Consider the following 72,089-nt stretch of genomic DNA (forward strand, 5'->3'; position numbering starts at 1 on the left):
GTACGTACTTGACAGAACAATTATAATAAAGAAGGAGACAATTATAATAAAGATAGTTGTCCTTTTCCTAATACTTAGTGCATTGTGACATCATAAATTATTATACGTGTTGATATTTGATTTGCTAAGGAGAAAAAAGTTTCAACTGTCCACGTATGAAGCCAACGTAAACCAAATAAATTACTATCTACGTCAAGGCGGTGATTGACTCAGAAGTCTTCGTTGCTTCGAGCCCAAGCTTCGAGTGACAAGGGAGAGAAAACTCTTACCATTGTTGATAATGTTATTTTAAACGAATAGCATTCTAATGAGCTCATCAAGGCAGCTATATATATATAACACTCGAGTCGAAACCAGTAGAGAGACAAAGTTATCCCAAGACTACAAAATCAACAACAGCGAGCAGAGAGAAATCATAATGGCTACCGAAGATGTTAATGGCGTTACTCACAACTTATCGGCTCTCTTATCCTCTGGTGAGAGGGACTTTCTCGTCCGCAACAATGGTGACCAGGTTTGATCATGCACTATTCTATTGATGTTTTAAATAAATTTTATTATGTTCTTTTTGGTAGTGAAATTGGAATAAACACGATTAAATGGCTTTTTTTTATCTTTTGTTCAAATGGTTTTAGAAGAATTTCTTCTTTGAGAATATTGATGAAATATAATTTTGGGAGAATTCTAGTTACTCGAGTGGTGTTGATATTAAAGTTTAAAGTTTATTAGTGTTTTTGTTGATTTTTATGTTGATAGGTTAAGATTGATAGCTTGAATGGGAAGATTGTTGGGTTGTATTTTTCTGGATCATGGTGTCCTCCGTGCCGCGGTTTTACACCCAAATTAGTGGAACTCTACAACGAGATTGCCTCGAAAGGAGAGTTTGAAGTGGTGTTTGTGTCTTCTGATCGAGATGATGAGTCATTCAATGGCTACTTCTCTAAAATGCCATGGCTAGCCATACCCTTAGCCGATGCTGACAACATAAAACGCTTGAAGGAGTTGTTTAAGGTCAGCGGGATTCCTAAGCTTGTCATTATTGATTCGAATGGGAAGGTTTCAGCGGAGAATGGGACCACTATTGTGATGGAATATGGTGTTGATGGCTATCCTTTCTCTCGTGAAAGAATTGATTTCTTGAAAGAGCAAGAAGAAGAAGCTAAGAGGAACCAAACCTTGAGTTCTATTCTGGTATCTAGCTCCCGGAACTATCTGATTTCGAAAGATGGGAATCAGGTCAATTTTCCTAGCTACATTCTTGTGCTAGCTTTACTTTGGTGTTTCATTTTCATATACGTGAGAGATTTTTAACAATGATTCTAATTTATGTATTGACAGGTTCCTGTTTCCGAGCTTGAAGGTAAAACAGTTGGTCTTTACTTCTCAGTGAGTACTTATGGACCATGTGTTGAATTTACTACTACACTTGTCGAGGTTTACAATAAGCTCAGGGGGAAAGGTGAGAAGTTTGAGATTGTCTTAATATCTCTGAACCGTGAAGAGGAAGAGTTCAAGAAAGAATTGGAAACAATTCCATGGTTGGCCTTGCCATTTAAGGATAAGATTGTTCAGAAACTTGTACGTTACTTTGAACTTAATACCATTCCTAGGCTAGTTATAATAGGTCCAGATGGGAAGACTATGAATTCCGATGTAGCTGAAATGGTTGAAGAACATGGCTTTGACGCCTACCCTTTTACACCAGAGAAGCTTGCTGCGCTTGCTGAGATTGAGAAAGCAAAACAGGAATCACAAACACTGGAGTCGTTGTTGGTTTCTGGAGATAATGATTTTGTAATCGGCAAAAATGGTTCCAAGGTACGACTATTCTTTTGTTTTTTGGTTCTGAATACTAAATCTGTGAATTTTTCTAGTTTTTCTTCTTAGTTTATATGAATCACATGTACCTTATTATATCTCATCTTGTCTTGTATTTTAGGTACCAGTTTCTGAACTAGTTGGAAAGAGCATTGTTCTCTATTTCTCTGCTCACTGGTGTTCACCATGCCGTAGATTCACGCCTAAGCTTATCAAGGCATATCAGGAAATCAAAGAGAAAGACGATGCGTTTGAAGTAATCTTCATCTCAAGAGACTCTGACCAGTCCTCCTTCGAGGAATACTTCTCCACCATGCCTTGGTTGGCCCTTCCATACGGAGATTCAAGGAAGAAACTTCTGAACCGGAGATTTAAAGTTGAAGGCATTCCAACAGCCATAGCCATTGGCCCTTCTGGTCGAACTGTGACAAAGGAAGTTGTAGAATTCGTAATCGAACATGGGGCTAAAGCTTATCCATTTACTGAAGAGCAGTTGAAGCATTTGGAGGAACAGGAAGAAGAAGTGGCAAAGGGGTGGCCTGAGAAATTGAAACATGACCTTCATGCTGAACATGAGCTTAAGCGGACTCGTCGCAAAGGATATTGCTGCGATGCTTGTGATGAAATGGGAAAGGGATGGTCTTTCTACTGTGAGGAATGTGACTTTGATCTCCATCCAAAATGTGCTTTGGAGAAGGAAGAAGAAGAGGGTCAAAATGGTGATGATGCTCAGAATGGAAAGGAGGGGATTGTTTGTGAAGGTGATGTGTGCCGCAAGGTTTGAGAAACCGTACGTTTAAATAAAACTAAGCTACGTATGTGTGTGTTTCTATGGTTTGGAGCTCAGCTCCCATGGTGTGTTGTCATCTGAGTTATACATTACTAATGTTGCTTGTGGTTTGATTATGTATGCAAATAATTCTGCTGGGCAGAGGTTATATGATGTGTATGTTTCATTATGATCAGGTCACTTTTAAGCTAAAAAGTAAATAGTTTTAGAAAAATAATAGAATCAAGTTTAAGTATGATAGGAATTTGAGACAAACAATTTTAAGTCAAGGACTTGGTAGCATCATGATCACCATTCTTAATCAAATTAGGCTATATAATTAGTATTAAAAGGCTGACTGTTTAATCAAACCCAAAATATTTTGCAAGCAAAAGTAATTTCTAAATTTCTATTTTGCTTGGTTAATAAAAAAAAACCATTATAATTCATGTATAAATAATTTAGGTGACTACAAAGTGCTATAATTTTTTTATTTTGAAGGTAGTAAGTATTATAATAAGCTATTGGTAACCGGATATGCTATATTGTAACTGATTATGCTATATGGTAACTCGTTAGTTTCTAAACTAAATTTAAAGTCAACAAAAAATTAATCTCACCTAATGAAATATCATAATATAACATAAAAATGAGTAGTATTTTAAAAAGTTACTAATTAGTATTTTAAGGAAACTAAAAAGTATCTTGAATAATAAAAAAATATCATAATATAATCTAAAAATAAAGTCATTTTCTAAAAATGTAATCAACCACTATCTTAAGCAACTTAAAAAGTAGTTTTTTGAAAACCCATAAAAAACAAGAAGAAAGGGCTTGCTACGAGACTTCTAGTTTTGGGATAACTTGAAAATTTAGAATTAGTTAACCAAAAATAGTTACTAATAACATTTAGTTGAATATTACCCACTTTTTTAATCACATTCTCCATATTACCCTTAAAACACTACTAGAAGTTCAATGTAAAAATATCAATCTTTGCATCTGTCGTGCTATTTACTTCCTTCTTTAAATAATCTTCTACCACCTCCACTAGTGAAATGAGAGGGATATAATAGGTATGTTAATGAAATATTAGGTATTAAGGTCAAAATCTAAAATAATAGGTGAAAATGAAAGAGATTCTTTTAAATTGGGTACCACATCTAATTTCTACTCTAATTTTTTAACATTGAGGTGGCAAAAATCCCACTTTTTGTGGGATGTGCACCAAAATATCATGTTTTTTCCTTCGGAAATCGGTAGAATTATTTTTAAATAAGGTAGTTTAATGTTTTTTTTTCTTTTCAAAATAAGGTATAAATGATAGTGAATTTTGTAACTAAAAAAAAGAATTGATATTTGTAAATAAAATTAGTTTTAAGAATACTCATGAAAAAATTCATTTATTAATTAGTTGTAGGGAGTCCATGCCTTTTTTTGTTTGTTAAAATACTATTTTATCCTTATTGAGTTAAGATTTATTTGATGGAATATAACATTAAAGATTTATGTGAGCCAAATATTAAAAGATAAGATTTGATTGCTGTAAAAGAAAAAAAAAGTTGTGAACTAATCAATATGCGATAAAATTTGGAGACCAAGTACTATTTACCAAAAACAAACTAATATATATCACTTCTTATATTAATTAATTAATTAATTTTAAGAATATCTTTGGACATAGTTTAATTTTTATACGTATAAAAATTTAATATGGTGATTTAATCAATGAATTTAATTTTGATGAGAAAAAAATTGTAGTTTAAGTTTTTTTTTTTTGAATTAAAAATAAAATTGATATTTTTAATTGAGAGTGTTAAATATGTTTTAATTTTAATTAAATAATAAATTATAAAATTTAAAAAAATTTAAAAATAAAACTATTTAATAATAGGTAATTTTGTATTAAAAAAGATTTAAAAGGTGTTTAATTTTTTTTAGAATATATTATAGCTGTTTTTTAGAAGAGAAATATCAAATTTACTTAAAATTTGCCATACATTAGATAATGTATTTTACATAATTTTTAGAGCAACTGCTCGAGCAGCATTATTCACTGTTCTAAAATTATTCTATTAGTTTTTTTATATGTGTACATGTATATATATTAATGTTATATTTTAAGATGAATAAAATATATTAAAATAAAATATTAAAAGGATGTAGAGGAAAAAAAATAGTATAATATAAAAGAGTGATGTAAAATATATATAAAAAAAAAAAGTGATTTTGATGATGTATTTTAAAGAAGAGTAATAATATATGTACCCAAAATATATGTATCTAAATATCTAGCTGTAGTTAGAGCTGTAAATACGGTCGGGTTTTCTAGCACGACACGAAATCGGCACGAGCTTGGAAGGCACGAGCACGACATGGCACGAAAAAATATGGGCTTGGGCCAGGCACGACATGAATTGAAAATTGGCACGGCACGACACGACATGGGCCTGAGCACGACACAGTATGACAAGCCCAAAGGCACGACACGAAAGCACGAACAAACTAGCCCGAAAGCACGACACGATAAAAAGCCCGATATTTTGATATTAATAATGATAATAAATTTTTATTTGTCAATTATTTATAAATTAAAATGATAATAAAAGTCTATTATTTTTCTCAATGTTTATATTTTATAATGATATTAACTTATTTTAAGATATGTGAGTTAATTTTTTTAGCATTTATTAGTAGGTATTCAAATTCTAATAATTATCTTTGATATAATTTTGTGTAAAATATTGTTAAAAAGTATATAAAAATATCTAAAACTATAATTTAAACAAATAAATGTATTTAGTTTGGTAGTGAGTCCATTGATTGTTAAAGAGAATGTGGAAGATTTAATTCTCCATTCTTATATTTTTTTGGAGATAATAAAATTGGCCAAAATAAAGAAAGTGGGCCAGCTCTACACGGCACAATATGGGCCGTGTTGGGCTTACTCTTTTAAATATAGGCCGGCGCGAATTGAATATGACACTGTCCAAATTATTCGAAAACACGAAAATATGGGGCAGGTCGGGCCGGCCACATTTACAACTATAGCTATAGCTAATCATATCAATTAAAACTGGAAAAAATAGAGTGTAATATTTGGATGCATAAATAGAAAACTCATACTGATGCGAGTGCTGTAGTTTATGTATAGTGTTGATTGTCATCTTATTTTATTTTATTTTTGTAATTTGACAAGTTCACCATTACTATTTCCAAGGCCAGGTGAGTAGATATAGGAACCTTTCTAGCACGTGCGAATGGTATAAATTGCCCGTCACGTGCCACTGCTACCTCAATCCAATCAACTGAATCTGGGATCAGCTTCTCCTTTCAAACCAGAAAAAGAATTGTAATGAAATGAATATTCCTCTTCCGTCGTACCCGCTTTGTAAGTGATTTTTTAGAATATTATTATTATAAATTCTGAACATTTATGGTGCATTTGCTTTTGGGCTTACTCTGTTTTCTGGGGTTTTAGTTTTTCCAACTTGTTCTCTGATGGAATTATTCTCTTATGGTTGATTTTAGTTAAGCTGAGTCATAAATTTGCTGCAAATTTTGGGAATTCGATGTTTGTTTGTTGCGAATTGTTTGATGAAAATTTAGCAAATTTTCTGGGTTTATTACGTTTGGGATGTCTATTGACTTGATAATTTCATTGAATGAAATAGAGTTGGAATGAACCTAGATAACTGTGATGGAATTTAATAATAAAGTACAGTTAAAGTACTTGTAAATATACATATATAAATCTTAATGCTTTCTCCGAACTAAGATTTGCAAACAATTCCAGTCTAAATGGCTAAGACGGAGATGACAAAAGCAAGTATTGAAATTCATGAGAGGGAAAGAAATCGAGGCTCCATTGAATTTAATAAAGCGGTTCCTAAGTTTTTGGTGCAGCTACCTAACAAGCTTCAAAGTTGTCTGAAGGCAAGTAATTCCCTAAAATATTATGCAATTTAGACTTGGCAATGGCTGTTGATTATAGATTGGAGTGAGATTTCCCTTTTCTTTCTTCTCAGTCTCAGCTCAAGAGATTTGCTAAAGAAGATGGACAACATTCACTGATTAGTTCTGACTCTAAATGGGGAAAGGAAGCACTTGCTTCTTCTGAAGCTGATTTGGAGAAGCAATTGCAAGCATGGAGAGAAAATCCTTCATGGGCTGATCCACGTTCAGAAGTTAAGGTGAGGAATATGAACACATAATTCTTTTTACCCTTTCCCTTTTGCGTATGGTGGATCTTGCCCAAGTTTGCTATGTGTCAAAGGTTTGAAAATGTGCTTAATCTTGTTTATAAAAATGACAGGTTGAGCCTTTGAGGCATGTTTAGTCTTAGTTATGGCTCATATATAAATCCAGCTTTGTTTTTGTTAGCATAATGTGCTGAATTGGAAAGAAATCTTCTGTAATGAGAGTTTTTTGGTTGTTTAAAAGATGCTCTATGTTGTTAGTTATTGCTAAGCATGCCTTATGGAAAGATGCTACTCAGGAGTCAGGATATTAACAAAATGTAGTTACTCTTTGCAGGTCAGTGTGCCAAAAGGTTCTCTTTGCAATCTTAAAGTAAATGTCAATGTTGGGCTGCCTCCTGATGCAATCTATAACATAGTTACTGATCCTGATAATAAGAGGGTTTTTAAAAACATTAAGGTAAGATGTGTAATTCTATCTACCATCACATTTTGGTTACAACATTTTTTTTTAAGAACTGAATATGCTTTGATCTCCCATCTTTTATGATTTATCATCCAAAAAGATAAAATACTGAGAAGTGATTTACTGCCCAGGAAGTGATATCTAGAAAAGTTTTAGTCGATGAAGGTCACAGACAGGTGGTTGAGGTGGAGCAAGCAGCTTTATGGAAATTTCTTTGGTGGTCGGGAACCATCTCTGTTCATGTTTTAGTTGATCAAAACAGAAAAGATCGCTCAGTAAGGACTCGTGCTTTTTTTTTTGGCCTGCAACAGTAACTTTTTGAACTATGGTTACTCCTGTGAATATGTTGAATCACATGATTTTGACAACATTATTGAAGCTTACCTTCACTTGTCACAAGGCATGACAGGCTTAGTGTGTTGAAAATGGATATTGGTTTCATGAAGTTTCTGTTATCAAAATCATTTACTGGGAAAGCATTCTTATTATATCTATTGTAATTGCTATTTTATCAGATGAAGTTCAAGCAAGTAAAAACAGGGTTTATGAAAAAATTTGAAGGCTGCTGGAGAGTGGAACCTTTATTTGTTGATGAAAAGACATGCTTTCCCTTCAAACCCAAGACATGGGAGGAATATTGCTCATGCACTGGAGGCAAAGGAAGGCTTGGTTCAAAGGTGAGCTTGGAGCAGCTTATTCAGCCAGCCATTGTTCCACCTCCACCCATTTCCTGGTATTTAAGAGGTATTACCTCCAAAACCACTGAGATGCTGATAAATGATCTGCTTGCTGAAGCTGCCAGAATCAGAGGTGATTTGGGTCCTCAAAAATCTAACAAAGAATCTGAATCATCTCAAGAAATACTTTCTGAAGTTGATAATGTTCATGATATAAAAACAAGATGGGCCATGCGTAGGAGAAATGCAAAACTATATCATCGGAAACAACTGACGGCTAATTGATTTCTATGTAATTTAGTATGTAACTTTATTAAGCAGTTTGTATTTCAGATACTGTGGTATGGAAATGAATTTTTATTTTTTTTACTCAACAAGATCCTACAATAATTATTAGATATTACAGAATTAACTCTTCCTGTTCTTCCAATTAACTCTGATAAATGGCTTTGATCAGGCAAAGAGATTCATGTAAAATTATGAAATTGCTTCTTTGAATTATTGGACTTGAGTTTAGTAGTTGTGCATACAGTAGCCTGAAACAATTGCCTATCTGAAAAAGCAAGAGGTGGAAACAAATCTGCCACAACGGAAAAAGTTGAGTTTATTATTAAATAACAAGGCGATGTTTCAAACCCAATAGGATTACAAACATGGAGATGTTACAAACAATGAGAGAAAATATTTATTGTCAACTGAGACTGAGTTATATCTCTTTCATCACTTGATTTTTTGAGGGATATATATATATATGCCTACAGTAACTTTCAACTATGTTAAACTTTAGATATGTTAACCCTTTTCAACCCTTGGACTAGTAAAGGGTGCAAAATAGGCGGCAACCATGTATTGCCCCCTCTTATATATTCTAAGAGACGTAAACACTACATTCTATACTTTCGTTATCATTACATTCCCCATTTAGAGGACGATGGATCTTATAGCCCGTATGAGATGCACTAATGGGGGATTGTTGCACCAACTGGCGGACTGTCGAGTCATCTGAGCCAGGTTGGTTTTCATAGCTTGCAAATGCACCCAATGCTCCAAGAAATCCTTCATGTCTTAAGAACAAAGCTTTGGCCTCACCTTTAGACCTGAAAGGATCATTTTAAAACCAAAATAGTGTTAGGAATAAATGCAACGGATAAAAGGAAAGGAGAGACAGCAAAATGGACCTGGAAATCTAATTTGCATTTTTTACCAGAAATGAACTCCAACAGAAATAGTGTCCATGGTGTAAGCATGACCGCGAATGAAAAACCCTCCAAAAAATATTCGCTTCAGTCCAAACCGGAGAGCATTTAAGTAAGAGATCTGAATGAAGATTAAAAAATGGAACAAATTTAGGCTATATTGCCCCTAGACACGCTCTACATTGTATATATCTTGCAACTTGTCAATAAAAATAAAGTTGAGCAGTTGATGACCTGTCCAACATTATTTGAAATCATTCTTAGTAGGGACCGAGCAACATCTTCAGGTTTGTAATCTGTGAGCTCCTTATTGTCAGAAATTGCCTTGCCAAAGCTAGAAGCAATAGCTGTTGATGAAAGACCAATCTGCAATAATTGGAAAAGTTACATTGCAGCTCCCAGCCACAGGCATAAAATGAGAAAACTAGGATGTGTAAAATTAAGGATATGTTTACTGAAAACTCGCACACCTTACTATATTCCATTCCACCATAGATGTCTCCAACAAGCATGTCTATAACTCTGTTATTTCCTTGATGGCTTAACTCCAGCAACTCATCAAAACTGAGGACATTATATTTGTGATCAACCATTTAATAGTGTCCTTAAAATGACAGCAATTCAAATGATAACTAATTGGTCTAGAGAACTAGAGACATTTACCTCTTGCACTTCGTTAAGAGCCTTCCCAAACCCCAAAAGGTGCCACCACCAACATTGGTTCCACTTACTCGCTCAAACTTGCCATCCCCATCTACCTATACAAGCATAGGATAGAGGTTTACTTTACCTCCTAGAAAAATTCAGATTTAAACTATGAGGTGAAAATTAATGAAAGATACCTTGATCATACTGACACCAGAACCAATATTAACAAGTAGATATGGGTATAAATCATCTTGGTCAATCTGCACAAATTCCTTTCGACCATCTGTGTAAGTAAAAGCTTCTTCGGGAACTGCCTACGCAACGCAGAAAATTCCTGATCAGTCAAACAATATCAAATATGTGCAATATACATCACATTATAGCATGTGTAGCAGGATCTACCTTAAGTAGAAAATTTGCTCCAGCCACAAGACAATCCATTTCATCTTCCTTGTCAAGGCAAATACCAAGCTTTTCTTTAAAGAGGTCTGCATACTTGTATGCCCCTCCACCTGTGGCCTTCTCATTAAAAATCACTAGGTTAATTGATTTGCAAACAAGAAATTTCCAAGAAACCAAGTGGGAAATTGCCCAAATCTTCTGTTGTACTGGAAAAAGAAGTATTGTTGTTTACATACTCATACATAAGTGGCTTTTGATAAGCTTGTATCCTAGATAAAGTAGCACATGATGTGTGTGCAGGTTAGATTATGGGGAAAGGTTGAATCAACAAGCAGAACAGCTGATGAACAAAAGAAAGTTCGAGTGTAATCCAGACGAAAAAAAAGACAACTAGATTAACATCCTCAAAATCATAATATTGAAAGCACAAAAATTATTTTTACCTTAACAGTGTACACTTCACTGTCAGGGGCTCCCCCGTGCTGGCGGCCTGCAATCAGTCACAACATAAGCACTAGACAAACACTAGCAGACTTGATTATATACAAAGTTCATTTGAAAGCATCTGGGTTGGAGGGAGGGAAGCTAATATGAGTATGAGCCATATTTAGAAGGGGAAAAAAACAGAAATAAAACCCCCTTGCAGTTCATGCTTCTTGTAAAGACTAAAAAATTTGCAACTTCTCCAAATATTATGAAATTGCAGTGGTCTATATTCATTTGCTAACAACAAAGACACATATTATGACCATTTTAGCATCAGGGAAAAAGATAAATAAAGATGGATAACTATCAAATGGAACTCTGAGTTACGAGGAAGGGTCCACCACCCAGCTATAACCCGAGACACATGCACCAAAGTTGACTACTTACAGACTTTACCAACAAATTCGACTACCAGCTAGGTGGAGCCTGATTGTATAAACAATGCATTAGGCTAATTAATGGCGTTAAAGATCGCATGCATGAATGCTGCATGCAGATTTAATACATATTATTACAAAAAAACAACTGTATGAAAGACTTTGTGAGCTTAGAAAACAATTTTTCAGCTCCCAATTGAGCTCGATACAAATTCAACCAAACAGTAGAGCAATTCAACTGATCATGGTTATAGTAATCATTACTGTTAAATAAGAGATTCCACGTACCGCCAAGGTGAAGTTGATTGCGCATTATAAACTCTAAACAATCGTTAATCTTGCTCGTTTCAAATTTTGCAAAATGAAGCTTCCCCTGAAGAACAGGATACTTTTTAGAGACCACCAGACTCTCCTTTGAAGACTTTCCCTCGTTATCATCGATCAAACATTCATCACTTCTCGAGAAATAAACCACCTTAATCAAAGAACCTGCCAAAACAGTACATAATTTTTTTCTCAATGCATGGCCTCTATACTAGGCATTTTCACAAACTTCATATTGATAATTACAGAAAAACAATACCCAAAAAAAGCAAAACAAAACCCAAAAAGGGAATTGAATTAAATCATCAAATTTCAAAAAACAAGGTTGGTTTGAATAATTGGTGAATGAAATAGTAGTATTAACAAAATTTTAAGAAATTGAAGCAAAAAGAGAGAAAGGTGAAGAATTACCTCCAATATCCAAAGCCAAATGGGAACTCTTGGAATTTTCTTGGCTATGGACGCTTCGGGGATCCATAATCGTGTCCTTGTTGAATCTCTCTCACCCTCTTACGGATCAAGCTGGTCTTCTTGAAACCGTGGCTTGGCCTTGTCTCGAAAGTAAATTATAAATTAAATAGACAACTTTGGTCACCTATAAACTCCCAAGTCCCAACCTCCACATCAATGACCAAACCCCACGCTTCATTACAACTATATTTATACAACAAATATGAACCCAAATCCCAAATCTCAAAATTAAAAAGTGTATCTATAATAAATTAAGTAATTAGATTAGTAATAGAGATGAACATAGGAGGGGAGAGAAAATGAAGTGTGGTGATTGCGATGCTGGCGCGCGCGTGGTGGTTTACTATGCGCTCCTTCCTCATCGATGTGCGCCTACTCCTATTTTTTAATTTATTTTGACTTTCGCTACACCCCCACTTTTGATAAGAAAATAATATTTTGTCCAATTATTTTAGTTAAATACAAACTTATTTTTTTGCTTCAAAAAATAATAACTCTTTAATTAGATAATGATTTTTTCAAAAATATACTTTATGTATTTTAACTTTTTCACCATCTTCTGTTTTTTTTTCAAAAATACTTACTTAACTTAAATTATGTTTTTTAAAATTTTATATTTATAAAAATACGGTTTCAACAACCATAAGACAACAACTAAAATTAACACATGCTTCCACATTCATAACATGAGTAGTTAAAACAAGTGAATGATTTGAAATTCGAGTTATTTCACTAAAAAAAAACAATCAAAATATATCTGAAAACAATTAAACAAAAAATAGACATCAACACAACAACAGAACAATTATATATAAACTTAAACAACTAAAAACTAACATGAAAAGAATTATACATAAAATCTAAACAACACAAAAACAACAACCTCACAACAACAACACAGTGTAACCCATTACATTTTAAAAAACAACTAAACATTAACTCATTGTATACTCACACATCAAAAAATAACTAAAAACAACAATTAGACAATAACTAAACATTAGTCCACTGCATACTAACACATTAAAAAATAACAAATAGACAACTAGAAGTCAATTCATTACATATAAACATGTTTTTTTGTAACAACAATTAGATATCAACACAACAACAGAACAATTATATATAAACTTAAACAACTAAAAAACAGCATGAAAACAATTATACATAAATCGAAACAACTAAAAAACAACTCATCATATATTAAAAATAAACTAAAGCTATAAGTATAAACTTATTCGTAAAATACTTACAATTTTTCTCAAAAATATATAAACATGATTATGTGACATATAATTAAGTGTATGTGCCAGAGGTTTTCCCTCTCGCCACATCTTGAAGTTATCACATGACAAACTTCATAATTTGACAATAACTTCCTCCATATCTCGGTATTACAATAGGGAAATTTGACTATTGATGCATTAAATATGGTACCATAACAAAAATACCCTACCCACTATATACATGTCTATTTGATCCTAGTATTTTCCTTAGTTCCAAAATTATCATTATCATTTGTTTCCCACTTTCAAACAAAATCACAGTCCTCATCAACGATTATTTCGAGTCCCGCATCCCTATCTTCCAGTAACCAATTCGACTGTTGGCTCTTCTGCGGCTGCTTCGTTGAGCCGTGAAGTTGAGAAACTAACATTCCATGATCTGGTGGCGACTGGGAGACTTACGCCAGAATCGTCGAAATCTACGTTAACAGAATTCTATTGTACCGTAGCAGGGAAGACTAAGGAGCTGCTTTCGTCATCATTGTCAACCACATCGAAAAACAAGATAAAAAAAAATTAAAAAAAAACTAAAGCAGTGTCATAAAGTTGTTAAAAATCCCGCCTCACCGTAAAAAAAATTCAAACAAAAATAATTTTTTGTCTAAATTTCTCAAAAAAAAAAAAAACATAACCATCGTGAGCACAGCCATGCCAACATGAAAAGGACCACTACCACCAATCACATGCTTCACTCAAATCTTATAAAACACTATGATTTCGACCAAAAAGAGTAATACAAAATATAATATACCATACCATATTATTACTATTGAACAATTAAAAATACAATTTAAAGTTACGTATTCTTTTTTCTACTCTTTCTCATTTGTGAGCTTTTGTCGGTTATATTGGCTTGACTTGTCTATGCTACTTCATTACCATCATAGTTTGCAATTGCTTCTTTTTTGCTTTATATATAAATATATATAATCTATTTTGTTGCTTATGTCTTATTTGGAAGTTTTCTATTTCACAAAATAAGATAAAACTGATGGAAATATAAAAAGGTACTTATTTTTTTGCTAGTTCATTTATATATATTTACAAAAATTCAACTAACCTACTTCCAAAATAGAAAGTCCACAAATCATGGACCTCTTCGTGACTAGAAAAAGCCTCCCATGTCTAGAAAACTTATCCTGAGTATAGAGAAATAAAGAATAAATATAAATTTATATAGGGTATAGATGATACCAACAAGAGAAGAGAATTAAGAACACACTGTATAAAAGAAAGAAAAATTATAAAATCGTATAATTGAACCGTACAAATGATATTTTGTATTAAAATATGGTGTTTAATGTAAATTTCTAATTATTATTTCTAAATAAAACTCTTTTATCCTTTTTTTATTATAGTTTTAATTTAGGGAAATGATCCTATTTACGTTTATTTGTCATATTTTTTCAACTTTACGTTATGCTTTTATCTTTTTCAGTTTTATAAATGTTTATTTTTAAATATACGATTTATATAATTATTTATTACATTTCTACTGTTTCTTCTTTGCTTTCCCGTGTACTTTCTTCTTCTTCTTCAATCTCTCTTCTTTTTCACTTGGTTTTCATACATAAATATTAGAAATGTCTTTTTTTGACTTGGTCAACCATTCAAGTTGCGGAGAGTCAATGTTGCATTCAATTTGATCTTAAGTGGAAAAACACTTCAAGAAAGGAGTATATGATGCTGTTATCTATATTCAAATCCCTAAATTATATTAAATATATATATATACATAATGCAATGGATAATTTATGTAAAATTACAACTTAAATAATAATAATATGACATTATATATATAGGCACACTAATAATTAAAATATATCATTTCTAACACTTTTCCTCACATTTTTTTAACATTCTATAATTTATTTTTTTGTTGATTTCAATAATTTTATTTTATATTGTTTTCATAATTTTGTAGAAAAAAAACTCTTATTTAAACTAGTTTTATATATTTTTTGTTTTAATTTTTATATTTATAATTTTAAATTAGTATTATTTATATGAGCTCTTTAGAATATGAAAAAAAAAAATCTAGAAAAATGTAACCATAAGTTGAAAGAAAATAATTTCTTAACATACTCATTTTTACTCGAGAATAATATGAATCGGTTGTCATGATCGCATCCCAAACCTGATACTGCTCTCACCAAACTCTCAAGCTTATATTAACTAGAATTTTTCTTGAATTATAAATATTATTGTAAGATGTGAGAATATAGCTCAAATTTTGGGTGCAACAAAAACAATCAATAAAAAAGTACAAAAGAAAAAGTTATATGTAAGTAATATATAAAAAAAAGAAAAAAAATTGAAGGTCGAGAAATTATTAATTGAATTGTATATATAGTCTCATAGTCTAGTATAATAAGACACTGAAAGCGAATGGTGAATGGAGATAGAGGAGTTGCTGAACTAACTGTAATGTGACTGAGAGATACTTATTTATGTATTGTTTATAGGGTTGATTCAAAGTTTATAGGGTTGCTTTATTTGTTGCTAGAAAGAGTTGCTAGGTAGGGTTGTTGTATTCTTTCAAGAGTTGCTTAAATGGTTGTTGTTTGTATTGCTTAATTAGTTGTTGTGTGTGTTGCTTTTCTATGACGTTTGAATTTTACAGGGTTGCTTTATTAGTTTTATATGTTGTCAATGCATATTATGGGTTGATTAACAGTTTCAACGATTGCTTAATTGGTTGTTCTTTGTGTGCTTAATAGGTTGATGTGTTTTGCTTAAGAAGTTGTTTGGATTGCTTTTGTAGTTTCTATGGTTAATTAACACGTTTTTTTATGGATTGCTGATTGTGGCTTAATTTATTAATATTTGTATTTTTTCTATATAATATTGTGTGTTATTTTGCTATGTTTTATAGGGTATGAATTTCCTAATTCATCCGGATAATTGTTGTTATTCAAAAATTGCTTCTACAATCAAATATTCTCAGATTCAAGCTATCCATGAAAAACTTTCAACGAAGCAAGTTAGTGACTTTGGTGATTCATGTTTTGGCCATTTCCTAACTCTGCCAGAGTTCACAATGCAACATCAACATCAACTTCTTTTTCATTATTTCTGTTTCTTTCATCTATCATTTCTATAATCTAATTAGACACCAGCTCTGCATAATCAATAAAGTCTGCAACCTCTTTAGCAACAGAATAATCAACTGGTTCATCATCTGAATTTGATGCTGCTTCTTCTATTTGTGCAACTTCATTGCATGGTTGATTATGTGTTGTTGTACTCCTAGTTGAGAAAAAAGATTGCTGCATTGAGTTGAATTCAATTGTGAGACACAAAGGGTATTTTGTGATATTTGTTTCCTTTTTCTTCAACTCTATGTAGAACTTCAATTGTGAGTCATCAACTATTTTTAAAGGAGGGTATCCATCTTTAACTTGATACTGTATTGTCAAAAGTGTAGATTCAAGTTGCAGCTTCAATTCATTGCATATCATACCAATCAAGTTGTTGTAGTTGCAGTCATTTCTAATTACTATTCCACAAACATCAAAGTTGATATAGTTTTTGTTTTGATCCCATTGCCCATTGTGTTGGAGTAAAACTGCAATGCTATCCATTTCCTGCAAGCAAGATATACCTTGTAAATAACATATAAACAACTTACAATCTACCTTGATGATAAACCCTTAAGCACCCATTAAACAACATCTTCATCAACTTTATTAACACATTAAACAACAAATTAGAGACCTATTCAGCAACCTCTATAACCCCTTAAGCAAATAAACAAACTCTTACGTAAACTCTTCAAATCATTATTAGTAACATAAGCACACAATAATAAACATGTACGATATTTATAGCAACATTTTAAACACCCAATTAAGCTACCAATTTTTCTAAGCAAAGTACACATAAATATTTACCTCCTTTCAATCACTCCTCTTTAAATCCAAAGATATTGACAATTGCTTGTTCTCACACCTTCTTCAAATGATCGTTTTATGAATATATTTACATCAACCTAAGTATTTACAGCAACTCATTCAGATTCAACCAAATCAATCAAGAAAATATAAAAAAAAATAGAGAATATGTTAAGCAAGCTTGTCAGCAACCTTCATTAAACTTAAAGAAACTAGTCAGCAACATAATCAGCAACCCAGAAATTCAGTTTTACCTCATTTCATGAAATTGACAATAGCTCTCTTATCCTACTCACTTCCAATCGATTGTTTGTAGCAACCTAAATATTTACAGCAACCCATTCAGATTCAACCAAATCAATCAAGAAAATATAAAAAAAAAATAGAGAATATGTTAAGCAAGCTTGTCAGCAACCTTCATTAAACTTAAAGAAACTAGTCAGCAATATAATCAGCAACCCATAAATTCAGTTTTAACTCATTTCATAAAATTGACAATAGCTCTCTTATCCTACTCACTTCCAATCGATTGTTTGCAGCAACCTAAGTATTTACAGCAACTCATTCAGATTCAACCAAATCAATCAAGAAAATATAAAAAAATAAATAATATGTTAAGCAAGCTAGTGAGCAACCTTTATTAAACTTAAAGAAACTAGTCAGCAACATAATCAGCAACCCAGAAATTCAGTTTTATCTCATTTCATGAAATTGACAATAGCTCTCTTATCCTACTCACTTCCAATCGATTGTTTGTAGCAATCTAAATATTTATAGCAACCCATTCAGATTCAACCAAATCAATCAAGAAAATATAAAAAAAAAAAATAGAGAATCTCTTAAGCAAGCTTGTCAGCAACCTTCATTAAACTTAAAGAAACTAGTCAGCAACATAATCAGCAACCCAAAAATTCAGTTTTACCTCATTTCATAAAATTGACAATAGCTCTCTTATCCTACTCACTTCCAATCGATTGTTTGCAGCAACCTAAATATTTACAGCAACCCATTCAGATTCAACCAAATCAATCAAGAAAATATCAAGAAAATAGAGAATCTCTTAAGCAAGCTTGTCAGCAACATTCATTAAACTTAAAGAAACTAGTCAACAACATAGTCAGCAACCCAAAAATTCAGTTTTAACTCATTTCATAAAATTGACAATAGCTCTCTTATCCTACTCACTGTCAATCTCTTGCTTGCAGCAACCTAAATATTTACAGCAACCCATTCAGATTCAACCAAATCAATCAAGAAAATATCAAGAAAATAGCGAATCTCTTAAGCAAGCTTGTCAGCAACATTCATTAAACTTAAAGAAACTAGTCAGCAACATAGTCAGCAACCCAAAAATTCAGTTTTAACTCATTTCATAAAATTGACAATAGATCTCTTATCCTACTCACTGCCAATCTCTTGTTTGCAGCAACCTAAATATTTACAGCAACTCATTCAGATTCAACAAAATCAATCAAGAAAATATAAAGAAAATAGAGAATCTCTTAAGCAAGTTTGTCATCAACCTTCATTAAACTTAAAGAAACTAGTCAGCAACATAATCAGCAACCCAGAAATTCAGTTTTAACTCATTTCATAAAATTGACAATAGCTCTCTTATCCTACTCAGTGCCAATCTCTTGTTTGCAGCAACCTAAATATTTACAGCAATGTGTACTAGATTCAGAGCAACCCATAAGCAACTTATTCAATATTTAGAGCAACCTTTGAAACACCAAACAACAAAAAACAGAGCAACAAAAGTAATAAGAACTTACCTGAAAGTTGCAATGATTTGAGTGGTTGGGTTTATTTTTGAAGTCACAATTCAATAGGATTTCAACTTAATTGCAGATTTTGATGAGATTTTGTTGGTTTTTCAATTTTTTGTTGCAGATTTGAGTGTTTTGGATTTGACGGGAGGAGATTTCTGGTTGCTTTGTTGAAGTTATACAGTTTGGCAATGGCTGGTAGAGAAGAAAAGATGAGATCATGAAGATGGGAGAGATGAAGATTGTGTAGAAGGAAGAGTGGGAGACCCACTTGCAAACCGTAATATTGAATACAATATAAAATACATATATATATTAATGAATTAAATATATAAAAACCGTATTTTTGCAAAAAAAGTTCCTGATATATGTATTTGCAAAAAAATCCCTTTAATTTATTTATTATACTTTTTAATTTTAAAATGAAAAGAAAATAATAAAAAATTATTACAAGAGTCTAATATTTAGTTAAAATATAAATGATCAAAATAGTTTTTTCTCCTTTTAATATTTTTCTTCTACTAAAAAAACTATTACTATTTATTATCGTGATTAGGAATATAGATAGTAAAACTCTTTTTTTTTATCAAAATTATTATTATTATTATTATTATTATTATAAATGTCAATTTCTTGACCAAATTATTACGTCTTAAAATTATGTTAGTATTATCCCTTATTATGCACTATTTTTTTTTCTTTATTTCAATAACTTAAAAATAATTTCACAACCAACTTTATGATGCATTTACTTTTAGAATAAATAGTGAAAATGACCTCATTTTTAAGTTATGACCTCAAAAAATAGTTCATTTTGTCATAAGATGCTTAATTTTAGTTATAAACATTTTTTTATAGATAAGAAATCATTATTACTAGCAATAAAAAAATTTACAACTATAATTGCAGCACATGTATTATAAATGCATGGACAATGATGAAGCTTGGAGAAGGGCTATGGAGGGCCATGACCCCCTAGTTTATTATAGAATTAAAAAATATATATAAGAAATTTGAAATAAAAAAAAATAAGTATTTATATAAATTTTGTATATAATTTTTATTAAAAAAAATTAGCACCCCTACTCTTTTATTCTGGCTCAATTTTTGGCAAGGGATAAAAATGAGAGGGTTTTGTTCAAATATTTTTACAATTTTTATTTTTATCAATTTATTTATGAAGGTGATTTTTATTATTTAATGCAAAAAATCATGCCACCTACGCTATGATCTGCCACTCGCTCTCGCGCGGTGCGCGGAGAATTTGTATGATTGGGTTTGGTTGTTCTAAAGTCATTTTTCAGAGCTGACTGCACTTTTTCCACTAAAGGCAGCTACCTTATCTTTCATTCTATGCATTTTTTTCGGGTGAATTTAATGTATATTTAATTTTTGTAAAACCCAATCACATACACGTTGTGGGGCAGATATATATTTATATCAAATGTGATTAATAAATTAATAAATGTGATTCATAGTTATATCAAATGTGATTAATAAATTAATAAATGTGATTCACTAAATTAATACTTCAGTCCATCTAGTATACACAAAATGGTATTATAAATAGTGATGCACACGAGGAAGAGAATTGACGGGAGTGTTCCTCCATCTCCATTCTTATTTATATCTTTACTTTCTATTCCCGTTTATTCAACATTGGAGTGGGGATCCCCTATTGCAACCAGAAACAAGCTCTTGAGGGGAAAACAAAAAGTAAAACAAGACATAAAAACGAAAAGAATATTATGCTTAAGTTCAGTATCATCACTAAGAAAACTCAAATCTATTTGATTGTTCAGGATGTGTCCCGTAAAGTTGATTCTCAACGCCCACTTTGCAAGATTATGAGCTGCATAGTTCCATCGATGACCGATCTTTTCTATTCGCCAAGCCAGTAACCTGTCAGCAGCGAGGTAGAGAAGGGGTCTTAGTTTAGAGTTATCATTTTAAATTAAAAGTGTTGGCAACTATGCACAACATACAACTAATAATGAGAGTCAATAAAAGCCATTTTAATTCTTTAGTTAGGAAAAACGCTAAATGATAATTTAATATGAAAGTCAACTATTTTATTTTTTAACAAAATTGAAACTCGTCACAACTACATATTTGTTTAATTAATGCAATATAATTAGAAGGAATTAATGTGCATCTTTTTGTCCGTAATCTGTAACTTCTAACCATTTCTATTTAGTTTTTCAACAAAAGAAAGTAAAGTCAGTGAAGCTGGATTGACGAAAGCCGCGAACTTAACTACATTTGTTAAGTTAGGTGGACTGTTACTGCGTTTGACTTTTGACTTTTGACTTTTGACTTCAATGCATGCCAAAGTAGAGCCAACTAAAAGTTGACTATTTAAATTTATTGGTGCTAACTTCCAAACTAAGTCAAAAGTACGAGGGGTGGTAAGTAAATTATTTTTATTATTATTATTAGAAAGATCAAATGATTTTATTCAAGTAAGATGAGGTTTGGATTTTAGGGAATGAAAATGAAAGAATAAAAATGAGAATGTGAAAAATAATAGAAATTGAATTAAAATTAATATGAAATCAATTTTGTGTTGGATTGGTCTTTACTCTTTCTAATATGATATTCATTCCACTAAAATGTTAGAAAAATCATTTCATTAAAATGTCATTCTAATATTCTAAAATGCAACCAAATAAAGGAATGAAATAAAAATTGATTTTTTTTCATTACCTCCAACCAAACACCACCTACATCTAATATAACAATTCTCATATGCAAATATGATTTGTTGCAATGTGATTCCTGCCTTGATTGTGGTAGATCGCGCAACACAGGGCAAACCCTACATTAAACCCGCACAAGTTTGCCTCATCTCGTCCTGTTTAATGTAGGGTAAACCCGCTTCATTAGGGATGGGGCACCATGGTAACCCGCCCCACTGTCCCGTATTGATAATCCTAATCGTGTTGAAATATTAATCAATAATTGCAGTAATGTCACATGGTTCTGTGTGAAGAACTCCATGAGTGTCTTGACATTTTTTTATTCTATTAGTGACTTTCCTCGCCAATGCCACTTGATGAGAAAACTTGGTGTTTGAATCCCATGACTTTACCCATGAAGTCCTTGATCTTTGATGCCAAAAAATCTCTTCTTGTTTAAGTAAGTCGTCTAATATAACTTTTGAATTTTTCAACTCATCATAGTGTGGAGGGCTGAGATTTGAAAGCAGTAGGTGGTGATGGAGCATTAAGTGGGGAAATGGTAACTTGAAGAGCAGGGTGATCTGAATGGAAAAAATTCAAATGTTTAACTATTGGAGTATCAAAAGTAGCAAGCCAATGTAGTAATGATATATGTATACACATTTATGTGACAAATCATTTCAACCAATCATATTTATTTAAAATGTGTTCCACTAGTTAAAAATGACATAAGTGTGTATAGTGTTTATGTGTAATCTATGCATGCATATATCATTACTGATTTTGAAATTGGAGGATATAATCTCATTGAAGTCCCAAAGAACAAGCCATGGAGTAGTTGGAGAGACACCATTCAATCTTTTTAATAATTCTCAAACCCCCTGTTGGGAAAAATCCAACACGTAAGTATACGTATCGTCTTTACAAGTAATAACTCATGTAAGTGAGATCATTCCCACAAGGACTGTAGCTAAGTACCAATTAATTGAATTTTTGTTTCTATTTGGCTATCAAAAAATGGATTGTTTAAACTAAATAAACTAAGCAATAAATAAATAACAAAACAATAAACAAGATTCAATCAAGAAATGAAATATAGGGAAATTAATTTCAATTGCTTCCACTTCCTATTTCAATAATGCAAAATAATTTTCCTTCTTCTTCTAATGTGATGGCAGATTATAGAATTACCAATATTCCTATTAAGACATAAAGGTACTAAATTGCAAGGTAAAATACTGCATTTCTGAGATAAATTACACAAGCAATCAGCATTAAGCAATAATCTAAAGCCACACAAGCTACACAAAAACTTTTGTTTTGCATCAAAACTTATGTTTATTCAATTAGAGCATTCCTAATATTCACTTTTCAGATTTCATATTAGAATCATAGATCATGTAAAAGGTGGCCAATCTAAAACATGTATTGAGCACAAATATGAATAAATCACATATTAATAGAAGAAAGAAAAATATCGAAATTGCATTAATCCATAGAAAGCTTCAGACAATCTCCATTAAAAACCCTAAATTGGAGTTTAGTTCATAATCTCCATTAACATGTTCTTAACTGATTCAAAAACAAACATAATCAAAAGTAGAAAAATAAAGAGAGAAGAGAATAAACTAGTTGGGATTGTCACGATCCGCCAACGCTTGCTCTCGTCTTCTTTTTCTCCTTTTTCTAGGTTTAGAGCAGTCGGTATATCTCCAAAATCGTGACTCCCTCTCATTAAAACGAAGACCTAATTCTATTTTTCTCCCAAAATGATGAAATTGCACTTAAAATTCTGACACGTACGAACATCAGCGCTGCGACGCCACTCTAAAATTGAGACATCTCAGTTTTCTAGAAAATGGGCTTGCCGTGGCTCAAATACACCTTATCGTCGTGGCCCTAATTCAGTCTGGGACATCGGCTCCCAATCTGTGATCATTCCTCGCCGCGGCTGTAAAACACATTAGCGTCGCTGCGCTAATTCTTGCGCTGCGACCCTAATACAATTTCAGCAAAACTTGAATGACCCTTTAGTTTAGCATATTTTCTCCACAATCCACTCCAAATGCCCAAAACATATGCTTAAACCTGAAATCAAGTAAAACAAGCATAAATCCGCTCCAAAAACACATAAACCTGATCAAGACACTTAAAAAGTAGGCTAAACTTAGCCTAACAAACTCCCCCAAACTTGCTTCTTACTCGTCCTCGAGTAAGGAAACGACACATTAAACTAAAACAAATAGACATGACAAGTTAAGCCTCCAGTCTTATTTAAACCACGCCGTCATAACTCACAAAACTTCAACTGTTGAACAACCAGAATTTCAATTCAATAACTCCAACAATTAATCTGAATGTCTCAATTGGAAATTAGATTATACCTTGCAAATAACAAATGAATAATTAGATAACACCATACATGCCCCACTCATTCCAACAATCCACTAACCAATATTCAATAAGCTTGCACACTTACCTTTCTCCACTAATGTCAACAACACATGTTATGGAATCAAAAGGACTTCAAAGGTTCATAACATTTTGGCTTAGGTAAAGGTAGATAAAAAGACATTTAGGCTTCATTATACCATAAGCACATCAAAAACCAATCAAACAACCCACATTGCATTCAATTACCATCCCCTAATTCACCCACTTTCCATCGATTGAGAACTCATAATCAATCCTCCAACATCACTTTATTTAATTATTTATCACTTTTTTTTCTTCTTCTTCTTTTTTTGTTTTTTTAGAAGAAAAAATATCAAAATTTAGTGATGTTGCAAGTACTTTTACATTTTACACTTGTCTCAATCGAGAAATTACATCGTTCACCCATCATACAAACACTTTTTACCCAATTACAATTTGCTCCCCCAAACTTATTTCTAAGCTTATGGCATAATTACAAGGAAAAATAATAATTGGTACATTTTTTTGCTTAATGAAGTGGTTAAACAATCAATCAAGCAAGTTAAGGCACAAATAGGCAAACTAGGGATAATAATGATAAGTGTATGCTTGAAAGGCCCAAACGTTCCAAAAGATTTCCTAAATCATATTCCAAAACACATGTCATCAAGGATTTCGTCTCAAAAGGCAAGCAATGCAAGTTCTATCATATTCATCAATTCATACCTCAAACCCAAGAAACACATGTATAACGCAATCCACTTATTCACATTTGCAACATATACTAAAATTTCCAAAAGGCATCAAAATTAATCCAAAGAGTAATCAAATCAAGCACACGGTTAAACACAATCTACATTTTACAAGAGACAACAACGTCATTTATGCATATCATAGGCTTAACTCTAAACACACAAAACAACTAAAACAACAAAATTTTAACTAAACTAAACTAAAACAGAAAAGTAAGCCTCTCCCGCAAACTTTATTTCACATTGTCTCCAATGTGAACATGACAACCTAATAGAAGAGAACTTACCCAAATGAGCCTTAAAAGGAATTCCCAATGTACCGCCGTGGCTCCAATCTTCAGTGTTGCGGCTCTAATGTTTTTTTTTTCACGTATTGCACGATTCAACATTACAATCCCAAAAGTAAAAAAAACCAAAAAAAAAAAAAAAACTAAACAAAGTCTAATTAAAAATCAAAACGGAAAACAAAAACAAAAAATAAAATAAAATAAAAGTAAAAACCAAATTGTTCATACTTCAAAACTAAAATTAAATTAAAAGATTTAGGGTGCCTCCCAACAGCGCTTTATTTAACGTTTTTAGTTGGACGCTCACTTCTCTACACCTTCAACTTGGGTCAAGTCCACCCCTTGCATGTTGGTATTTCTTGATCAAATCAGAGATTATGCGCAGTGGAACAACAATCAAATTGTCAGATTAATCCCATAAGATTTCTAGATCTACTTCTTCACACTCATATATATATTGAATCAAGGACAAGAATAGAAACATTACATCAGGTCATTCCTTGCTGCTATCTTTTCGTATGGCTGAATCCTTGAGATCTCACACCAAGATCTTCCATAATGTTCTCAGTCACCCAAAGAACGAGTGTGGGCTCGCTATACAAATAATAGGCAATAACTATTAATCAGATATTCTCAACACATGAGATCTGATAAAGTTTGGATCTAGGTTTTGTGAAGAACAATGACCTTTGTTTTTGTCACTGATCTTTTTCTCTGAGAGAATCCTAGATATTTTTCTATCCCTGAAAACTTACGTTATGTGAAAACTGATATCCAATATTTAATAATATCCAATATATTAAAATATTTGTTATTTTAAACAAATTCAAAATAACTGATCAGTTATCAGATTTTTGTTTAAATAATAATATTTAAATCAAATCAAAATATCTCATTATTTATTTAATATTTAAATAACTAAAATTGTGGAATCAAGAGACCAAGTCTATCTCTTATGCGTGTAGCACAGTGCCTGTGCACTGTGCCACACGTGTACCACATGCATGTGCAGGCATGTGATTTTTCCCAATTTTATTATTATTTAAATACCAAAAATCCCAAAAATAAATTAATTCAAAATTAATTATATTTTTGTTAAATCAAATAATTAATTAATTACACATAATTAATCAATAATTATGTTTGATACATAGAAAAATATTTTTACTTATCACATAAGTCCTTTTTGCCCAATTTTTGTATTTGCCTTTGACTGTGATTGTTTGAGCCATTTTGGGGACCATGGACCTATAACATTAAGCTCCAATAAATTGAAACTAAATAATTAAACTCTTTAATTATAATAGTTAATTTATTAATGCTGATATTACTCCACTATAAATTCAGAACTGCACTCTTTATGTTATAGATATACTTTTACAGAAATCTTTTTCTTAAGTCGTCCATTGATATAACCATCTTACAATAGTTCAACCCTCTAATTAATTAGTTCATAAATTAGAATGGAAGAATTACCATTTAACCTTTCTAATTTACTTCTTATTCCTTAAATACCATTAATTCACTAGTGAATAATTAATCTATAATCTAATTATAGATTTGAGCTCAAAATCATTCAGTTCCATAATTAACCCTTAAGGGAACTAATATACGATCCGTTAGGAAAGATTAGATTCCGTATTGTTGATACATGTTCCCAGCCATCCATGATATTAAATCTCCAAAACAAAATTCATTAGCCTCATTCTTTGAAGAGACCTTAACGAATGAATCAAAAGATTTAATAAACATGAACAGGAGTTCATGAACACTCAGGATTTAGGTTGATCTATAAATGATCATCAGTTATGATATGAATTACAAGTCTTTATTGTTAAATGGTTTTTGGATAAAGACTTTAATTCACATCGGTTCATGTCATATATAATCATATTATATAAAGCACCTTTACCGAGATGTCTTTCCACATCAATAATCCGAATCTAGATTATTTGTATCATTATGATACTCAGTAAACCGTACTTACAACTCCAATTAAAGAATTCCATAACTTTAATTTGTTGTTGTTAACTATTTTTATTCATTCATGTGATCTTAATTCTCTCGTACTAATACAAGATCACACCCTCAATAATGAATATGAAATTTTTTATGATATTTACAAAATTATTCAAACAATAATTTAACAATCTAAATATGACAATAATAATAAACCAGTGTATTTATTTATTCACAGAAAAAACAAATGTCTTTACATGCTTTTAGGACACACTCCTAACATTGCATCCTTGAGAGCCATCGTGTCATACGGGGAAAATTCCCTTCTACTGTTGAGAATATTGAAATTATCCTCAATGTCATTGAAACCTTCAAACTTGCCACACAATAATCTTTCCATACGATGTCGAACTGTTCAAAATCGTTCTTTGGTCTTCTTTTTCTTTTTACCAATTGATTCTTGACAATCATTCACCACATCAACTCTACAACAGGTAGGAATTTTAGTTGCTGCAAAGACATTAAAACTTATTTCCTCATTTTGGACTCGCAACCTTAACTCCCCATTTTGTACATCGATTAAAGCTCGTCCTATTGCTAAGAATGGTCTTCCCAAAATAATGGGAATGTTTGCATCTTCCTCCATGTCAAGAATTATGAAATTAGCAGGGAAAATAAATTTACCCACTGTAACGCCCTAGTTACCCCAGAACAGTTACGGTAAACAGTGAACCGGAAATTTGACTCGCTACCCGAGTCCTTTGGTTAAAAACGTGATCTAGGTGCCATTAACAGGTTAAGGTGAAAACCAATAAAAAGGAAATGGTACATTTCATTAAGTAAATAAACTGCTCATGAGCCTTTTAAAATGTTTACAAGTAGTTCGTATTACAAGAGAGTTGCTACAGTTCCAAATATACAATCCCTGCCGGCCTAAGCGGCAAAAATAGGGTAACCCCCTAGTCCCTCTGAGAACTCCTTGACCGTGGCAGTCAAGCGGCCCTGTATGCACATCACATCGCCCAAGCTCTCCACTCAAGGCTGGCCAAGCTTTTCATTTCCTTTACCTGCACCACATAGCACCCATGAGCCAGGGCCCAGCAAGAAAACACAATAAAACATGATATAATATCAACAACGATCATAACAACCATTCAGGACTGTGAGTCCAACAAATAGGTGACAATAGCCAAAAGTCACAGTAATGAGCATCGCTCCCTCTAGCCATGTGATGATAGGGTCACCAGGGCTTAACCGATAGGTGATTTCCTTCATAAGCTTGTTCAGGACAGGTGCATGGTGACTGGTCACCAACATAACCTTCCTCACGACTCTAGAGTCGAAACTATGGACAACGTCCCTTAGCCACGTGACAAACGGTCACCGGGGTCATATACCTTGGCTATAGTCATCTGGTCGTAGACCAGGCAAGTGCTTATAAGTTCTTCGACCTTAGGGTCGGTCCCGCATTAATGTCATAGAGCCATTCAATGCGTGATCATCGACTTTAAAGTCGGTCCCTGACTAGTCAGTGTCCCAAACAGGTAATCAGTGTTCACTAGCATTTAACATGCAATCCATGTCCAGATAAGTCCACTAACATGCCTCAATATCAAACCATGCATGTCACATTGATAGACCCAAAAACGGGTATGTTTTAAATATTTATAAATCGCAAGCGCACGAATCGTTCATATAGAATAGTGATCGTGTAAGCAAGGATATCGAACCCAAAGGAGTTGTCTAATATCGAAAAGAGAAAACTATTTTAAATCAAAATTAATAAATTCTAACCTAGTTCCAAATATTGATGGGATTTTTGTATAATAAAAATAAAATAAAAGACAATAATATAGAAATTAAAAACAATATATATAAATATAAATTAAAAGTAAAAATCAAGATAGTAAAATAAGATTATTAAGATAATAGAATCCACAAAATATAAGTTCAATAATATTTATAAGTACATTGATTCCCAAGTTTTAGTGATAGTTAAAATAAATCAAACTATCATTTTCAAAATATATTTATAATTTTAAGCACAAATTAATTCGAAAAAGATATGATTTTTCTTCACTTTTCAAAGTTATAATTTCAAAGTATTTAGTGTAAATCAATCTAATGAAATAACAAATAAATCAATGAACATTATTTATAAGGCAAAACATAATATTTTTGTTCTAAGCATGGATGTGTACAATTTAATGACACATCTTACACAAAGAATATTATGTTTATGCACTAATGAAGAACAAAATGTAAATATGTGCTAACAATCCAAAATATATGATATTTAAGATGAAAGAAGATATTTGAAGAAGAAAATTCCATAAACTTTGTTGCACAAAATGGGAAATCAAGATACAAAATAAACACTATCTAGTTACAAATTGTTTCATCATCACCTTAATAATCTTAAAAAGATTAGAAACACATAACTAGAATAGCAAATACAAACTAAAAATTACAAACATAAATAGGAAAATTTGGAGGATGAACCTCCAAATTTTTCCTCTAAAAATACATAGAAAAAAATAAAAAGAAGAAGAAGATGAAGAGAATTGAGAGGTTTTGAATGTGTAGAAACTTTGTGTAGAGTAACCTCCTCTCTAAAATGGACACCAAATTCCCTTATTTATAGCCAAAAAAGTGGTATTAAAATAATCAATTTAAATTAATTAAATTGATTAAATTAAATTAATTAAGTATAATATGGCAAATATGGGTAAAATATAGGGTGTAATAATGATGTTTTGGGGTAAAATGTATAAAAAGTGGGGTAAAAATGTGGTATTTTTGGAGAAAATGAGACAAGGGAACATTGATATTTATGGGCTCAATGCAAAATAAAGTGGTTTGGGGCTGCTTTATGGCAGGTGGGAGCTGGGCAAGTTGGAGGCTCATGGGCCGTGTGCTATGTGGTGGTGGCTGCTAGGCACTGATGGCAGCAAGGCAGCTTGGGGGAGCCAGGCGTGGCTTTGCATGGAATGGCTGGCTGAGATGAAAGCTTGCATTTGCTGAAGGAGACTTGGCCACGTTGGGGTGATGCTGAAGGTTGCTTGGAGGTTGAAGTGGGCTTTGGAATGGGCCTGGCAAGCTTGAATTGGAGGCATGGGCTTCAGGAGGAGTTGGGCCTTGGTTAAGGCATTTCAAGAATGCCATTTTTTTCTTCTCTTTTTCAGCTTTATATCTTTTCTTTTCTTTTCTTTTCAAAGCCCAAAAATACAATAAATTTCCTACAAAATAAACATAAAATAAATCATAATAAAATATTTTCAACTATAAAATAAATCAATTTAATTCTTTGAAAATATTAATTATAACTTAATTTATTTTTAACATTTAATTTCAATAATACAACATTTTTACCTCAAACTAAACAATAATAATTTAAATAATTAACTACAACATTTTACAACAAAATAACTATAAAAACACACAAAATAATATAAAATCAAAATAAGACTAATAAATTCAAAATTACTTAAAAACTTAATAAATCAATTAAAAACTCAAGAATTAAGCAACAATTAGCACATAAAAAGTGGTAAAATAACTCTATTTTGTAGAGTTATCACACATACCTATACAGGGTGCAACTGTATTCATACACTGTTTTCTTACCTCTGGTTCGAGTGAGAATATTATATGAACGACCCCTGAGAACGATCAACCTTTAAAATCCTTGACGGTCACCTGGTCATAACCAAATGATAGAATTTATCAATAAAAATGATAACCGAGGGTTCCCAAACCAAAACCCAGCCCCCAAGACCTCAAACACTACCCAACCGGGTACTAGATCCAACCCCGAGGCCTATGGTTTGAATCCCCGAGCTGAAAACCACATTTTAGCAAAATTGGCCTTAAGGGCCACGGCCCCCCTCTGCTGCGCCGCGGCGCGCCCCCAAACAGAGGGGCTCCCCATCTGCCAGACGCCAAGGGCCGCGGCGCTCCCCTGCTGCGCTGCGGCGCTCAGCCCAGAACGGCTAAGTCGGCCGCACGAACCAGTTTTTTCCCCTGTGCTTCTTCCTCTCAAACCAGTCCCTCAAACCACCTCCTCCAAACATATAATTAAACCCCCAAACAACACCCTTAACTCACTTACATCAAACCCCAATCAACTAACACTAAAACACCCCTTTGATTCACACTTTCCACATCAAAACTCTAAGTCTAAAACTAACAATCAAAACAGAGCATAACTTGAGTTCAATGATTAAAACTTACCTTAAAACCTGTTTTGAACTTCCCACACAAGCAGAACCAAGTCTACTAACTCAGCCTTGAAGTTCCTTAGCTTGATATCCCACCTTGAGCTCAAAACACCAAAGAAGGCAATGGAGGAAGTGGTGTACGGAAAGAGAAGATAATGCCTCTGTGTTTTACTCTGTTTATTCTACAGCCTTCTAATCCACTTAAGTCACATATATCCTCCAAAAAAGACCAAAATACCCTTGTGTCATCTTAAGCCTCTAAAGCCACCTCAAGGGCAAAATTGGTACTTTCCGCTTAACCCGTTAATTATAATTAACGCTTCCCAATTCCCGCTAACCTCAATATCCTCAAACACCAATAATTCACATCTTGTTACCCTAAAATCCCCGGTAACGCCATAACCATAAATATCACCCCGAGCCCTGAACTCAAACCTGTTATGACCAAACCGATAAATCATGTTTAAAGATCGTCTCATGTCGAAATACTCGAACCAATCCACATTATAATGTGGTCTCACAATATATCATTAACACGCAAACAAATATTCAACTATACCCTCAACGGGCCAAATTACCAAAATACCCATGTAAACAATTGTGGACTCACATGCACGCATTTAACATCATATTATAATATAATTCTCATAAACATGCATAAACACATTTAATGGCATAATTAAACAGTTATGGTCCTCCCGGCCTACTAATCCAGCCATTAACTATTATAGGGATTCCGGGGCATTACACCCACCTTCACTAAGACATCCTCTATCACTCCACGAGGATGCTTAATGGAGCGATCTGCCATCTGTAAAGAAACCGTTGTAGAGCGAGCTTCTCCCAATTTTAGCCTTCGAAAAATAGATAGAGGCATTAGATTCACACTTGCCCCTAAATCACATAAATATTTTGTTTCGACTGAGCCCCCTATAGAACATGGAATATTGAAATTACCCGAATTTTTAAGCTTGGGAGATAGTTTCTTCTGCAAGATTACACTACACTCCTCAGTAAGTGCCACTATCTCATATTCCTTCAACTTCCTTTTCTTGGCCAAAATATCCTCCATGAATTTAACATACCTTGGCATTTGCTCCAAGGCCTCCGCAAATGGGATATTGATATGCAGTTTCTTGAATATTTCAAGGAACTTTGAGAATTTCTTATTAAGGTTGTTCTTGCTGAGCCTTTGTGGGTAGGGAATCTTGATGTGGTGATATATGCTCACTTTTTGTGTAGCATCTTTGGTTGGGAGGTCTTCAGTAACCTTGTTTTCACCTTGCTTCTTTTCCACTATGCCCTGTGCCTGTTGATCCTGAACCTTGTCTTCATCTGACTGCTTCACACTTGGCCCTTCATATTTCTTCCCACTTCTCAATGTAATAGCCTGGCACTGTTCTTTTGGATTGACTTCAGTGGTGCTAGGCAGGTTACCTTTGTAGGAAAAACCGATTGTAGGATCTTTATTTAATTTCATGCAATTTACATATTATCAAACAAACATGCAAATTCCTATAACATGTTCCTATGAAATTGATACAAATACAGAGTAAAGTAAAAACTTACATTACGCAGCGGAACTAGAACAACTCCATCCTTCAATCTCTTTAACCCTTGATTCCTTTATGTAGCAGGGTATTATCAAGAGATTGAACAAGATCAGCAACACAGTCTTCCTCACTAAGCCTTTGATCAACCTAGAACTAGTGTGGGCTAGTTCTCAACACATGAGATAGAGATCTTGAAGAGAAGAAGAAGAGAGAGTGTCCAAGAAAGGTTAGACTGTCTAGGTTTTCACTTACCAATCAACTGAAACTCACTTCCTTATGAAAACCCTAGATATCATATTCCTTATATAGGCAACTTAATGGGATTTATTTAAATTTAAATTAATTAAAAATAATAAACAAAAATAAAAGCCTTAAGCTGCCATAAATGGACTTGGGCTCAATCTTAAATCCCAACTGGGCCTAAATTCAAAACCTTTTATTTTATTTTTTAATTAATTAATTAAATCCTTATTCAAATTAACTAATTATAATTTGAAACTTGATTTAATATTATTTATTTATATTGATACCAATTTATCAATATTAATAAATTTACCCAAAGATTCTCTTTTATTTTCTAAATCTCATATCTCTGTAAATTTTCCAAAATTGACCTAGTCAACTTTAAAAATCCTAATTGATAATTAAATCAATTAATTGAGAAATTCTAGATGATTTACTCAAAGGTGATGCGGGGACTATGGATCCATGAAATCAAGCTCCAACAAGTTACCGTGAATTTATTTACGAATAATTTCACTACCTTATTAATTTCTCGTGACTCCATTATAGACTCGGAATTGAACTCTTGAATTCATAGAACGTATTTTCAAAACCATAAATACGTTATCCATTGTTATAACCATTACAATCAGTCAATCCTCTATTGATGACTTACTAACGAGCTGGGTGCAAATTACCGTTTTACCCTTCATCAGTATTTTATCCTTAACTCCCACTAAGTTCCTTATAAATGATATTTCCATGAACTTAATCACATAAATGAGATCTCAATCATTTAACCTTTTGAACAAAGCAATTAAGGAAATCATCTTTTCACTTCTCATACAGAAGTTATAGATTTCGTATCTATGAATAATACTCCCACTCAATTACACTAATAAAACTCTAAGATGTAAGTATGGGCTAGATCGTAGGGTAAGCTTGTAACGAACAAGTCAAAAGATTTAAATAATATAATTAGCAGAATATTATCACTCAGAATTAAGATCGACTTAACATATGGTCAACATTGTGACATTGATTAGATTTGATAACAACGATACTTATTTATCAATCAATAATCAATATCGGTCCTAGTCCGATGTAACTAAATACATCTGATCTTATCTACTTGGTCGATGCCTTGGACAAGACATCACACCCTGAATGTGTAAGTAGATCATATCGTAGATTGCCTAATCGGTGAAAATCCAATGCACTGATCTAATCTTAGGACTCGTTCTTTTGAACATATAATTACAACTATAATCCACTGTGACCTAGTCACTATAATTGTAACTATCCATATGTTCGGGATTTTATAAATGTTTGTATTATTTCAATAATCATGTAATAAAACAAGCAAACACGGTTGTCAAACTAAATGATTTCTACTACTTTTATTGATAATATGAAATCGTGCTACATGTCTGACATGGTTTTATAAGGGCATAAAACCCAACAACCTTGAGCACGGTTGGCCATAAAAGTAGCCAATTGCCCTATCTGAGTCTCCAAATTTCTAATAGAAGACCGCGTCTCAGTCATGAATTGATTAAGAACATCAGACTGAGTATCAGGCTATCTCACAGGATTTTGTTGTTGTTGCATAGGCGGCTGAGGTGGTTGTTGTTGAGGCCTGAAACTCTGTTGATAGAACCCTTGAGGTGGTTGCTGAAATGACTGATGTGGTTGCTGAATTGAGGATTGACCTTGTTGATCATTCTTCCAGGAAAAATTGGGATGATTCCTTCACCCTTGGTTAAAAAAGTTTGAATACGGGTTGTGTTGACTGTGTTTTTAGCCAACGACGTGAGAACGTCAAAAACGATGAACCTTCAAGAGAATTTAAATGACACAGACAGTTCAATCAAGAAAAGTAAATAACACAAGATATTTTATAGTGGTTCAGCCCCGATTGTCGGTAATAGCCTAATCCACTTAGAGTTGTGATTTATAGATCTGTACTCAAGATCAGATGGACTGAGCCAACTGAGTTTCTTCAGTACAGATTGCAAAAATACAAGAATTCTTTCAAATGCCAGCACTTTCTCTCTCTAGAATACTCAGACCCAAATTTTCTCTCTCTAGAAAGAAGCAGCAGAAGAAGCCTCTCTAATCCCATAAGCCCTCTATTTATAAGCTTAGGGTCATACATACGATATCCCCTAGAATCGGGATATTTTATTATACTTATTACATTTAAATTACAAAAAACATTCAAAATTCAAAATGTAACAAACCCCCCATTTGTGGGAAGAATGAGAGATTCCCGCATATCTTGTTGAAGTTGTTTCTGGGAATCTTGACTTAGTCCTCCTCTAGCTAGTTGATCCACCTCCTACTGACCACCCATGCAAGTGCTGGTCGGACATGTGCATGGTGGTAGGACATGTTTTTGTGGGTCGGACAAGTGCATGGTGGTAGGACATGCACTTCTCTCCTCATCCTTGGGGTCTCCTAGGTCCACTCTCTTGAGTTCTCCTCGGACCAAGGTCTCTTGGGCTCTCCTCCTCGGACCTCATCCTTGGGGTCTCCTAGGATCACTCTCTTGGGGTCTCCTAGGACCACATCCTTGGGGTCTCCTAGGACCACTCTCTTGAGTTCTCCTCGGATGCACTTTCCTTAGCTCTCCTAGGATGCACTCTCCTTAGCTCTCCTAGAATGCATTCTCCTTAGCCTCCTAGGATGCACTCTCCTTAGCTTTCCTCGGACCAAGGTGCACTTGGCTTGGTTATGACATCTTTCAAGCAGTCCAAATTCTTCGTCAGTCTACCGGGTCACTTTCTCACAACTCTGAGGAGTCAATGTATTTATTGACTATTTAATGTGTCTTTTACGGACCATGTACTGCCATTTGTCACCTCTATTGCCACGTTATCAATCTCCATTTTTGGGGATAACAGGTTGTTATTGTTATTTTGACGAGGAAAATTCCCAATGGCTTGAGCTTGTTCCAATGACATATTATTTACATCCGCGTATTAGTACTTTTCATAAGCATGAGGACCCCCACATAATTCACACATAGTTTGAGCTTGCATCACGGGGGCTGCCATTGTACTGCCTTGCAACTGTTTAGTCAAAGCCTCAACTTGAGCAGTTAACTTAGATATTGCATCAATCTCATGCAAACCAGCCACTTTCTTTGAGTTACCTCTCTCACTTGGCCACTGTTGATTATTAATGGCCATTTCTTCTAACAAATCATATGCCTCATTGGCGCTCTTCCTCATAAATTCCCCACCAGCTGCTGCATCAATGAGTGTGCGAGTGGTACCACACAACCCATTATAAAAGTTACGAACTAACATCCATCTCTCTATCCCATGATGCAGGTACTTCCTTATCAGGTCTTTAAATCTCTCCCATGCCTCATATAAAGATTCATTATCCAGCTGGTAGAAATTGTTGATCTCCCCCCTCAGCGTAGCTGCCTTGGCTGGAGGAAAGAACTTGGAGAGAAACTTCAGTGCAAGATCATTCCATGTAGTGATTGAGTTAGGTGGCAAAGATACCAACCAACTCTTGGCTCGCTCCCTCAGAGAAAATGGAAATAATATGAGTCTGATTGCATCATCACTAACTCCATTCATCTTGAATGTCTGATGGAGCTCAGCGAAGTTAGCAAGATGCATGTTTGGGTCTTCAGTTGGTAGTCCCCCAAACTGGACAGTGGATTGAACCATTTGCAGAATGGCAAGTTTTATCTCAAAATTATTGGCATCTACAGCGGGTGGTCTGATGCAAGACTGAACCCCTGTAATGGTGGGCAATACATAATCCCTCAAGCTTCTAGCTGGTTGATTCTGGCCATTAGCTTGGTCTTCAACAACACCCCCATTATTACCATTTATTAGATCTGCCATTTCTATTTCAACCCTTCTTTCACTTTCAGCTCTTCTTTCCAATCTCTTGCTTTTTCTGTTCAGTCTACAGGTCTTCTCTATTTCAGGATCAACAGGCACTCTTGCAGCAGGTCCTAGACGTCGCATATACTACCTGTACCTGAGATGAGAAAAAAAATAGACAATGACAGAATTAGTGAAATTGAAAAGAAATACCAAATTAGAATAAAATTCAATTATTTCAATATTAGCTAACGTAGTCCCCGGCAATGATGCCAAAAACTTGTTGTGAAAAATCCAACATGCAAGTATACGTATCGTCTTTACAAGTAATAACTCATGTAAGTGAGATCGTTCCCACAAGGACTGTGGCTAAGTACCAATTAATTGAATTTTTGTTTCTATTTGGCTATCGAAAAATGGATTGTTTAAACTAAATAAACTAAGCAATAAATAAATAACAAAACAATAAACAAGATTCAATCAAGAAATGAAATATAGGGAAATTAATTTTAATTGCTTCCACTTCCTATTTCAATAATGCAAAATAATTTTCCTTCTTCTTCTAATGTGATGGCAGATTATAGAATTACCAATATTCCTATTAAGACATAAAGGTACTAAATTGCAAGGTAAAATACTGCATTTCTGAGATAAATTACACAAGCAATCAGCATTAAGCAATAATCTAAAGCCACACAAGCTACACAAATACTCTCGTTTTGCATCAAAACTTATGTTTATTCAATTAGAGCATTCCTAATATTCACTTTTCAGATTTCATATTAGAATCATAGATCATGTAAAAGGTGGCCAATCTAAAACATGTATTGAGCACAAATATGAATAAATCACATATCAATAGAAGAAAGAAAAATATCAAAATTGCATTAATCCATAGAAAGCTTCAGACAATCTCCATTAAAAACCCTAAATTGGAGTTTAGTTCATAATCTCCATTAACATGTTCTTAACTGATTAAAAAAAAAACCATAATCAAAAGCAGAAAAATAAAGAGAGAAGAGAAGAAACTAGTTGGGATTGTCATGATCCGCCAATGCTTGCTCTCGTCTTCTTTTTCTCCTTTTTCTAGGTTTAGCGCAATCTGTATGTAATGCCCCAAATTTCCTAATAAGGTTTAGGACCTTGATTAGGAGGCCGAGAAGGCCATAATTGATTTATTATATTATTAAATGATAATATGCATGTGTTAGGTGTATAAAATATGCATGTGAACCCATTTCTGATTAATTGGGTGATTTTCATATTTTGGCCATTTCGGGCATATTTGGCATATATGTGATATGTGTGTGGTGCTTTATTATTATTTGGTTATGCTAGGGTTACCCAGCACGAGACGATCCTAGGAGGTAAGCTAGTGGGAAAGTCACAACGAGATTTATTATTGACCCAGAGTAATTCAAGAGGTATTTAGCATTACCAGGTTATTGGGTAATGGGAATTAATTTTTGATGATAAATTGGGAGTTAGTAAGATCAGGGGGATATTCTGGAGGTTTTGACTATTTTGCCCACGGGGACGTTTTCGGGACCCCGAGCGTTAGGATTTGTTTGAGGCTGCTTAAGTGTAATGACCCAACTACTCTAGACTTTGGACCATTAACGAAAACTATACATAGACACTAATTTTTAATAAAACTTACAAGTGAAATAATCATAACTTCATTAAAAACTTGTAAAACAAATGTTAAACTACATAAAATTTAAAGTAGGATATGGGATCCCATTGTTTAAAAGAAATACATAACATAATTGTAAATAAAATGGATTACATAATAAAGTGCGGAAAATACATATAAAACCATAATTAAAGAGACTTCATCCTCGAATCGAACTCTCGGCCCTTCGATTCCCTTCCGCCTCAATACACATCCCCAAGCTTCCAAGAACCTTTCCCGCCACCAAAGCTATTTTCCTGCACATATAAACATAAAGGAGTGAGCCTAATGCCTAGCAAGGAAAACCTAACTCGTAAACCATATACATAAAATTCATAATGCAACATAAAACATATCATAAACATATGTCACACATACTATAATGGCCATTATTACTTGGGGTCCCATAAACAAAACAAGTCATATGCCCATTAGATTTGTAGGGCTTGCTAGCTAAGCAAGTCATATGCCCATAAATTTATTGGGGCTTGTTAGTTGTACAGGTCATATGCCCAAGTCTACAAACATACATAATACACAAATCATAGTTAACATAACACATAAATCATAAGATAACATATGGCATAACACATAATATCCTATCCTATTTTCCTTACCAAAAGTACGGGGATATGAGAACAGGCTTGGGACTTTGGAACACTCCTATAAACCATAAATGAAAGGGTGAGTATACTAAAGAAAAAGGGATGAAAGTGATGAAAGAACTATACCATCAAAATATACTTACCAAGAATCTTATGTTCAAGATCTTAGATTTCCTATCCAAGAATAAAGAATAAAGTTAGGGTGCTGAGTAGAAAACGATACCAAAATGAACTAGAGTTTGGAATACCTTGAATGCACCCCATATGTGACATGCATGGTTATTCTTGATGCATGTTGGATGTTTAAATGTGAACATTGATAGCATATCAAATGCTTAGCAATCTTGCTCACTTGTGTATGATTATTATTGAGGCATGTCGGGTGATTAAATTTGATGCATATGATGCACGAGAAACATATGTTTAGGGCATGCCATGAATGTTGAATATGAGACTGATTAGAGCTTGAGTCTCTATGTTTGTGCATGATCATAATTGTGCTAGCAACTGTTAAGTAAGCATGTTGAATGCCCTGCGTTTGGATATTTTACATCTGATATATGCCTGGTAGCATTGCTTACTCGTGCGTGGCACTGACTCATTAGTCAGAATTGGCAATGGTGTTAGTATCAACTGTGACGCTGACTCATTAGTCAAGTTTGGCAGTGGTAATGAGCACTGGTCACATGGGATTGACTCATAAGTCAAGTACGGCCTTAGCATGTTAACGCAAGCCAATAAAAGATTAGATCTAATTGATATCTGCATTAAATGACTCAAATGAGCATTAATGTCGGACCGACCTCAAGTTCGATGAAAATTAAAATCGCTTGTCTAGTCTAAGGGCTAGTTATTTAGAGCTAAAGCCGGAAAGGCTAAGGTGACCTACATGTCACATGGTTAGGAGGGTATGGGACCTCCAGAGTGTGACTCATTAGTCACTAATACAGTGTGTGACTCATTAGTCACTAATACAAAGTGTGACTCATTAGTCACTAATACAGAGTGTGACTCATTAGTCACCTATACAGGGTATGACTCATTAGTCATCCACACAGACATTGACTCATTAATCATCTATACAGAGTGTGACTCATTAGTCACCTATACAGAGTGAGACTCATTAGTCTCCTATACATAGTGTGACTCATTAGTCACCTATACAGGGTATGACTCATTAGTCATCTATACAAAGTGTAACTCATTAGTCACCTATGCAGGTTGTGACTCATTAGTCACCCACTCCGAGATTGACTTACTAGTCATTTATTCAAGAAGCAGGTCCCCAGAGATTGACTCATTAGTCATCTGTTCAGATGCAGGACCCCATAATCATCTATTTGAACTTATTCGCATGCATGATGAAAGCTATTATTGTTAGCCATGCACATTATGATTTGATGACCTGTTATTACCGTTCATGAGCATATTGAGTTTTCTTGCTGGGCTTCGGCTCATGGGTGCTATGTGGTGCAGGTAAAGGCAAAATAAAGTTGGACCATCCTTGAGTTGGAGAGCTTAGGTGACGACGGGTACATATGTGGCTGCTCGACTGCCACGGACGAGGGTTGAAAGAGGAACTAGGGTTAAACCATGTTTTGCCGCTTAGATCGGCTGGTTGTAAATATTTTCTTGTAATAGACCTTTAAATTATATTTTTGGGATCCCAATGTATACAGTAAACATTCTAGTGAAACGCTATATCTTAACCAAAAATTTTAATCTCTAAACCGCTAATCATACTTAGTTACACGATTATGGCCAAATGACTCGATTAGTGAGTTTAGTACTGTTTAAAATGCTCACTATAACGGTCCCTGGAGTTTAGGGCGTTACACTGTATATCTCAAAAATCGTGAGTCCCTCTCATTAAAACGAAGACCTAATTCTATTTTTCTCCCAAAATGACGAAATTACCCTTAAAATTCTGACACGTACGGACATCAACTCCGCGGTGCCACTCTAAAATTGAGACGTCTCGATTTTCTGGAAAATGGGCTCGCCACGGCTCAAATACACCCTAGCGCCGCGGCGCTAAAAGCTGCGCCGCGGCCCTAATTCAGTCTGGGACATTGGCTCCCAATCTGTGATCATTCCTCGCCGCGGCTGTAAAACACATTAGCGTTGTAGCGCTAATTCTTACGCCGCGGCCCTAATACAATTTCAGCAAAACTTGAATGACCCTTCAGTTTAGCATATTTTCTCCACAATCCACTCCAAATGCCCAAAACATATGCTTAAACCTGAAATCAAGCAAAACAAGCATAAATCCGCTCCAAAAACACATAAACCATTAAAAAGACAATGATCAAGACACTTAAAAAGTAGGCTAAACTTAGCCTAACACCCTCAAATGTGAAGAGCCATAAAATCATATTTTTAATAATTCCCAAATCCCCGAAATGTGAAGAGCCATAAAATCTATGGTGGTGCATTATCACCCCAACATAATAGTAGATGTGGTTCATTGTAGAGGATAAAATTAGGGGTGAACATAAAGCCCAAAAAACCCACAAAACCGGCCCGATCCAAACCCGTAAAGCCTAAAAAATTGAAACCTGCACTTGTCGGGTCTAACTCGATCTGAAACGCGCATTTTCAGATTCCTGTTCAGGTTTTAATGCATAAAAAATTGGATTCGGGTTAAACCCGAAACTATTTTTAAAAAAAAGTTAAAAAAACTATATTTATATATATATACTTACCTAACTAACCCTAACCCTAATTCTTTCAGCCACAGCTGCCCCTTCCTTTCTCTCAAAATCCCTATTTCCAATTTCTATCTTATCTCTACCCATCCCTCTCTCTCTCACAGCTAGCCACACCACCCACCCCTCCTGGCAACTCTGACCCCCCTCTCTCAATCTCACCTCACTCCCCGGAAGCCCCGACCTTTTCACTCTCATTCTCGGAGCCTTTCACCCTGTTGCTGACGTCGACCCCTTTCCACTCCTCTCGAGTCTCAGCGGATGGAAGAGCTTCTCAGACATAAGGAGCCTTTCCTCTTCGTCACTTTCACTGTCCCTTTCCTCCTCCCTCTCTCTCTCTCTCACACGACTTCATCTTTTTGTCCCTCTCTCTCTGTCTGTCTCGGCCATGGAGGTCTCCTCATCTCTCTGACTTGATGTCGCCATTAACCGTACACAATCGATGGAGGTCTTTGCTCGGCCATGGAGGTCTCCTCAAACAGGTGAGATTTTTCTACATTTTGTTATTTTTTTTCCTATATTAAATATCATTATTGTTTCTTTGAGTTTCAAAATAATTGGTTCTGGAATTAGTTTGGGTTTTATTTGCTTGCCTCTATCACGTTAACATCTGTTTGTGCTTAATTTTTTTTTAACAAAAATATTGTTATATGGGTTGAACTTGAAGATGATTCTATTATGTTAGCATCTGAAATTGGTTTATGATTTATGATTGTCTTTGTTGAAGATGATTATATCTATTGTGTAGGTTCAATTCAATTTTGTTTGAAGTATTGTTTAAAATTCTTGCACGAATGATAAAAGTTTTGATGAAATGCTTGTTTATCTATTTCTTTATATAAAAGAGTTGATTAAATATGAGTATCTATGTGTGTGTATATATGCTTGTTTGTTATGATATTGATGATGAGTTTATGTTCATTTCTTTTTTGTTTTGCGGGGATAGATGAAATAGGAAGTGTGGTTGATCTATTTTTTTAGACTTTTTTATTATATGATATTGTCAAGATTTATAAATTTGTATTTAGTTTAAATTTAATTAAGATTTTAAAATTATATAAAATAATAGAATTTAATTAGATATTAAAGCCTAAATTAACTTTAAAATTGAAACCAAATGAAAGAGGTCCAAAACTTTTATTTTATAAATATAATAGAAATGATAAGAGATCCAACACCTCATCTCAAAACTTAACTTTAAAAAAATGATAAAATGATATTTTTTGTGACGCCCCACATCATTATGGCTGCTTTCTGGAATGACGACTGGCCCTACAAACCAAGACAAGTCTTTCCAGCGTGCTTTGTCCTCACTCGCACACTTCCTGGGAAAACTTCCCAGGAGGTCACCCATCCCTAGATTACTCCAAGCCAAGCACGCTTAACCATGGAGTTCTCAAGAGATGGGCTACCGAAAAGAAGATGCACCTTCTTGATATAGGTGGTACCCATCAATCCATTTAAGCCCTCTTCAACTATGTAGTCCCATACCTACACAGTCTTAGAATCATTACACTTGACCTTCCCCAGGCGGTGTGGGATTGCACAGCTTACCCGGTATTTCCCCTTACGGATCACAGGATTTTGACTGTCACAATCACCCCCCCTTACGGGCCCGACGTCCCTGTCGGCCACACTTCCGGCTGGGTCAAGGCTCTGATACCAAGTTGTAACGCCCCAACTCCCAGGGACCGTTACGATGTGCCTTGTAAACAGTGCTAAACTCGCTAACCGAGTCATTTGGCCAAAATCGTGAACTAAGTATGATTAGCGATTTAGGGATTAAACATTTTGGATAAGTTGTAACGTTTCACTAGAACGTTTAATATATACACATTGGGATCCCGAAAATAAAGTTTCAGAGTTTATTACAGAAAATATATACAACAGGCCGTTCTAAGCGGCAAAACAGGGTTCAACCCTAGTTCCACTTTAAACCTCGGCCGTGGCGGACGAGCAGCTGCATATGTACACGTCATCACCTTATGTGACGCCCCACATCACTATGGCTGCTTTCTGGAATGACGACTGGCCCTACAAACCAAGACAAGTCTTTCCAGCGTGCTTTGTCCTCACTCGCACACTTCCCAGGAGGTCACCCATCCCTAAATTACTCCAGGCCAAGCACGCTTAACCATGGAGTTCTCAAGTGATGGGCTACCGAAAAGAAGATGCACCTTCTAGATATAGGTAGTACCTATCAATCCATTTAAGCCCTCTTCAACTGTGTAGTCCCATACCTACAAAGTCTTAGAATCATTACACTTGACCTTCCCCAGGCGGTGTGGGATTGGACAGCTTACCCGGTCTTTCCCCTTACGGATCACGTGATTTTGACTGTCACAAACACATAGCTACAAAAATAATTACCATTCCTTGAGTGAAGCTATCTTCAGTGATGAGTGTACATGCCCAGCTTGTCTTTAGGAACCATAAACCTTGGCTCGCTCTGATACCAAGTTGTAACGCCCCAACTCCAGGGACCGTTACGGTGTGCCTTGTAAACAGTGCTAAACTCGCTAATCGAGTCATTTGGCCAAAATCGTGAACTAAGTATGATTAGCAATTTTAGCACTGTTTACAAGGCACACCGTAACGGTCCCTAGAGTTAGGGCGTTACAACTTGGTATCAGAGCGAGCCAAGGTTTATGGTTCCTGAAGACAAGCTAGGCATGTACAGTCATCACCGAAGATAGCTTCACTCAAGGAATGGTAATTATTTTTGTAGCTATGTGCATAGCTGTTTGAATAAAATGTGAATGCTTTACCTGTACATTGTATTAGGGAGCATGAGATTCTGATAGAGCCTGGCTCTCGACTATATGATTATATGCTCCGTGAATATATATGTGGATATGACTGTGATCATATGTTTGCCTGCTCTGTGAATATATATGTAATTGTGTTAATTGCATGCTGGGGTTGGAGGCATGGTTTGAGTATTGGAAGAGCAGGGATTGTGAGTATGTATGAATGCCATGGGCATGTTTGCAGCACTGCAAGTGGTTTATGATTTGTGGTGTGGTAAGATTTATCCCGTGGGAGAAAGCCCTTGATATGCTTATGGTGATTAATAGATCAAGTTATTGACTGCAGATTGAATTAGCAGGTTTATGTTCAAGGCGGATTATGAGGCCTGGTGATTGTTATACAGGGGCTAGGAGTTACAGCCAGGGTATCAGTTTTTCGTCTGCATCTTTGAATGATCAGCAGACGCTTATGGATTTGCGATTAAGATTGTAGAGACAAGAGGAAGAGATCAGGTATTTGAAGCAACATCGGAGTCTGTTGGGGAGTACCTCTTCCTTTGCTATGCCAGGGGTGGCATCAGTTTCAGCTCAGCCTAGGGTTGAGAACAGATGGGAATTGCTCTGTGGAAGATTCCTGAAGTTTTATCCTCCAATCTTTGAAGGAGGCCTAGATCCATTCAGAGCTGAGCAATGGATGGGTATGATCAGCTCCATTCTTGATAGTATGAAACTGGTGGGTCACGATAGGGTGATCTGTGCTACATGTGTACTGCGGGATGATGCCCAGACATGGTGGGAGGTAGTATCCCAGACACGAGACACAGCTGTGATGGACTGGAAAGAATTCAGGCAGCTGTTCAATGAGAGGTATTACTGCGACGCAGCTAAGACTGCCAAGATGAATGAGTTCCTGAATCTTGTTCAGGGTAATGCATTAGTGACCGAGTATGTTCCTAAATTTGATGAGTTGGTCAAGTTTGCCTTAGACATGGTACCCACAGATGTGGCTCGGAAGGAAAGATTTATCCAGGGGTTGAATCCTGGAATAGCTCAGGGCATTAGAGTTGCCCCAGTGTATGAAGTCTTTACCTATGCACAGGTGGTAGAGAAGGCTCTTGCAGTTGAGAGTATAGTAGTTGGGCAGCAGAGCGCTGGAGAGCATGGAGCTCAGATAGTGGTACCTCCACTTATTGGAGCAAGCAAGAAGAAAGGCTAGAAGCCTTACCCAGAGTGCACTCGGTGTAAGAGAGCATCGCAATGAGTTTCGTGGTGGGATTTCTAGGTTGATGGATTGATGTGAATTGGTATTAAGTCATTGTGGACTGGTAGTCCAAGTGAGTTTGTTCTAACAGTAAGGATAGATGAATAGTACAGCTGATCAATATTTGAGTCTCCTTGTGAGAAGGATAGAGAGTCTTCGTGAACTCAAGGTCTATCTTATCAGATGAAGACTTTATTGTGACTTCCAAGTTTTGGAAGGGTTAGAAGGCGATGCGTATATAGATGGAACTCAGTACAGATTATCACTCTCAGGCTGGTGGTAAATCAGAGAGAGAGGGTTATCCAATTATTATTGGAGGAGCATCTTATAAGATGAGTGAGGAAATATATATACATGTCTAAGTCCTGAGGTGGTTCAGGGAAGTTATGAGATCGCTGGAGCTTGAATTTTGGTTGCTCATTTCTCAGAATAGACAGAACAGTGTTATTGAACTGGAAGGTAGGAATGTGGAATTCCAAGTAGGAGAAGGTATTTTCTCTAAGGTATCACTATGGGAATTAAGACAAATTAAGCCCTATTTTGTTTCAGCAGTTGTATCCTGATTGGGTTTGAACAGGATGACTTTGAATCAGTTTTACTTTTGGCACTGGTAGTTGTGTGCAATGAATTGTGTACTTCCATGCAGTGGACATGGGTTAAAGAACTTATGAGTTGAGTTATAAGAATCTGAAGGTTAGGTTAAGTATTCCGGTAAGGAATAGCCAGTTCAGATTGTGACATAAGTAATAAGGTTCTGTGGAACGGAATGTACCTTGGGTTAAGGTAAGGCTATCGAAATACTAAAGTTAGGAAATGACTTAAGGAAAATTTGTATCCAGTGAGTGGAACTCCGGTTCCGAGATGTTGGGTAAATTTCGAGGACGAAATTTCTATAAGGAGGGGATAGTTGTAATGCCCCGAATTTCCTAATAAGGTCTGGGACCTTGATTAGGAGGCCGGGAGGGCCATAATTGATTTATTACAATATTTAATGATCATATGCATGTTTACGTGAATTATATTATTATAAGATGGTGAATGCATGCATATGGGCTCATATGTTAATTATGAGGGTAATTTGGTAATTCGGCCACTGTGGGCGTAATTGTATATTTTGGGTGCATGATTGTGATTGACTAATATAGCCACATTATAAGGTGGATTGGTTCGAGCTTTTCGACATGAGACGATCATGAGATGTAAGTATTCGGTCTAGTCATAACGGGTTTAAGTTCGGGGCCCGGGGTGAGTCTTGGGGTGTATTTAATGATTAGGGCATTACCGGGAATTAAAGGGGTAATGGGATATGATTTATTGGTATTTGGGAATATTGAGAATAGCGGGAATTGGAGAGCGTTAATTATGATTAACAGTATGGGTTGTAAAGGACGATTTTAACCTTGGGAGTGCTTAGAAGCCTTTAAATGACCTAGGGGTATTTAGGTCATTTGGCTTGGATATACATGAGGTTTAGTAGGATGTAGATTGATATTTAAAAAAAAACAGAGCCTATCCTCTCTTTCTCTCTTCCATCCCGTACAAGCTTTCTCCCTCACCTTTCTTTGAATTTTAAGAGCTCAAATGGAGGTGTTGAGCTAGGGGATTAAAGGTGGCAGCTAAGGAACCTGTAACAATCATCAAAGGGGATTCAAAGCTGTGTTTGAGGTGAGTTTTAGCCTTTGAACTCAGGTGATACTCTGTTTTCTTCTTTGGTTTTGCAGCTTTGATTTCTTGTTGGAAGTTTGGATTCAAAGGGGTTTTGATGGGTGGTTAGATTGGGTTTTGATGAGGGGAGGTTATGGGTGGTGTCTAGAGGTTTGAATGAGTGTTTGGAAGGGGTTTTGGGCTAATTTGAGGGGCTGCTTCTAAGGGAAAACGCAGGGGCAAATTCTGAGTTCGCGTGCTGGTTTTTGCCTGGTCTGGGCTGGGTGCCGCGGCCCATGCGCGTCTGGAAGATGGGGGCTTCTCTGTTTGGGGGCGTGCCGCGGCACAGCTTTTTGGGGCCGCGACCCTTAAGGCCAATTTTGCTGAAAAGTAGTTTTTAGCTTAGGGATTCAAACCATAGGCCTCGGGGTTGGACCTAGTACCCGGTTGGGTAGTATTTGAGGTCTCGGGGGCTGGGATTTGGTTTGGGAACCCTCAGTTATCATTTTTATTAATGATACCTTATATTTGGTTATGACTAGGTGACCGCCAAAGGACTAAAAATTGATTGTTCTCAAGGGTCGTTCTTTTAATCGTTCTAGCTCGGCTTTGAGGTAAGAAAACTGCACCCTGTGTATATGGGACATGCATGGTTATTATTGGTGCATGCCGGTTGATTAATATGTATGACATGCATGGTTATTATGATGCATGTTGGTTGATTATTATGTATGACATGCATGGCTATTCTTGATGCATGTTGATTGACTGTTAAATGTGACATGCATGGCTGTTATTGGTGCATGTTGGATTGCTGGATATATTGCATATGATGCATGAGAAACATGTGATTAGGACATGCTTTGTATACTGGGTGTGATATCGTTCAGAGCTTGAGCCTCTGTGTTTATGCATAGTCCTAATTGTACTAATACCTGTTAAGTAAGCATGCTGAATACCTTGTTTATGGATAATAGACATGTGATATATGTTTGGTGGCATGGCTTACCTGTGTATGGCGCTGACTATTTAGTCAGAATCGACAATGGTGTCAGATCCGTCTGTGAAGCTGTGACTTATTAGTTAAGTTCACCACGGGCTGGGCACTGGTCATGTTTCACTGACTCAAGGGTCAGAGGTGGCAGTGCGTTGTGAACGCCGGGCCAAATAAAGATTGGATCCAATCAAGGTCGGCATTGAATGACTCATATGGGGTATTAATGCTGGACCGACTGGAAGGTCAATGAGAACTATAAGCGCTTGCCTGGTCTACGACGAGATGACTATAGCTAAGGTATATGACCCCTGTGACCGTTTGTCACATGGCTAAGGGACGTTGTCCATAGTTTCGACTCTAGAGTCGTGAGGAAGGTTATGTTGGTGACTAATCACCTTGCACCTGTCCTAACCAAGCTTATGAAAGAATCTCTTATCAGTTGAGCCCTGGTGACCATATCGTCACATGGCTAGAGGGAGCGATGCTCATTACCGTGACTTTTGGCTATTGTCACCTATCTGTATGGACCGTTGGTTCTGGATGGTTACTTTGGTTATTGTTGATATTATATCATGATATATTATGTTTTCTTACTGGGCTTCGGCTCACGGGTGCTACGTGGTGCAGGTAAAGGCAAGAGGAAGTTGGACCATCCTTGAGTTGGAGAGCTTAGGTGATGACGTGTACATATGTAGCTGCTCGTCCGCCACGGCCGAGGTTTAAAGTGGAAATAGGGTTGAACCCTGTTTTGCCGCTTAGAACGGCCTGTTGTATATATTTTCTGTAATAAACTCTGAAACTTTATTTTCGGGATCCCAATGTGTATATATTAAACGTTCTAGTGAAACGTTACAACTTATCCAAAATGTTTAATCCCTAAATCGCTAATCATACTTAGTTCACGATTTTGGCCAAATGACTCGATTAGCGAGTTTAGCACTGTTTACAAGGCACATCTGAATGGAGCTGGGAAGTTTTCCCAGGAAGTGTACGAGTGAGGACAAAGCACGCTGGAAAGACTTGTCTTGGTTTGTAGGGCCAGTCATCATTCCAGAAAGCAGCCATAATGATGTGGGGCGTCACATGATGGTATCAGAGTGAGCCAAGGTTTATGGTTCCTGAAGACAAGCTGGGCATGTACACTCATCACTGAAGATAGCTTCACTCAAGGAATGGTAATTATTTTTGTAGCTATGTGCATAGCTGTTTGAATAAAATGTGAATGCTTTACCTGTACATTGTATTAGGGAGCATGAGATTCTGATAGAGCCTGGCTCTCGACTATATGATTATATGCTCCGTGAATATATATGTGGATATGACTGTGATCATATGTTTGCCTGCTCTGTGAATATATATGTAATTGTGTTATTTGCATGCTGGGGTTGGAGGCATGGTTTGAGTATTGGAAGAGCAGGGATTGTGAGTATGTATGAATGCCATGGGCATGTTTGCAGCACTACAAGTGGTTTATGATTGTGGTGTGGTAAGGTTTATCCCGTGGGAGAAAGCCCTTGACATGGTTATTATGATTAATGGGTCAAGTTATTGACTGCAGATTGAATCAGCAGGTTTATATTCAAGGCAGATTATGAGGCCTGGTGATAGTTATACAGGGGCTAGGAGTTACAGCCAGGGTATCAGTTTTTCGTCTGCATCTTTGAATGTTCAGCAGACGCTTATGGATTTGCGATTAAGATTGCAGAGACAAGAGGAAGAGATCAGGTATTTGAAGCAACAGCGGAGTCTGTTGGGGAGTACCTCTTCCTTTGCTATGCCAGGGGTGGCATCAGTTTCAGCTCAGCCTAGGGTTGAGAACAGATGGGAATTGCTCTGTGGAAGATTCCTGAAGTTTTATCCTCCAATCTTTGAAGGAGGCCTAGATCCATTCAGAGCTGAGCAATGGATGGGCATGATCAGCTCCATTCTTGATAGTATGGGACTGGTGGGTCACGATAGAGTGATCTGTGCTACATGTGTATTGCGGGATGATGCCCGGGCGTGGTGGGAGGTAGTATCCCAGACACGAGACACAGCTGTGATGGACTGGAAAGAATTCAGGCAGCTGTTCAATGAGAGGTATTACTGCGACGCAGCTAAGACTGCCAAGATGAATGAGTTCCTGAATCTTGTTCAGGGTAATGCATTAGTGACCGAGTATGTTACTAAATTTGATGAGTTGGCCAAGTTTTCCTTAGACATGGTACCCACAGATGTGGCTCGGAAGGAAAGATTTATCCAGGGGTTGAATCCTGGAATAGCTCAGGGCATTAGAGTTGCCCCAGTGTATGAAGTCTTTACCTATGAACAGGTGGTAGAGAAGGCTCTTGCAGTTGAGAGTATAGTAGTTGGGCAGCAAAGTGCTGGAGAGTATGGAGCTCAGACAGTGGTACCTCCACTTATTGTAGCAAGTAACAGGGAAGGCCGGAAGACATATCCGGTATGCACTCGGTGCAAGAGGCATCACCTTGGAGTGTGCCGAGCAAAGGCCTGCTTCTTTTGCAGAATGTTTGGGCATCGTAAGAAGAATTGCCCAGTGCGGAAGAAGGTTGAGCAAAGGGGGATAAACAGCTCGATTCCAACTCGAGTGTTTATTCCAGGGCAATCAGAGCCTGAGACCGAGAGCAGTTCCTCGGGGATGACAGGTCAGTCTTCTAGTTCTGAGTTTTGAATTATGTTGTTCGGCTTTAGCGTCATGCTATTCTTTTGTTGGTATGTATATAGAGAAGGGTATATTGATGATTTATGTAGATCACATGGTTATGTTGTGATGGGAAATGGAAGATGATACTGGTAATCTAAGAGATGAGTTGAGTTGTGGTAAGGACTCATCAGGGAAATTTTGATAAAGCTGGTTATGACAGGCTTTGGTTTGATCCAGGGTTTGGATTGGTTAAGTAATTAAAGAACAGTTTTGAATGGCAAGGAAAGTGTAGTAATTCTTGAGCTTTAGAGCGGAAAATCTTGTGACAATTGGCACTATGTATGGGTTTGATATGTTTATGATACCGGATGTGAGGACTGGAGTTTGTGCAGGGAGGTGCATGGAACTCTTAGCCAGTGTGGTGGATACCACCTAGATTGTGTTAGTGGGATCAGGACAGACTGGATTAGTCTGTGTGTTTTTAAATGTGTTTCCAGGTGGTCTGCTAGGCCTTCTTTTTATTAAAAGAAGATTAGAATGGTGATTGGTTTAGTACCAGAGATGGAATCAGATGTAAACACTGTTTCGAGTGGCTCAGTGGGGTTATAAGAATTAAAGAGTTAGTTGCTGAGTAAGATGGAATCCTTTAAGGTGGATCTTGGATCTGGTTAGGACTAGTTAGAGATCAGAGAAAGAAATTTATGTAAGAGATTGTGCTAGTATCAGACTAGAGCACCGCGAGTGCTGAGCATGTTTTGAGAGTTGGTTTGATGCTAAGTATTTGTGAATCAGATGAAAAGTGCATTCAAGGATAGACTTGAATGGGATTTATGATCGTCTTGGACGATGGTATAGTGGTGTTTTCTCTGTGGAGAATTGCCAAGAGTGAAGAGTGCCTTGGGGACAGGAGTGTCCATGGATAGTAAAGATATTTCAGGTGCCTTGGGAAGAAAGCGCTGGGTCTTTATAGACCAGAAACAGTTTGGGGATTGTTATAACATCCTAGTGATAGAGAAAAGTGGTTGCCTATGCAACATGTTGATTAAAGAATCTGTCCAGGACTGGGTAGAGTTTCTGGCGGGCCAAGTGGCCAGTTTATTGTTTGAGATCATTATCTCAAGAAAGATAAAAGGAAAGATGGTTGAGTGAGCCACAAACGGGCAAGGTTGAATGGAAAGCTTTAGCTGGATTAGCTAAAGGTTGCATAGTGACAGATATGATTTTATGGTAATATAGAGATCGGACTTGGAATCCGATGGACATTGAGATTAACTGAGAGATTCTGGATGAATCTCATGCTATTCTTTCATTCGTTTCATTCAGGCATTGTGAAAGGGGAACATAATATGGAAATTTTATAGTGATAGCCTGAGATGAAGAGGCATATTTCGAGGCATGTGTAAAGCTTTTCCCTGTTAACAGATTGAAACAGTGTATCAGCAAACAACAAGGCCATTACAGCCTTTGGGTATTTCATAGTGGGAATAAGTGAGCATCGCGATGAATTTTATGGTGGGATTCCCAGGTTGATGGATTGGAATGAATTGGCATTAAATCATTATGGACTGGTAGTCCAAGTGAGATGATTATATCAGTAAGGATAGATGAATAGTACAGCTGATCAATATTTGAGTCTCCTTGTGAGAAGGATAGAGAGTCTTCGTGAACTCAAGGTCTATCTTATCAGATGAAGACTTTATTGTGACTTCCAAATTTTGGAAGGGTTAGAAGGCGATGCGTATATAGATGGAACTCAGTACAGATTATCACTCTCAGGCTGGTGGTAAATCAGAGAGAGAGGGTTATCCAATTATTATTGGAGGAGCATCTTATAAGATGAGTGAGGAAATATATATACATGTCTAAGTCCTGAGGTGGTTCAGGGAAGTTATGAGATCGCTGGAGCTTGAATTTTGGTTGCTCATGTCTCAGTGTAGACTGAGCAGTATTATTGAACTGGATAGTGGAAATATGGAATTCCAGGTAGGAGAATGTATCTTCTTTGAGGTATCACCATGGTAGAAGGGGTGAGGAATTGAAATAAGTTAAGCCCTAGCTTGTTTCAGTAGTTGGATCTTGAATGGGTTTGAATAGGATGACTTTGAATCAGTTTTACTTTTGGCACTGGTAGTTGTGTGCAGTGAATTGTGTACTTCCATGCAGTGGACATGGGTTAAAGAACTTATGAGTTGAATTATAAGAATCTGAAAGTTAGGTTAAGTATTCCGGTAAGGAATAGCCAGTTCAGATTATGACATAAGTAATGAGGTTCTACTGAACAGAATGTACCTTGGGTTAAGGTAAGGTTATCGAAATACTGAGGTCAGGGAATGACTTAAGGAAGTTTATATCCAGTAAGTGGAATTCTAGTTCCGAGCTGTTGAGTAAATTTCGAGGACGAAATTTCTATAAGGAGGGGATAGTTGTAATGCCCCAAATTTCCTAATAAGGTTTAGGACCTTGATTAGGAGGCCGGGAGGGCCATAATTAATTTATTACAATATTTAATGATTATATGCATGTTTACGTGAATTATATTATTATAAGATGGTGAATGCATGCATATGGGATCATATGTTAATTATGAGGGTAATTTGGTTATTCGGCCACTGTGGGCGTAATTGTATATTTTGGGTGCATGATTGTGATTGACTAATATAGCCACATTATAAGGTGGATTGGTTCGAGCTTTTCGACATGAGACGATCATGAGATGTAAGTGTTCGGTCTAGTCATAACGGGTTTAAGTTCGGGGCCCGGGGTGAGTCTCGGGGTGGATTTAATGATTAGGGCATTACCGGGAATTAAAGGGGTAATTATGATTAACAGTATGGGTTGTAAAGGACGATTTTAACCTTGGGAGTGCTTAGAAGCCTTTAAATGACCTAGGGGTATTTAGGTCATTTGGCTTGGATATACATGAGGTTTAGTAGGATGTAGATTGATATTTTAAAAAAAACAGAGCCTATCCTCTCTTTCTCTCTTCCATCCCGTACAAGCTTTCTCCCTCACCTTTCTTTGAATTTTAAGAGCTCAAATGGAGGTGTTGAGCTAGGGGATTAAAGGTGGCAGCTAAGGAACCTGTAACAATCATCAAAGGGGATTCAAAGCTGTGTTTGAGGTGAGTTTTAGCCTTTGAACTCAGGTGATACTCTGTTTTCTTCTTTGGTTTTGCAGCTTTGATTTCTTGTTGGAAGTTTGGATTCAAAGGGGTTTTGATGGGTGGTTAGATTGGGTTTTGATGAGGGGAGGTTATGGGTGGTGTCTAGAGGTTTGAATGAGTGTTTGGAAGGGGTTTTGGGCTAATTTGAGGGGCTGCTTCTAAGGGAAAACGCAGGGGCAAATTCTGAGTTCGCGTGCTGGTTTTTGCCTGGTCTGGGCTGGGTGCCGCGGCCCATGCGCGTCTGGAAGATGGGGGCTTCTCTGTTTGGGGGCGTGCCGCGGCACAGCTTTTTGGGGCCGCGACCCTTAAGGCCAATTTTGCTGAAAAGTAGTTTTTAGCTTAGGGATTCAAACCATAGGCCTCGGGGTTGGACCTAGTACCCGGTTGGGTAGTATTTGAGGTCTCGGGGGCTGGGATTTGGTTTGGGAACCCTCAGTTATCATTTTTATTAATGATACCTTATATTTGGTTATGACTAGGTGACCGCCAAAGGACTAAAAATTGATTGTTCTCAAGGGTCGTTCTTTTAATCGTTCTAGCTCGGCTTTGAGGTAAGAAAACTGCACCCTGTGTATATGGGACATGCATGGTTATTATTGGTGCATGCCGGTTGATTAATATGTATGACATGCATGGTTATTATGATGCATGTTGGTTGATTATTATGTATGACATGCATGGCTATTCTTGATGCATGTTGATTGACTGTTAAATGTGACATGCATGGCTGTTATTGGTGCATGTTGGATTGCTGGATATATTGCATATGATGCATGAGAAACATGTGATTAGGACATGCTTTGTATACTGGGTGTGATATCGTTCAGAGCTTGAGCCTCTGTGTTTATGCATAGTCCTAATTGTACTAATACCTGTTAAGTAAGCATGCTGAATACCTTGTTTATGGATAATAGACATGTGATATATGTTTGGTGGCATGGCTTACCTGTGTATGGCGCTGACTATTTAGTCAGAATCGACAATGGTGTCAGATCCGTCTGTGAAGCTGTGACTTATTAGTTAAGTTCACCACGGGCTGGGCACTGGTCATGTTTCACTGACTCAAGGGTCAGAGGTGGCAGTGCGTTGTGAACGCCGGGCCAAATAAAGATTGGATCCAATCAAGGTCGGCATTGAATGACTCATATGGGGTATTAATGCTGGACCGACTGGAAGGTCAATGAGAACTATAAGCGCTTGCCTGGTCTACGACGAGATGACTATAGCTAAGGTATATGACCCCTGTGACCGTTTGTCACATGGCTAAGGGACGTTGTCCATAGTTTCGACTCTAGAGTCGTGAGGAAGGTTATGTTGGTGACTAATCACCTTGCACCTGTCCTAACCAAGCTTATGAAAGAATCTCTTATCAGTTGAGCCCTGGTGACCATATCGTCACATGGCTAGAGGGAGCGATGCTCATTACCGTGACTTTTGGCTATTGTCACCTATCTGTATGGACCGTTGGTTCTGGATGGTTACTTTGGTTATTGTTGATATTATATCATGATATATTATGTTTTCTTACTGGGCTTCGGCTCACGGGTGCTACGTGGTGCAGGTAAAGGCAAGAGGAAGTTGGACCATCCTTGAGTTGGAGAGCTTAGGTGATGACGTGTACATATGTAGCTGCTCGTCCGCCACGGCCGAGGTTTAAAGTGGAAATAGGGTTGAACCCTGTTTTGCCGCTTAGAACGGCCTGTTGTATATATTTTCTGTAATAAACTCTGAAACTTTATTTTCGGGATCCCAATGTGTATATATTAAACGTTCTAGTGAAACGTTACAACTTATCCAAAATGTTTAATCCCTAAATCGCTAATCATACTTAGTTCACGATTTTGGCCAAATGACTCGATTAGCGAGTTTAGCACTGTTTACAAGGCACATCTGAATGGAGCTGGGAAGTTTTCCCAGGAAGTGTACGAGTGAGGACAAAGCACGCTGGAAAGACTTGTCTTGGTTTGTAGGGCCAGTCATCATTCCAGAAAGCAGCCATAATGATGTGGGGCGTCACATGATGGTATCAGAGTGAGCCAAGGTTTATGGTTCCTGAAGACAAGCTGGGCATGTACACTCATCACTGAAGATAGCTTCACTCAAGGAATGGTAATTATTTTTGTAGCTATGTGCATAGCTGTTTGAATAAAATGTGAATGCTTTACCTGTACATTGTATTAGGGAGCATGAGATTCTGATAGAGCCTGGCTCTCGACTATATGATTATATGCTCCGTGAATATATATGTGGATATGACTGTGATCATATGTTTGCCTGCTCTGTGAATATATATGTAATTGTGTTATTTGCATGCTGGGGTTGGAGGCATGGTTTGAGTATTGGAAGAGCAGGGATTGTGAGTATGTATGAATGCCATGGGCATGTTTGCAGCACTACAAGTGGTTTATGATTGTGGTGTGGTAAGGTTTATCCCGTGGGAGAAAGCCCTTGACATGGTTATTATGATTAATGGGTCAAGTTATTGACTGCAGATTGAATCAGCAGGTTTATATTCAAGGCAGATTATGAGGCCTGGTGATAGTTATACAGGGGCTAGGAGTTACAGCCAGGGTATCAGTTTTTCGTCTGCATCTTTGAATGTTCAGCAGACGCTTATGGATTTGCGATTAAGATTGCAGAGACAAGAGGAAGAGATCAGGTATTTGAAGCAACAGCGGAGTCTGTTGGGGAGTACCTCTTCCTTTGCTATGCCAGGGGTGGCATCAGTTTCAGCTCAGCCTAGGGTTGAGAACAGATGGGAATTGCTCTGTGGAAGATTCCTGAAGTTTTATCCTCCAATCTTTGAAGGAGGCCTAGATCCATTCAGAGCTGAGCAATGGATGGGCATGATCAGCTCCATTCTTGATAGTATGGGACTGGTGGGTCACGATAGAGTGATCTGTGCTACATGTGTATTGCGGGATGATGCCCGGGCGTGGTGGGAGGTAGTATCCCAGACACGAGACACAGCTGTGATGGACTGGAAAGAATTCAGGCAGCTGTTCAATGAGAGGTATTACTGCGACGCAGCTAAGACTGCCAAGATGAATGAGTTCCTGAATCTTGTTCAGGGTAATGCATTAGTGACCGAGTATGTTACTAAATTTGATGAGTTGGCCAAGTTTTCCTTAGACATGGTACCCACAGATGTGGCTCGGAAGGAAAGATTTATCCAGGGGTTGAATCCTGGAATAGCTCAGGGCATTAGAGTTGCCCCAGTGTATGAAGTCTTTACCTATGAACAGGTGGTAGAGAAGGCTCTTGCAGTTGAGAGTATAGTAGTTGGGCAGCAAAGTGCTGGAGAGTATGGAGCTCAGACAGTGGTACCTCCACTTATTGTAGCAAGTAACAGGGAAGGCCGGAAGACATATCCGGTATGCACTCGGTGCAAGAGGCATCACCTTGGAGTGTGCCGAGCAAAGGCCTGCTTCTTTTGCAGAATGTTTGGGCATCGTAAGAAGAATTGCCCAGTGCGGAAGAAGGTTGAGCAAAGGGGGATAAACAGCTCGATTCCAACTCGAGTGTTTATTCCAGGGCAATCAGAGCCTGAGACCGAGAGCAGTTCCTCGGGGATGACAGGTCAGTCTTCTAGTTCTGAGTTTTGAATTATGTTGTTCGGCTTTAGCGTCATGCTATTCTTTTGTTGGTATGTATATAGAGAAGGGTATATTGATGATTTATGTAGATCACATGGTTATGTTGTGATGGGAAATGGAAGATGATACTGGTAATCTAAGAGATGAGTTGAGTTGTGGTAAGGACTCATCAGGGAAATTTTGATAAAGCTGGTTATGACAGGCTTTGGTTTGATCCAGGGTTTGGATTGGTTAAGTAATTAAAGAACAGTTTTGAATGGCAAGGAAAGTGTAGTAATTCTTGAGCTTTAGAGCGGAAAATCTTGTGACAATTGGCACTATGTATGGGTTTGATATGTTTATGATACCGGATGTGAGGACTGGAGTTTGTGCAGGGAGGTGCATGGAACTCTTAGCCAGTGTGGTGGATACCACCTAGATTGTGTTAGTGGGATCAGGACAGACTGGATTAGTCTGTGTGTTTTTAAATGTGTTTCCAGGTGGTCTGCTAGGCCTTCTTTTTATTAAAAGAAGATTAGAATGGTGATTGGTTTAGTACCAGAGATGGAATCAGATGTAAACACTGTTTCGAGTGGCTCAGTGGGGTTATAAGAATTAAAGAGTTAGTTGCTGAGTAAGATGGAATCCTTTAAGGTGGATCTTGGATCTGGTTAGGACTAGTTAGAGATCAGAGAAAGAAATTTATGTAAGAGATTGTGCTAGTATCAGACTAGAGCACCGCGAGTGCTGAGCATGTTTTGAGAGTTGGTTTGATGCTAAGTATTTGTGAATCAGATGAAAAGTGCATTCAAGGATAGACTTGAATGGGATTTATGATCGTCTTGGACGATGGTATAGTGGTGTTTTCTCTGTGGAGAATTGCCAAGAGTGAAGAGTGCCTTGGGGACAGGAGTGTCCATGGATAGTAAAGATATTTCAGGTGCCTTGGGAAGAAAGCGCTGGGTCTTTATAGACCAGAAACAGTTTGGGGATTGTTATAACATCCTAGTGATAGAGAAAAGTGGTTGCCTATGCAACATGTTGATTAAAGAATCTGTCCAGGACTGGGTAGAGTTTCTGGCGGGCCAAGTGGCCAGTTTATTGTTTGAGATCATTATCTCAAGAAAGATAAAAGGAAAGATGGTTGAGTGAGCCACAAACGGGCAAGGTTGAATGGAAAGCTTTAGCTGGATTAGCTAAAGGTTGCATAGTGACAGATATGATTTTATGGTAATATAGAGATCGGACTTGGAATCCGATGGACATTGAGATTAACTGAGAGATTCTGGATGAATCTCATGCTATTCTTTCATTCGTTTCATTCAGGCATTGTGAAAGGGGAACATAATATGGAAATTTTATAGTGATAGCCTGAGATGAAGAGGCATATTTCGAGGCATGTGTAAAGCTTTTCCCTGTTAACAGATTGAAACAGTGTATCAGCAAACAACAAGGCCATTACAGCCTTTGGGTATTTCATAGTGGGAATAAGTGAGCATCGCGATGAATTTTATGGTGGGATTCCCAGGTTGATGGATTGGAATGAATTGGCATTAAATCATTATGGACTGGTAGTCCAAGTGAGATGATTATATCAGTAAGGATAGATGAATAGTACAGCTGATCAATATTTGAGTCTCCTTGTGAGAAGGATAGAGAGTCTTCGTGAACTCAAGGTCTATCTTATCAGATGAAGACTTTATTGTGACTTCCAAATTTTGGAAGGGTTAGAAGGCGATGCGTATATAGATGGAACTCAGTACAGATTATCACTCTCAGGCTGGTGGTAAATCAGAGAGAGAGGGTTATCCAATTATTATTGGAGGAGCATCTTATAAGATGAGTGAGGAAATATATATACATGTCTAAGTCCTGAGGTGGTTCAGGGAAGTTATGAGATCGCTGGAGCTTGAATTTTGGTTGCTCATGTCTCAGTGTAGACTGAGCAGTATTATTGAACTGGATAGTGGAAATATGGAATTCCAGGTAGGAGAATGTATCTTCTTTGAGGTATCACCATGGTAGAAGGGGTGAGGAATTGAAATAAGTTAAGCCCTAGCTTGTTTCAGTAGTTGGATCTTGAATGGGTTTGAATAGGATGACTTTGAATCAGTTTTACTTTTGGCACTGGTAGTTGTGTGCAGTGAATTGTGTACTTCCATGCAGTGGACATGGGTTAAAGAACTTATGAGTTGAATTATAAGAATCTGAAAGTTAGGTTAAGTATTCCGGTAAGGAATAGCCAGTTCAGATTATGACATAAGTAATGAGGTTCTACTGAACAGAATGTACCTTGGGTTAAGGTAAGGTTATCGAAATACTGAGGTCAGGGAATGACTTAAGGAAGTTTATATCCAGTAAGTGGAATTCTAGTTCCGAGCTGTTGAGTAAATTTCGAGGACGAAATTTCTATAAGGAGGGGATAGTTGTAATGCCCCAAATTTCCTAATAAGGTTTAGGACCTTGATTAGGAGGCCGGGAGGGCCATAATTAATTTATTACAATATTTAATGATTATATGCATGTTTACGTGAATTATATTATTATAAGATGGTGAATGCATGCATATGGGATCATATGTTAATTATGAGGGTAATTTGGTTATTCGGCCACTGTGGGCGTAATTGTATATTTTGGGTGCATGATTGTGATTGACTAATATAGCCACATTATAAGGTGGATTGGTTCGAGCTTTTCGACATGAGACGATCATGAGATGTAAGTGTTCGGTCTAGTCATAACGGGTTTAAGTTCGGGGCCCGGGGTGAGTCTCGGGGTGGATTTAATGATTAGGGCATTACCGGGAATTAAAGGGGTAATTATGATTAACAGTATGGGTTGTAAAGGACGATTTTAACCTTGGGAGTGCTTAGAAGCCTTTAAATGACCTAGGGGTATTTAGGTCATTTGGCTTGGATATACATGAGGTTTAGTAGGATGTAGATTGATATTTTAAAAAAAACAGAGCCTATCCTCTCTTTCTCTCTTCCATCCCGTACAAGCTTTCTCCCTCACCTTTCTTTGAATTTTAAGAGCTCAAATGGAGGTGTTGAGCTAGGGGATTAAAGGTGGCAGCTAAGGAACCTGTAACAATCATCAAAGGGGATTCAAAGCTGTGTTTGAGGTGAGTTTTAGCCTTTGAACTCAGGTGATACTCTGTTTTCTTCTTTGGTTTTGCAGCTTTGATTTCTTGTTGGAAGTTTGGATTCAAAGGGGTTTTGATGGGTGGTTAGATTGGGTTTTGATGAGGGGAGGTTATGGGTGGTGTCTAGAGGTTTGAATGAGTGTTTGGAAGGGGTTTTGGGCTAATTTGAGGGGCTGCTTCTAAGGGAAAACGCAGGGGCAAATTCTGAGTTCGCGTGCTGGTTTTTGCCTGGTCTGGGCTGGGTGCCGCGGCCCATGCGCGTCTGGAAGATGGGGGCTTCTCTGTTTGGGGGCGTGCCGCGGCACAGCTTTTTGGGGCCGCGACCCTTAAGGCCAATTTTGCTGAAAAGTAGTTTTTAGCTTAGGGATTCAAACCATAGGCCTCGGGGTTGGACCTAGTACCCGGTTGGGTAGTATTTGAGGTCTCGGGGGCTGGGATTTGGTTTGGGAACCCTCAGTTATCATTTTTATTAATGATACCTTATATTTGGTTATGACTAGGTGACCGCCAAAGGACTAAAAATTGATTGTTCTCAAGGGTCGTTCTTTTAATCGTTCTAGCTCGGCTTTGAGGTAAGAAAAATGCACCCTGTGTATATGGGACATGCATGGTTATTATTGGTGCATGCCGGTTGATTAATATGTATGACATGCATGGTTATTATGATGCATGTTGGTTGATTATTATGTATGACATGCATGGCTATTCTTGATGCATGTTGATTGACTGTTAAATGTGACATGCATGGCTGTTATTGGTGCATGTTGGATTGCTGGATATATTGCATATGATGCATGAGAAACATGTGATTAGGACATGCTTTGTATACTGGGTGTGATATCGTTCAGAGCTTGAGCCTCTGTGTTTATGCATAGTCCTAATTGTACTAATACCTGTTAAGTAAGCATGCTGAATACCTTGTTTATGGATAATAGACATGTGATATATGTTTGGTGGCATGGCTTACCTGTGTATGGCACTGACTATTTAGTCAGAATCGACAATGGTGTCAGATCCGTCTATGAAGCTGTGACTTATTAGTTAAGTTCACCACGGGCTGGGCACTGGTCGTGTTTCACCGACTCAAGGGTCAGAGGTGGCAGTGCGTTGTGAACGCCGGGCCAAATAAAGATTGGATCCAATCAAGGTCGGCATTGAATGACTCATATAGGGTATTAATGCTGGACCGACCGGAAGGTCAATGAGAACTATAAGCGCTTGCCTGGTCTACGACCAAATGACTATAGCCAAGGTATATGACCCCGGTGACCGTTGGTCACATGGCTAAGGGACGTTGTCCATAGTTTCGACTCTAGAGTCGTGAGGAAGGTTATGTTGGTGACTAATCACCATGCACCTGTCCTAATCAAACTTATGAAAAGATCACTTGTCAGTTAAGCCCTGGTGACCCTATCGTCACATGGCTAGAAGGAGCGATGCTCATTATTGTGACTTTTGGCTATTGTCACCTATTTGCTTGGACTGATAATCCTGAATGGTTACTATGGTTATTGTTGATGTTATATCATGATATATTACGTTTTCTTGCTGGGCTTCGGCTCACGGGTGCTACGTGGTGCAGGTAAAGGCAAGAGGAAGTTGGACCATCCTTGAGTTGGAGAGCTTAGGTGATGACGTGTACATATGCAGCTGCTCGTCCGCCACGGCCGAGGTTTAAAGTGGAACTAGGGCTGAACCCTGTTTTGCCGCTTAGAACGGCCTGTTGTATATATTTTCTGTAATAAATTCTGAAACTTTATTTTCGAGATCCCAATGTGTATATATTAAACGTTCTAGTGAAACGTTACAACTTATCCAAAATGTTTAATCCCTAAATCGTTAATCATACTTAGTTCACGATTTTGGCCAAATGACTCGGTTAGCGAGTTTAGCACTGTTTACAAGGCACACCGTAACGGTCCCTGGGAGTTGGGGCGTTACATTTTTAATCTTTAAAAGGATAAATTTCAATTTAAACTAGGCTTGAGGCCCAATTCGGGCAAAATCCGATTCCAGTTGAAACTCGCCCGAAACCCGAACCTGCGATAAAACCATATATATACGGATCAGATTCGGTAGTCATTTTTTAAATTCTGAATTCGAAAAACCCGAACCCAAAAATACCTCACCAAAACACCACTTTATCTAATTTTTACATTACATCATACATCAACTTCTCTATATTTTCTTTATATCATTAAAATATTATATTTTTTTAACATTTTTTATTCATTTCAAATATTTGTCTTACTATTGATCTATATATTTTCTAATGTCTGTCTATGTTTTTTTATTCTATTTATCAATGTTATAAAAATATATAAACAACCTACATGTATATCATATTATATATATAAAGTATATGTAATATTGTAGTGACCCAAATTTGCTAATAAGGCTTAGGGCCTTGATAAGCATGTCTGGAGGGCAATAAGTGATTTATTATTATAACATATGATTTTTTATGAGTACGTGATTAGAGATGCATGTTTAGGTGAATTAAATATGCATGTGGGTCCCGTTTGGTTATTAGGGGCATGTTTGTAATTTAACTCGTTGAGGGCATAAATGTGATAATTGTGAATATTGTGATATATCTGTGTTGCACGATCCGAGACAGTCCTAGGGAGCTATTTGGCTAGAAAGTCACAACGAGGTCGAATACCCGACTCGAGGCGAGTCGAGGGGTATTCTGGGCATTAGATGTTTTATGGGGTTATCGGGTTATGAAAATAAATATTTGGAGATATATTCGAGGTTAGAATGTTTAGGAGGGAATATTGGGGAAATTTACCATTTTGCCCTCGGGGACGTTTTTGCTACCTCGAGCCTTTGAGGTAACCTTAGAGACTTAAGTTAAATAAAACAAAATTGAGGAAGCACTGAGAAACCAAGTGTAACACCCTCACTTATTTTAGTTAAAACTATATCTGAGGTGTTACGTTTAAAAACTATATCATCATTACTTTCAGCGGACATCTGGATTTATTTTTTTAAAAAAAATTATTTTACATTAGTTACATTAAACATAAAGTGTGTCTCAAACATATTATACATAAGATTAAATAACCCAATTTGTTTTCAAAACATAACTCCACACTTTATTACAAACATACACACTGATAAACTGAAATAACCCACAAAAGGTCGATACGTTCATATGTACAAATTAGGGTCAGGACCATGCTTCAGTTCTCCTTTGTCATTCACTCATTTCTTTCTCTACCTGCAACACAAGACAACTATGAGCCTAAAGCTCAGTAAGCAAAGTAATGCATTGTTGACGCGGTTCTTCAGCAACAGGTAATTATACGAATAAATAGGATGGATTAGTGCAAATTAGTGAACTGTAATATGAAAATAACTATAGATGATCACTCCTTTCTTTTTAGGTGGTTCGAAGGTTAAAATCTCTCTAGTCCACCAGGCGATATTATTGATATCTCTTGACTATTTCTGACAGAGTGTTTCTTTACAAAAATATGCCAACCCCTTGCAATGCCCAGGGCCTTGGTATTTATAGGAAGAGGATACCTGGGTTGGCAATGGGGTCATCCCGTGATCTCTTTACCCTTCACGTCATCTCTGTGACACTGATGATTAATTCCTAAAACCTGACGGTGAAGTGTGGTCTAATCAATAGGTAAGGAGGGATAATGGGTCGCATGGCCCAAACTAGGCGTGGGATGTCTGAATACGCATGTTTATACTGCGTGTCCGAGAATTCAGGAATGGAATGGACACGTGATGTCTGATATATGCACGTTTATATTGCGTGGTTGTCTTTACAATGATTCGGGTGTCAGATCTCTGCCGCATCACGAGCTTGATGTAGCGCCAGCTCGTGATATCCATACCGTTGACCCGCTACCTTCGAGTAAACTGCTAACTCTCTAATCAGCTCGGGCTGGACAAACGGAAGCCCGTAACAACAGCTCCGGGTGGAAGATTTACACGTGGCGGATCGAATTAGGTCATTTTCCAGCTCGCCAATAGTGTGTGGATATTTAGGGCGTACATGCATGCAATGCTAATGTTTACCCAATGTTAATGGACATACACAACTTCTTTTTAAATTTTGGGCCCCTAAATATTGTGCACACTGTTTGATTAGGCCAATGCCTGCAGGGCTTGTTACACATATAATATAAAATCCCATGGGTTCTCCTCCGGCTAGCCATTACCACTTTAGGGCGCATTAAAAACCTTATTCCATCGCTGCCCCGTCGGGCTCAAGAGTTAAGGCAGCCACACACTGTGGTGTCAATATATATAACAATAACTCATATGGAGGAGAAATAAAAACGGGAACATGGCAAACAATATAATTGGTTCACTAAAACCTAGCCCAAATTATTGGGCTGCCACTATGAGCCTAACTATAGGCCTCCGTTTACACTTACTTACATTCTCATTCTCATTTTCCTTTTCAAAACAGTGGCACTGAATTTAAACTTCTTATTACAACTTACTTTTATGTTGCATAAAACCTTCCAAGGCATCACATAATTAATCATCATAATATCATGCATGGTCTTATATCATACAATAATTCACCATATCACTATTATGCCATGCATACAAATTTATGATGAAGTGTCAATGTATGTTAATACCACTTACTCACAACATATTCATATAATGCATACTTTCACATAACATGTAATTCTTGTGTTGCAGTTGAGTACTTTACTTACCTTCTGTCCAAAATATATATCACTGGGTAACAAGTGGTGTCTTAGGTGTTGATGTGCTTATCCTGACAATGGCATGAATTTCACATCATAATAATGGCAATAAGGCATTGGACTATCATTTAAAAATATCCATAAAACATCATATCCAAATCATGCCTAAATTGCCTTAAACCACTTAGATCGAGGGTTAGATTTATCTTAGACACTTGGAGAAATTTTGACAGAGTTTCCCCTTAATTTTAGCTATCCCCAAATATCAAAATTAATCATTAATCAACATCAAATAACCTGCCATAACCACATTGATGGACCCAAAACGGGTATGTTTTAAAAATGTATACTCCCAAGCGCACGAATCATATATGGAATATAGTGTTCGCGTAAGCACGAGATCGAACCCAAAGGAGTTGTCTAAAATCAAAAAGAAAACTATTTTAAACCAAAATTAATAAATTCTAACCTAGCTCCAAAGATTGATGAGATTTAATGTCATGAACATAAAATAAAATATTTAAAGTATTTAAGAGAATGAAAATAACTCAATAAGGATTTGAAAATAAGTGGTAAAAGGAAAGATTATTAAGATATTAGAATCCACAAAATGTAAGTTTAATAATATTTATTATTATATTGATTCCCAAGTTTTAGTGATAGTTAAAATAATTCAAACTATCATTTTCCAAATAGATTTATAATTTTAAGCACAAATTACTTCAAAAAAGATAGGATTTTTCTTCACTTTTCATGAATTATAATTTCAAAGTATTTAATGTGAATCAACCTAATGAAATAACAAAAAATCAAATAACATTATTTATAAGGAAAAACATAATATTTTTGCTCTAAGCATGGATGTGTACAATTTAATGACACATCTTACACAAAGAATATTATGTTTTTGCAAAATGAAGAACAAAGTGCATATTATCTAACAATAAAAAATATGGGATATTAAAGATGAAAGACATATATGAAGAAGAAACATCCATAAACTTTGTTGCATTACAAGGGAAATCAACATACAACATAAATATTACCTAGTTACAAGTTGTTTCATCATGATCTCAATAATCTTATGAAAAAGATTAGAAGCACATAACTAGAGTAGAAATAACAAAATAAATGATATACATAGTTGCAAATGCTCTTGAAAAACCCAAAATGGAAGAGAGAATGGTAGAGATAAAATGGGAGAAAAGAATATGGTAACCAAAAATTAAGCACACTTAAATGGTCTTGAAATTCCATATTTATAGCCAAAATGAGAGCATTAAAATAATCAACTTAAATTAATTAAATTGATTAAATAAAATAAATATGGTATGTAGAGGTAAACTATAGGGTAGAGGTAAACTATAGGGTGTAATGATGATGTTATGGTGAATATGTGTAGAAAAGTGAGTAAAAAGTTGGCATTTTGGACAAGGGGACAATATGCAAATTGATGGGCTCAAGAGGGGGGTGATGGTGGCTTGGTGTTGGTGGCAGTCGGCTGTGGCTGTGGCTGTGGCTGAGTTGGGCTTGTGGGCTGGGCCGAGTGAAGGAAGTGGTAGGTAGGCCCGTGGCACTTTGGGCAGCTGCTTGGGTGAAGGCAGAGGCGTTGCTTGCTGCTTGGAGGCTGAGGGAAGGCGACAGCTGGCGACCTGGGAAGCATGTGGTCTTGGTGGTGTACGGCTGGAGGTTCGGGTGCAGCTGGGCTGAAGAGGAGCTACTAAGAAGGTGCACGCCTGGGCCTGGGCAGGAGGGCCATGGGCCTGGTGGGCTTGTGGGCTTCGGTCTGGGCAGAGGGTGGCAGGAGGAAAAATGCCACATTTCATGCTATTTCTTTCAAAATTACACAATTCTATTCTTTGCTCTTATTAATTTTTAAGCACCAACAATAGACCAATTTCCTACAAAATAAATATAAAATAAATCATAATAAAATATTTTCAACTATAAAATAAATCAAGTTCATTCTTTGAAAATATTAATTATAACTTAATTTATATTTTACATTTAAGTTCAATACTACAACATTTTTTTACCTCAAACTAAATAATAATAATTCAACTACAACTTTTTACCATAAAAATACACAAAAATATAGAAAATCAAAATAAACCCAATAAATTCAAAATTACTTAAAAACTTAATAAATCAATTAAAAACTCAAGAATTAAGCAATAATTAGCACATAAAAAGTGGTAAAATAACTCTATTTTGTAGAGTTATCACACATATCCCAAATACCAACATAATTCATCACAAAATTATCATATACCGATTTTGATAAAATTCTAATTTCCAAGATCATCACCCAACTTAAATGAGTCTCCGTGTCTATTAAAACATTTATAAACATATCTACCCTCTTATAAACTCAATCAAATAACCAAAAATCAGTTTGTACTCCAAGAACCACAAAAACCTCATAAAACACAAAATTTCACTTACCGAGCAACTTTTCAGCGAAAACAATCTCTTCTAGCTTTTCTAAACCTCAAACCACTTGAAAACCACCAAGAAATATCTTAAAAAGGATAAAACACCATAGATAGGCTCTCAAAAAAATTCAAAAATGTTGTTTAACTTCCAAGTACAAGAACTTACCATAAAAAGGCCAAAACTAAGCTTAATTCACTTCTTTGGCTTTGATTTCACTTGGATCTCCTTAGAATCTCTTCAAGCCAGCCAAGAAATTTTTTTAGTTTTCTTTTCTCTCTGTTTTTTCAGAGTATTGGTCAAGAAAAGTGATAAGTTTGATGACAATCCTTTATTTTTAATGATTTGGCCTTATCGTATCAAAATTTGACACCTTTCACCTTATCATTTCACTTTTTGACTTATGAAAACCTTATCACTTCAATAATTTCAACTTAATAATATTCTATGCCTACTATCCTTATGTGTGAAACACTCACACCAAACCTTAAGTCCATATGATTTCATACCAAATAGTTATGCTTACCTGATTGATAGTAGCGCACTTATGCTAAGCTCGTTTTGACTTTGCATCAACATCACTGATTATGTATACCTCCCATCAAGACTTGATCTAATGGTTCTAAAACAATTTTTACCTCATCAATGAGACCTTAATCATACCTCAATTATATTTGGTAAATCCACTAATACTCAATTTTACACCGAAATACTAGTAATCGACATTGTATTATTTTTCACCGCATAACATCTTTTGCCTTCTATATCTCACTTTTCTCACTTGATTTCATGCCTTGTCCATTTATTTCATCCTTTCTTATATCTTGAACACATCAAACACCCATAAAAGACAACTCAAATGCCACAAGGTTAATAATGTTGAACATACACATAGACATCATATACACAACTTTTATACTTATACATGAAAACACTTGTAAGAATATGCATATTCTCAAATTATACAACTGTATGATATGTAATGAAATGAAATCATGTAATTATTGGTTATATTATATCAAAATAATGTGGGTGCTACACCAAGGAACCGACCCAAAACTCTATTCTCTTTCCCTTGTTTTCTCTCAACCTTACCAAGGGGAAACTTTGAGGAGATTAAGCTAGGAAATTCAGAACTCAAGGCTGGAGCTTGGGGGGATTGAAGCTTGGAGCATAGGAGATTAACTCAGAGATTTAATTAAGCAAATGTAAGCTTTTAATTTTATGAATTATGTAGATACTCTGCTGGTATTTCAGAGTTTTGCATGTGGGTTTGATGAAGAATCATTCTTGAGTTGTAGATGAGGTTTGGGGTTAATTCTTGTTAGGTTTTGTTGCTGAGACTGTAGTAGAACTTCTGTGATGAATGATTTGGATTGTTGGGCTGATTTTGGGGTAAATTGGCTTGGTTTTGGAGGTAAAAATGGAGGATTTTTCTGGGTTCGAAGGGTCGGGTCGCGGCATTGTTCTTGCTGAGTCGCAACCCTCTATTTCAAGTTGGAGGCCATGAAGAAGGGCGGGCCACGGCACACCCTAGCTTGGGCCGCGATGCGCATGCCCTGTTTTTGGGTTTGGGGTCTCTGGTTGAGGCGGGTCGCGGCATGGGTTCATGGGGCCGTGGCACTTAGTGTGTTTTTGGGCTTCAAGGGGGTTTTAGGCTCGAGAATCCAAAAGTTAAGGCTCGAGATGGATTTTATCACCCGGATTGATAGAATTCAATGTCCCGGAGACTAGAACTATGACCTAAAGTTATCTAATGGATTAGAACTTGATAGATGGATATTGTTGATGCGTTGTGACTAGGGTTTCAGCGAGGCTCGGACTAGGGGACTGTGCTTGGGACATCAGTGCTTGGAAAGCTCGGGACACAGATAAGAAAATTGTTGTACCCGTAGAGCAGGGCAAGGCCCTATAGTTTGTGTTGCAGGGCACGACCCTATAAGATTATGTTGCAAGGTGTAGCCCCCCATTGAATGTGTTTATACGTGTTTAAGTATTTGTTTAATAATGCCATGTGTGCATATATGTGAATAAACGGCAAGAGCCGGGAACGGTGAAGGCCGAGAATGGCAAGGGCCGGAAACAACGAAGGCCGAGAACGGTGAGGCCGAGTACGGTAAGCGGCCGGGAGCAGCGTTTAGCACGCGAAGTACGAGTTGCCCGGACAAGACCCTAAAGGATACCTGGGATATCCTCACGGTGTGGACCGCGAACCCAGGGCCTGGTAAAGCACCTGGGACGGCATGGTCGTATGTGTTTAGCCTGTTGGCTGTTTGATTATATGTTGAATGATCAATATGCATATGTCATTTGCTTGTGTGAGTTTTCTTGCTGGGCTTCGGCTCACGGGTGCTCTATGGTGCAGGTAAGGGCAAGGGGAAGGTCGACCAACCATGAGTACGGAGAGCATGAAGCGGCGCGTACATGTTTGGCCTGCCTAGCGGCCAAGGGTATTTTTGGGAGATGTTTGTTTTAAACATAGTTTTGTCGTTTGGTCGACTTTAATCATATTTTGGAATTGTAAATATTTGTAAACAGTATTTCGAGATCCCAAATGTTAAACACTTTGTAATACTCAATGAATGGATATATTTTCAAGTTATGTGACTTTGTTTATGGTTTAGCTACACTTTATATCTTAAAACATCGATTAGCGAGTTAAGTGCACGTTTACAATTCACTTAGAAACGACTCTAAGGAAGTAGGACGTTACTGTAACACCCTCACTTATTTTAGTTAAAAACCATATTTGAGGTGTTACGTTTTAAAACTATATCATAATTTATTTCTGCGGAAGTCTGGACATTTTTTTTTTTTTTTAACTTGAAAACTTATTTCACATTATTTACATTAAACATAAAGTGTGTCTCAAACATATTATACATAAGTATTAAATAACCCAATTTATTTTCAAAACATAACTTCACACTTTATTACAAACATCTCACTGATAACTGAAATAACCCACAAAAAGGTCGATGTGTTCATATGTACAAATCAGGGTCAGGACCATGCTTACCCGATCGAGCGTAGCGCACTTATGCTAAGCTCGTTTTGACTTTGCATCAATACCACTGATTATGTATACCTCCCATCAAGAATTGATCTAATGGTTCTAAAACCATTTTTACATCATCAATGAGACCTTAATCATACCTCGATTACATTTGGTAAATCCATAAATACTCAATTTTACACCGAAATACTAGTAATCGACATTGTACTATTTTCCACTACTTAACCTATTTTGCCTTCTATATCTCACTTTCAACACTTAATTCCATGCCTTGTCCATATTTTTCATACTTTCTTATATCTTGAGCACATCAAACATCCATAAAAGACAACTCAAATGCCACAAGGTTAATAATATTGAGCATACATATAGACATCACATACACAACTTTTATACTTATACATGAAAACACTTATAAGAATATGCATATGCTCAAATTATACATATTGTATGATATGTAATGCAATGCAATCATGTGATTATTGGCTATATATATCAAAATAATGTGGGTGCTACAATCCTCTACACCTTATAAAAATTTCGTCCTCGAAATTTCTCTTACCCAAATAGCTCTGGGTATTTAGATCTCATTTCATCTTCCCGTTCCCATGTCATTTCCTCAATGTTTGAACTTCTCCACAAGACCTTAACCAGTGAAATCTTCTTATTTCTCAACTCTTTCTCTTTTCTGTCAAGAATTTTCACTGGTTTTTCTTCATATGTTAGGTCTTGTTCAACTTCTATTGGCTCGTAGTTTAGCACATGTGAAGGATCTGGCACGTATTTTCTCAATAATGAGACATGAAAAACATCGTGGACATTTGACAGTGATGGCGGTAATGCCAGTCTATAGGCTACCTTTCCCACCTTTTCCAATACTTCAAAAGGTCCAATAAATCTTGGGCTTAATTTCCCTTTCTTTCCAAACCTCATTGCTCCTTTCATAGGGGCAATTTTCAGAAATACCTTGTCCCCAATGTTGAACTCCACATCTCTTCGCTTTCGATCAGCGTAACTCTTTTGCCTACTCTGAGCAGTTAACATTCTTTTTCTTATCTTCTCCA

General features: G+C 36.4%; 4 protein-coding genes and 1 non-coding gene across 5 annotated transcripts; 3 read left to right on the forward strand and 2 right to left on the reverse strand.

The window, feature by feature from the left end:
* The first annotated feature begins 275 nt into the window (after window positions 1–275).
* On the forward strand, window positions 276–2,777 carry LOC133822109 (probable nucleoredoxin 1). The gene is made up of 4 exons (XM_062254336.1): window positions 276–514; window positions 757–1,236; window positions 1,339–1,818; window positions 1,940–2,777. The coding sequence occupies exons 1-4, from the start codon at window positions 308–310 to the stop codon at window positions 2,600–2,602; spliced, it is 1,830 nt and encodes a 609-aa protein (XP_062110320.1). The 5' UTR covers window positions 276–307; the 3' UTR covers window positions 2,603–2,777.
* Window positions 2,778–5,788: 3,011 nt separating this feature from the next.
* On the forward strand, window positions 5,789–8,298 carry LOC133822111 (uncharacterized). Its single transcript, XM_062254338.1, has 6 exons — window positions 5,789–5,978; window positions 6,384–6,523; window positions 6,616–6,780; window positions 7,124–7,246; window positions 7,384–7,527; window positions 7,768–8,298. Exons 2-6 carry the CDS (start codon window positions 6,389–6,391, stop codon window positions 8,212–8,214), a joined length of 1,014 nt encoding a protein of 337 aa, XP_062110322.1. The 5' UTR covers window positions 5,789–5,978; window positions 6,384–6,388; the 3' UTR covers window positions 8,215–8,298.
* Window positions 8,299–8,510: 212 nt separating this feature from the next.
* Window positions 8,511–12,182, reverse strand: LOC133822110 (pantothenate kinase 1). The gene is made up of 10 exons (XM_062254337.1): window positions 11,774–12,182; window positions 11,327–11,527; window positions 10,619–10,665; window positions 10,176–10,292; window positions 9,968–10,087; window positions 9,789–9,883; window positions 9,596–9,689; window positions 9,360–9,491; window positions 9,134–9,246; window positions 8,511–9,026 (listed from the first exon to the last, which is right to left on the reverse strand). The coding sequence occupies exons 1-10, from the start codon at window positions 11,838–11,840 to the stop codon at window positions 8,798–8,800; spliced, it is 1,215 nt and encodes a 404-aa protein (XP_062110321.1). The 5' UTR covers window positions 11,841–12,182; the 3' UTR covers window positions 8,511–8,797.
* A 3,961-nt stretch (window positions 12,183–16,143) lies between these two features.
* Window positions 16,144–17,561, reverse strand: LOC133820932 (uncharacterized). Its single transcript, XM_062253493.1, has 2 exons — window positions 17,013–17,561; window positions 16,144–16,706 (listed from the first exon to the last, which is right to left on the reverse strand). Exon 2 carries the CDS (start codon window positions 16,701–16,703, stop codon window positions 16,224–16,226), a length of 480 nt encoding a protein of 159 aa, XP_062109477.1. The 5' UTR covers window positions 16,704–16,706; window positions 17,013–17,561; the 3' UTR covers window positions 16,144–16,223.
* Window positions 17,562–36,194: 18,633 nt separating this feature from the next.
* LOC133828083 (small nucleolar RNA R71) lies at window positions 36,195–36,301 on the forward strand. The gene has a single exon (XR_009890726.1). It is a non-coding gene; the product is annotated as a small nucleolar RNA R71 (small nucleolar RNA).
* The last annotated feature ends 35,788 nt before the right edge of the window (window positions 36,302–72,089 follow it).

The sequence above is a fragment of the Humulus lupulus genome, chromosome 3, assembly GCF_963169125.1.
Source record: "Humulus lupulus chromosome 3, drHumLupu1.1, whole genome shotgun sequence".
NCBI lineage: Eukaryota > Viridiplantae > Streptophyta > Magnoliopsida > Rosales > Cannabaceae > Humulus > Humulus lupulus.

Bases quoted from the DNA above. Each gene is read 5' to 3' on its own strand.
- LOC133820932 (XM_062253493.1), bottom strand. From the start codon at position 16,703: ATGGATAGCATTGCAGTTTTACTCCAACACAATGGGCAATGGGATCAA.
- LOC133822110 (XM_062254337.1), bottom strand. From the start codon at position 11,840: ATGGATCCCCGAAGCGTCCATAGCCAAGAAAATTCCAAGAGTTCCCAT. The intron at 10,666-11,326 runs GTACGTGGAATC...GACTGATTGCAG, and splicing joins CAATCAACTTCACCTTGGCG to GCCGCCAGCACGGGGGAGCC. The intron at 9,690-9,788 runs GTAAATGTCTCT...TAATGTCCTCAG, and splicing joins CTCTTAACGAAGTGCAAGAG to TTTTGATGAGTTGCTGGAGT.
- LOC133822109 (XM_062254336.1), top strand. From the start codon at position 308: ATGAGCTCATCAAGGCAGCTATATATATATAACACTCGAGTCGAAACC. The intron at 1,237-1,338 runs GTCAATTTTCCT...ATGTATTGACAG, and splicing joins TTTCGAAAGATGGGAATCAG to GTTCCTGTTTCCGAGCTTGA. The intron at 1,819-1,939 runs GTACGACTATTC...CTTGTATTTTAG, and splicing joins TCGGCAAAAATGGTTCCAAG to GTACCAGTTTCTGAACTAGT.
- LOC133822111 (XM_062254338.1), top strand. From the start codon at position 6,389: ATGGCTAAGACGGAGATGACAAAAGCAAGTATTGAAATTCATGAGAGG. The intron at 6,524-6,615 runs GCAAGTAATTCC...CTTTCTTCTCAG, and splicing joins AGCTTCAAAGTTGTCTGAAG to TCTCAGCTCAAGAGATTTGC. The intron at 7,528-7,767 runs GTAAGGACTCGT...CTATTTTATCAG, and splicing joins AAAACAGAAAAGATCGCTCA to ATGAAGTTCAAGCAAGTAAA.